Source organism: Colius striatus, chromosome 16 (assembly GCF_028858725.1).
Source record: "Colius striatus isolate bColStr4 chromosome 16, bColStr4.1.hap1, whole genome shotgun sequence".
Lineage (NCBI taxonomy): Eukaryota > Metazoa > Chordata > Aves > Coliiformes > Coliidae > Colius > Colius striatus.
This window is the reverse complement of record NC_084774.1, coordinates 3,843,078-3,912,048: the sequence shown is the minus strand read 5'-3', so window position 1 is coordinate 3,912,048 and position 68,971 is coordinate 3,843,078. Positions and strand designations below refer to the sequence as shown.

At 56.7% G+C, this 68,971-nt stretch overlaps 2 protein-coding genes across 5 annotated transcripts in view; both read right to left on the bottom strand.

Annotated features, from left to right (window-relative positions):
* ACSS2 (acyl-CoA synthetase short chain family member 2) overlaps positions 1-16,056 on the bottom strand; it is a 29,721-nt gene extending 13,665 nt beyond the window's left edge. For both annotated transcript variants that reach the window (XM_062009213.1, XM_062009214.1), the window contains exons 1-2: positions 15,911-16,056; positions 15,521-15,716 (exon numbers count right to left, since the gene is read on the bottom strand). In XM_062009213.1, the coding sequence (XP_061865197.1) occupies positions 15,521-15,716; positions 15,911-16,034 (320 nt within the window). In that variant the 5' untranslated portion in view covers positions 16,035-16,056. The remainder of the gene's footprint in view (positions 1-15,520; positions 15,717-15,910) is intronic.
* Positions 16,057-25,728: 9,672 nt separating this feature from the next.
* MTCL2 (microtubule crosslinking factor 2) lies at positions 25,729-52,754 on the bottom strand. 3 transcript variants are annotated; one of them, XM_062009485.1, is made up of 15 exons: positions 52,328-52,754; positions 42,859-43,083; positions 41,182-41,340; positions 38,359-38,421; positions 34,437-35,666; positions 33,374-33,493; positions 32,415-32,540; positions 31,816-32,067; positions 31,553-31,660; positions 31,168-31,335; positions 29,517-29,768; positions 29,310-29,381; positions 28,890-28,960; positions 26,884-28,333; positions 25,729-26,789 (listed from the first exon to the last, which is right to left on the bottom strand). In XM_062009485.1, exons 2-15 carry the CDS (start codon positions 43,054-43,056, stop codon positions 26,640-26,642), a joined length of 4,419 nt encoding a protein of 1,472 aa, XP_061865469.1. In that variant the 5' UTR covers positions 43,057-43,083; positions 52,328-52,754; the 3' UTR covers positions 25,729-26,639. The 3 variants fall into 3 exon arrangements, with proteins under 3 accessions (XP_061865469.1, XP_061865470.1, XP_061865468.1); XM_062009486.1 differs by having other exon boundaries at positions 31,816-32,046; positions 52,328-52,753; XM_062009484.1 differs by having other exon boundaries at positions 33,374-33,490; positions 52,328-52,412.
* Positions 52,755-68,971: the final 16,217 nt, after the last annotated feature.

Below are 68,971 nucleotides of genomic sequence, written 5' to 3'. Positions count from 1 at the left end.
AACCTCCCAAGAAGGAGCCTCCACACCCTCCCTGGGCAGCCTGGGCCAGGGCTCCCTCACCTCAGCACCAAAGGAGTTTCTCCTCCTGTGCCAGTGAAACCTCCTGTGTCGCAGCTTGTGCCTGTTACACCTTGTCCCATCCCTTGAGACAACAGAACAAAGACTGGCCCCATCCTCTCCAGAGCCACCTTTCAGAGATTTAGAAGTTCTTATGAGGGCCTCTCTCAAGGCTTGAACAGCCCCAGGGCTGCAGCCTTTCCTCCTCACACACATGTTCCATCCCCTCAGCATCTTGGTGTCCCTGCACTGGCCTCTCTCCAGCAGTTCCCTGTCTCTCTGCAGCTGGGGAGCCCAGAACTGGACACAGGACTCCAGATGAGGCCTCAGCAGGGCAGAGTAGAGGGGGAGAACCTCCCTTGACCTGCTGCCCACTCTTCTTGCTGCCCCTCCAGGATGCCATTGGCTTCTTGTCCACGAGGGCACATTGCTGGATCATGGTTAGTTTATTATCAACCAGCACTCCCAGGTCTCTGTCCTGGAGCTGCTCTCCAGCAGGTCACCCCCAGCCTGTCCTGGTGCATGGGATTGTTCCTCCCCAGGTGCAGGACTCTGCCCTTGTCCCTGTTGAACCTCATGTCCTCTGCCCAGCTCTCAGTCTGCCCAGATCTCACTGAACTGCAGCACAGGCTCTGGTGAATCAGCCACTAAATGACTTCTCACTCTCCAGAGCTCCCACACTCAGGAAGCAGGGAGACACTTTCCCAGGTCTCTCCCCAAGGCAGCCACGACAGAAACATCAGTGATCCATGAAAGAACAGGGGTATCACTCTCAGCTGACAGGTCCCCTGGAAAGGTGTCCCCCTGTGTGCAGCCAAATGAAAGCCAAGCTGGGTGCTGGGGAGAAGCCAGGGAGCCCCTCCCCACCGTGCCCTCCCCCAGGACAGCAGCCAGGCTCTAACTCAGGAACACAAACCTCACTGCTTTAACATCTCAAACAGTCCACAGCACGCAAAAAATAAGCACTCAACTCGTGCTAAAACTAACCACTGCTCCTCCTTCCCCCAGCAACACAACCAGAAGAAGGCTCCTGCCATGCAGAAGTGCTTGGAGATAACCCTCATTTCTCCTGTCATCCTGTGTCTGCACAACAGTGACCACGTGCTCCAACAGCAAACGTGGTCCTGGTGGAAAGAGCATTAAGAGCTGGGAGAGCCCCACTGATAGAAGCTCTGCACCTCCTGCCCTGTGTGGGACAGGGGTTTCAGAACCATTCCAAAGCTCCTCACAACCTTGGCTCCTGGATACCCAGTTACACTCCTGCCTTCCAGGCTGCTGGGCAGCAGTGAGGCCCAGCCATACCTGTACTGCACCTTCCCACCACTGCCTCCTGAAAGGGGATTCCCTTGATTGATCCTTTATGCAAGCTTGGCCCCTTTTAAGTGCAAAGAAGAGAGACACAAGAATGCAAAGTAAAAGACAAGCATGGGAAGAAGAACTAGTGGCCAGGGCAGGCAGCTCAGCCCTGGCACCCCAGCCACATCCTCACCTTTCCCCATTGTAACCAAGAGCATCACTCTGAGCCAAATGACACGTGAGACTGCCAGATGAGGTCCCTTCCAGCAGGGCTCTGTGAGTAAAGTGAAACCAGGAAATCAAGAGTTTCCTTTTTGACTTTTAATGGAGGGTCAAAGATCCAAGAGCTGATTTCAGTGCTGGACTGAGCAGCTGTAACTGATCTGGCTCAAAGGAAGAGCATCTGCTTCTGTTGTGTGGCTGCACACCAAGTGTCTTCCCTCACTGTGAGAGGTTTTCCTTGGTGCAGCTCCGGTGCAGGTGCAGTCACATCAAGGCTAACACTGTGCAAACCTGCCTGGCTCCAGGCATGCAGTAAGTCCTGCTATGGAGTATCACTTCAAGACAATTATTATGCTTCCAAATGCAGGCTGGAGCATCCCAACTCCCTCATCCCTTCCCTGGAGATCCCTGCGCTGGGGTCTGCTGGGCGCTGCAGGTAGGCCCTGTGCTACCCAGGGTAAGCCTGCAGAGCTGGGCAGGAGGAAGGGACACCCCTTTGCCCTGCTCTGCTGCAGCACAGGATCTAATTACAACCTTTAAGAGAGAAACAGCTTAGGAGTAGACTAGCACAGGCTGTTCCCTCTGGAAGGCTCCCATGTACGGCAGGTCAGTGGCCCATGGCCCATTGTGCCCCCAAACAGGGGGCTCAGCCAGGCATGATTTTGGCTGGCACAGGCTTATCCAAGGACACAGCAGATAACACACTGGCTCCCCGTGCCAGAGAAGTGGGGCTGGGCCATCAAGTCAGTGGTGCAATACCTGCCTTAAAGGGAGAGGAAAGCTTTGCCTTCCCTGCAAAACTTGGGAGTCCTCCAGCACAAGTGCTGCAGCCTCACACTCCAGGAAGGCCCAGCTCCCTGCCTGGCTGCATTTCCAGGGTGTCTCCTTAACAGATCCCAAGGTGCTGATTTGCTTCAGGCTGGGGTGGTCACTGCTGCCAGGAGATGGGCTGCTTGTGTGCAGGGTGAGCACATCCCAAACACACCAGACCCTCCTCAGTGAGCTTTGGGAGGCAAGTTCAGGCCAGGAAACGCACTTGGGCTTGTCCTCAAAGCACAGAGCACTGCAGGAGCAAGGCAAAGTCAAAGAGAAGTTAAAACTTTTGCAAGGTTTTTCAGAGGGCTTTCAACAGCCTTTCCACTCAAGCATGTGACTACAAGAGAGCTCCACCAGCATCAGGGGGCAAACCTCAGGCTTTGGGTTTGAAGATGACTTTATGCTTAATGGGAAATGAGTCACATCCACATCTCTACAACACAAGATGCCTCCTTTCACCCCATGCCCAGCACAGGCCCCCGAGCGCTCTCTCAAGAGCAGGCAACTGCTTTAAATCTCCCCGTATCTGAAAATAGTTTGGAGTGCCCAGAGCTACACTCAGCAGCATTCTGAGCACTCTGTGCTCTCTGGCAGAAAAGCCCCAAGAGTGATGTCTTTGAGATGGAGCACTGAAAGGAAAGCCCACCCACACACCACTCTGGGTCTCAAATGAGAGCCTGGAGACTCCTGGCAGCAAGAGTCCTGCCAAGCAGCATCTTCCCTTTGGTGCCCATGGGATACAAGCAAGAGCTGCCAGTTCTGAGCCTCTTACAAGGACCTGTTTGTCCACATTAAACTCAACAAGAAACAAAAACAGAAGGAGAAAACCTCCTGCTTCTGCAAACAGGCCCACAGTGCTCACCTGCACTCCTACAGCACGCAGGCCAGGCTCCACAGAGCCTCACATCCCCCCACATGCCCCTTTTCTTAAGAACTGGTGATGGAAAGACTCAGCAGCAGTTCTGCAATTGCCAGCATGCCATCTTTGAACTAACAGCAGGCCTTCTCCTGAAAGGAAAACCCAATTTTCAGCTGCCCAAACTCCAGATACATCACTGGAGGAAATATGTGACGAAACACCCTTTGAGCACGATGTTCTTCTCATTTCCCTCAAACTGAATCCTGCAACTGGTAATCCCCAAATGTTACAGCATCATCTGGGTCACAGCAGGAATGTGTCTGAGGTTTTTCCCACTTGAGAAGCCCATGTTTTACACACTGCATGTTGTGTTCATGCTCAGCTGGAGAAAGGCATTTTTTAGCCAGATGGTCTCTGCTGAATCATCCATCCACTAAGTAAATGTAAGTCCTTTAAACTAAACACACAGATGCATAACTGGGGGCCTTCCAATTCAAGCTTTCTGTGCTTTGTTGAAAAAGTCAGGTTTCATGCAGAGGCAACAGCTTTCTAGCTGCCTGTGGCCATTCATTGCCAGGACCAGCCAGCCCAAGGGCATCGTGGACCATCACCACAGTGGTGTGCAGGGCAGTGGTGCTCAGCTCTGCACAAAGCAGATCCCTCACAACTTACTAAAGGAAGTCCAGGCTCTGCAGAGCTGCTGCTCCCTTCTGCCAGCAGTTACATTAACTGGCTTCTGGACAGTTGCCACGACACACACAATCCCAGGGCATGAGCCTTCAGTCACCCTACCAGGGTCTCAGAGAGGAACAACCACATGGAGAAGCCACCCTGGGCAGAGGAGGAACAAAATGTACAGGTGGGTAATCTCAACACTTGTCACCTCAGTGGCACAAGCAGGTGTAGAGGGGGCTCACAGATTGCCTGCCTGCTCAGTTGGGAGTGGGACTTTGGAGATGCAGAGCCACAGACTGATTTCACCTGGTGCCCGTGGAGCTAAATCAAGGTTAAGCTTCCCTGTTAGAGTGGCCAGCAAAAGACTTCATCTTGTACCTACATTGTGTAGCAGGGACAGTGGTTTGGAGGCACAAGCAAGTATTTCTTTAGAGCCTCATTAACTCCAGCATTGACCCTGTGGGTCCCAGTGTGGGAGAGGGGGAGCTGTGGCCAGATGCACCCCTGGGTATTTGCACCAAAGCAGGGTAAGAAGTCCCTGTGCTCTACCAAGCCTCAGGGCTGACTACTGGACTTTTCAAAGCACTGGTCTGCTTCAGCCACTCACCATGTCAGCAAGGGGACCTTACATTGCCCATCCAAGCAAGCTGAGCCCACCTCAGAGGTGGGATAATAAGGAGCAGGGAGGGCAGGAACTCCCCTTGCTCAGTGCCCAAGGGGATGCACACTTCCCAGAGCACCCAAAGGGCCCAAGCAAAGCTGACCCCAAACCAAATCAGCAATGCTAATCAGACTTCCAAGAATAATTATTTGCATGGCCTGGCTGAGTAATGGGTGAATACACTTCCCTGTGCAACACTGCCTCAGCCTTTGCACCCAGCTGCAGGAAGCACAGGCTGCACCAGGGGGAATTGGGGTTTTCAAGGTAACTGCTAATGATAACTGTGGTTTACGAGGGTTGTAACACCACTAAGAGAAGCTGGTGTACAGGAGCAAATGATGAAAGGAAGCCAAGCAAGTGAAGTATTACAAGTTTCAAGACCTGCCAGACCATCTGCAGATGCACAGACAGTCAGAAATGGAAAGGGCAGAGACCAAAACAAGCAAGGGCACAAAGCCAAAGCCCACCTGACCCCTGTAAATGCTCCACTGAGGACCAAAGGGGCTGAAGATCCTCAGTTTATCCTCTAAGCTCCCTGTAACCACATCACCCTCAAACAGAAGCATTCTCCCCAAGCTATTAATCACAGCTGGGGTGTGGGGCAGCTGGAGGGCAAGTTTTCAGAGCAAAGCAAACCACCTGATAGCCCCCAGGTTCCATTCCCCAGCTGGCAGAGGGGCAATGGCAGCCCACAGGGCAGTTGTGCTGAGTAAAGGTTCTACATTTTAGCTACTGGAAAGCACCCTTAAGGAAAGAGGGATTCCCAGTTTGAGAAAGGTGTTGGAAAAGGGAAAGGACCCTTTCACAGATGATGCATTGTCATGGGGAGGGTTTGCACAGGGGGGAACTGCAGGAAGCCTCCCTCAGAGCAGAGATGGGGACTGTGAGAGCATCCTCCCTAAAACACCTCTGGTGCCATCTAAACTAAAACATGCTGAAAGCCCCAAATCCCTCCCAGCCAGTGCATGAGAAGCACAGGATGGAGACAGCAAGTTCTCCAGCTCCTGCTCCACCAGCAACCTGTCCCCAGGGCACAGTGAGGTGAAGGAAGGAGCTTCCCTCTACCGCAGGCTCCTGCACGGTGGCATCTCCTCACGTGCAAGGTCACTGGGGGCAGCCAGACAGGCTCACAGCTTCCAGATCAGCCCCGTGTCCAGAATTAGAGCAGCTGAAATGCCAGGCAGAGCCTGGCTGGGCCAAGCTGCTGCCATGTGGGGAATGGGCTCACGTGAGAGCCGCGTGGGCAGCGACAGCCCCGGGCCCTCCCGCCGCCTGCGCCACACGCACGGGCCGCGTGCTCAGCCCCCGCTGCCGTGTGCCCTCCGCTCTTCTCAGGAGGCCCAGGAAAGCTGCAGCCTGAAGAAGGGTCTGCCCTGGAGACAGCTTAGGTAGTTAGGGAACAACAGCCACCACAACTGAAGAAAACATGGGATTTATTCCTTCACCTTCAGCCTCGCTTATCCCACGGGACACAGGGACAGCACTTGAGACAGTCCCTTAAAATGCGTCCTTGAGCAAACAGGCAAGTTGAAAGGTGAGGTTTGGAGAGAGCAGCTGTGCAGGATCATCAGGAAAAGACACCATTTCATCAGAAAAAAATGCTTGTATTTGCATGGATTGTTCACTATGCAAATGCTCCCAGCCAGGCTGCCCAAAGCTGAGGGTCTCCAGCAGGCTCGGCACTGCTGATGCCAGGAGGGAGCCAGGGGGTTGAAACAGCTTCACAAAACACTCTCCTGAGACATTTCATCAGAACAAGACAGGCTGCACAGCCCTGCCCATGGTTAACATCACCCACATCTCACAGAATCCCAGGATGGGGGAAGGGCCCTGCAGAGCTCACCCAGCCCAACTCCCTGCTAAAGCAGGTTCCCCTTGACCAGGGGGCACAGGAACGTGTCCAAGTGGGTTTGGAAACCTCCTGAGGAGCCTCCACACCCTCCCTGGGCAGCCTGGGCCAGGGCTCTCACCACAGCCACTACCCAGGGCAGTTCTGGGAGAGCCTGAGGGGTTTTGGAGGAAGAGGTTTACCAGGTAGCTCAGCCCATAAGGTCCCAGCAGCCCCAGTCCCACTGTGCCAGCACAAGGATGAGGAGAGCAGCATGATGGAGCATGGCCTGGGAGGAGCTGGTGCAAAGGTTTTCCCAATATGTCCAGAAATATTTGGCAGCACTGAGAGAACACTGTTGAGTAAACCTGGCAACAGAAATCCATTTTACAGAGACCTGCACTACAATCACCCCGTGATGCTCCCCATACACAAAGGTAGGGCCTAACAAAGCTCCAGTGTCAAATCATTCTCTGAGCCATCTCAACTGAAGGTTGATCCTGTGCCTGGGCTGAAGGGGTTCCTATTGCTGTGAAGAACCCTAAGCCAGGCTGGCAAACAGCTCTGTGCCGTGCTAGAGCGGGAGCCCTGTGCTCTGCAGAGCATCACACACCATGTCCAGCCCTCAACATCCATCCTCTCCAGTCCACCTGACTCCATCACAGGCATTCCAGTGCCTGTATTTCACAAAACAGCTAAAATGGAGGGTATTTCTAAAGAGCCTCTGGGCCACCATCTGCTTTATGTCTTCTAATTCACCTTTAAAAATAGCCATATGGAAACAGTCTACAACGAAAACACCCAACACCCTGCATGGTTGCTAGTGTCCCAGGGGAAAAACCACATCAATCTTTCTGTCCTTCCCTCTCATTAAATACACTCTCAGATACTCCTTCTATCTGCACCCTTTCAGAACCTGAACAAGTACCAGAGGCATCAAAAGAAATAACACTTACCTTGTGCAGCCCAACCACTCTTCACTTTGTAGACCCCGAGCGATGGCTACAGGGTAGAGCCCAGTTGGAGGTGGTCACTGCTCCAAAATCACCTCCTTTATTTATTGACCTTTCAAAATTTCCTCCAGTTTTCCCACTCACCTGCCAAGCTACATCCTAAAATCTACTTCAAGCCCCTTCCTCTGGCCTGTGGGATGCTCAGACATCTCTAAAGGAGCTGCCAGCAGGTCCAGAAGCGAGTGCACTCACAGGCAACAGCTTCAGAGAAGACAGGATCAACAGCAGTCAGCAAGTCCCTCTTCAAGGGACATTTAATATCATTTTGCCACATTTTACAACATAAGGCAGCTTGCAAACACACAGGAGAACCCCCCAGTGATGGGACCAGCAGCCACTCTGTGCTGACGGGGGGCTGCTGGTTGCAAGGGGAATTCTGCTCCACTGTGGCTTCCTATTGAGTAACCATCAAGGCAAGAGGATGTGCATCAACTCTAATTATGTTCTTACTTTAAGTATTTTATAACACAGTGGAAAAAAAAAGACCACAGATGACAGTCTGGTTGCTGTTTTGTTTAGAGGAAAGTTTAAGACTTTGAAACCATGCAGAAAGAGCTGAAGTTTTTTCTCTTGAACTCACTGATGACGAAGTGTTGCAGCACGGCTCACAGGCAAGACTTCTGCTGCAGGTCACAGAGTTTGGCTCATGTCAGACAGCACTGTGAATCACACAATCCCAGACTGGTGGGGGTAAGAAGGGCCCTGCAGTGCTCATCCAGCCCAACCCCCTGCTAAAGCAGGTTCCCCTCCATCAGGAGGCACAGGAACGTGTCCAGGTGGGTTTGGAAACCTCCTGAGAAGGAGTCTCCACATCCTCCCTGGGCAGCCTGGGCCAGGGCTCCCTCACCTCAGCACCAAATGACTTTCTCCTTGTGCTCCAGTGGAACTGTTTGTGTTCCAGCTTGTGCCTGTTACCCCTTGTCCTGTCATTTCAGACCACAGGAAAAAGTGCTGCCACATCCTTTTGACAAACACCTTTCAATAGCTGTGTTAATGAGATCCCCCCTCAGCCTTCTCTTCTCCAGACCCAACAGCCCCAGGCCTTTCCTCCTCACAGAGATGTTCCCCATAAGACAGATGAACCCTGAGAGCCAAGGCTGTGGAAGAAAGCCACAGTCTGACACGAGAGGAAATACTCTGGGTGTTTACTGTAAGTAATATCTTCAGAGGAGTGTGGACTATTTTTACAGCCCAACAGGAGAAGAGTTTATGTCCAGCACAACACTGCTGATCTCTTGTTTAAACAATTTGCACTTGGGCCCTGAAACAAGCTCTGGATGAAGCTTTTATAAGTAAAATGGTCAAAAAGCTGTCTGCAGCTGGGAAACACCTCATTTGGAGAAACCCTGGATCTCTGGATGGAGCATACTGCCAGATTTTCCACACCTTTAGCAACAGTGAGACCAACAGAGGCTCAAACAATACCCCTCAGGGCCATGATAGGAAAACAAACTTCTAACCAGATTTTTGGTGGTCATGTCAACCTCATGCCTCAGATACACCTACAGGGAATGGTCAGCTTTCACCTGCTCAACTGTCATCTCATTCTACACAAGGAATATATCTCAGAAGATGGTGAGTGGTAACAGGAATGTAAAATGTGCTTTTCCTCAGAACTCAGGTGTGAAAGGCAACCAGGAAGGCCATGGATTTCCTTGAGGAATTCCCCTAAAGAAGGGAGGTGACATCTGGGAAAATGAGAGGCTTGGAGCTTACAGAGAACTGTCAGGGCTTGTGGTTTTGTATCACACCAGATTTCAACACTGACTGCCAGCAACGTGTAGAAATGCAAACAGAAGTGCAGCCCTGCTCCAGCCCTGCACAGCAGCTCTGACACAGGGCTGGGCACGGGAGGAAAAGGGAAGCTCATCGTGCTGCTGAGAGCCAAGAGCTCTTGTCAAAGGACTGGCAAGCAGTTCTAGAGTTTAACAGCTCTGAACACAGAAAGCCCATCAGGCACAACTAATGCAACTACCCACAGCAAAAATGCCATGCTGGGAACAAGCACCCACTCACACCTCTTCTGGCAAAGCCTCAACACTTTGGCCTCTGTAACTCATAGAATCATTGCAGTTGGGAAAGACCTTTGAGATTATCAAGTCCAAGCCCTCCCCTCACACTTGCCAAGCCTACCACTAACCCATGGCCCTCAGCACCTCAGCTATGTGTCCTTTAAATATCTCCAGGGATGGTAACTCCACCACCTCCCATGGTTAATAACCCTTTCTGTGAAAAGTTCTTCTTAATGTCCAATCTAAACCTCCCCTGGCACAACTTGAGCCCATTTCCCCGTGTCCTATGCCACTACTTGGAGCGAGTCTCATCCACACCAAGCCTGAGTCCTTGTCCACTGCTGCTCCACTCACACCAGGGTGCTGGGGAGAACACACAAGGCATTCACATGATTAAAATCAAAATAAACCAGGTTTTCCAGTCCCATGAGCAAACTGAAGGCTCTGATCTCCCATCCTGAATCCCTACAGGAGTTCACCAGCCCCTCTGACCATGAACTCCATTTATTCACCCCAAGTTTCACCCTCCTGTCAATAGTCACCATATGCCAGCATTGCACAACCACACTGCCACTCCCAACAGTGAGCAACTACTCTTAAAACAAATCCCAGAGCCTGTAATATCTGCCAGAGTAACAAGAGACAAGTTTCATAGATGTGAGAAAATCCAGGAGCTATTGTCTGTGCATGCACACCCCTCACTACTCCCCCAGGTAGCTATTGTGCAACCACACACCCAGAACCACAGAGTAAGGCAGCTTTGGATGGGGTATAGGCCAATATCTTAAGATATACCTTGAGTACTGTGTTCAGTGCTGGGCCCCTCACTCACTGCCACAGGGACACTGAGGGGCTGCAGCGTGGCCAGAGCTGGGCACAGAGCTGGGGAAGGGGCTGGAGCACAAGGGGCTGGGGAGGGGCTGAGGGAATGGGGGTGTTGAGCCTGGAGAAGAGGAGGCTGAGGGCAGACAGGAGCCCTCTGACACTCCCTGACAGGAGGCTGCAGTGAGCTGGGAGTCGGTCTTTTCTCCCAAATAACAAGCGATAGGACAAGAGGAAACAGCCTCAAGTTGCCCCAGGGGAGGTTGAGATTGGAGCTGAGGCAGAACTGTGTCCCTGAGAGGGGTGTCAGCCCCTGTGCCAGGCTGCCCAGGGAGCTGGGGGAGTGCCCAGCCCTGGAGGGATCCCAAAGCCGTGGAGCTGAGGTGCTGAGGGCCAGGGGTTAGTGGTGGGCTGGGCAGGGTGAGGGGAGGGCTGGGACTGCAGCAGCTTCAAAGGCTTTTCTAACCAACACAATTCTATGATAGGTCTGTATGAAGCAACTCAGAAGACAGCTACACTTTCTGTGATGAACTACAACAATCATTGCCCCTTGAAGGAAGGTTCAAGATCTATAGCTTAACAAACCACAAGTACATTCAATGTATTTTATTACCTGCTCTATGTGCACCTTATCTGCCTCATCTCCAGAAGCACAGCATTGTACTATCCAGCCTTGCTTCCAAAACAAGCTTCCCAGATCACCAGTTTATCACTGCACTCTCAGCACATGCAATGGGGACATGACAGGGATTGCTGAGGATGCACCCCAGAAAGCCTGTCTGATTAGCAGGGCTTGGGGGAAGGAGGGGCCAGGGTCATCTCTCTTCCCATGGAGAACCCCATGAGAGGAAGGAGCTGTGCTGAGCCTGTAGGCATAAACCAGAGCTATGGAAACTTTTCTGTAATGCTTCTCCCCGCTGTAGGGTCCACTCAGATTCCCCTGTGGAAGTAACCCCTCCCCAGCAGTCCCAGGGGAAGAGCAGCATTGGGCACATCTCTTTAGCAGGACCTGTAGCAGAGCTCTGCCTGCTCCCAGCAGCCTGCAGGCACACGCCTCTGACAGTTTAATCAGTAAAAGCAGCCTTCCCAGTGGTGCATTTGCCTTCTTTAAACAAACTGGGTGATTTAGGGACGTGCTTTCACTGCCAGAACAGTGCTGAAATGCTTCACTGGAAGCATGATAAGTCATCCAGGAAGTTACAAAAGAAAGGAGGAGTAGGTTTGGCACAGGACCCTGCAGAGTCCTAAGGGCAGTGCGAGTAGCAGAGCTGAGTGCATCCTGCAGAAGCTGGCTACAATTAAGCCCTTCTGAAAGTCTGGATGTTAACAGGCAGCATCCTCAGGCACAGCATCTGACACTAATGGAACACTGATACCTGTGAAGGCATCTAAAAAGAAAACCAAACCCCAGAGCTGATCTGGAGCACAGAGGCCAAGCACTTTGCTCTTGGCACTTGAAGGCAAGGTTTCTTCTTCAAACAGAAGAGGTCCAGACCTCTACAGCAGAAATGTAACCGAAGCATAGCAGCTTCACCTGGCTTCATTCTGGACTCTGGGCCCTCCCAGAATGAAGCCCTTCATGGTGAGGAACAGCCACCAGCTTGGGATGCACCCAGAGGAGCCTCAGGAACCAGCAGCTGGGGACCTGTCCCATTCAGTCCCAGCAGCACATTCAGACCAAACCAATGTTTGAACCTTTTTGTTTTGTTGTTGTTGGGGGGGCTGTTGGTTTTGGTTTGGTTTTTTCTCTTTTTAAGCATGTTGTATAGTTCTTGGGGTTTTTCCTTACAGAAGGGTTTAGTGAAAGAAGCTTCACAGCTACAAGCCCCTAAATCCTTTATTAATGTGTGGAAAAGGACAAAAACACCCCAACCACCACCTTCTCCATTTTATCTTTGCACATCATGTTTGTTCTAGGCCCAGAGTGGGAACCATGGGCAGCTAATCCTTTTGTTTAAACAAAGGCTGCCCTGGCAGCCTTTACCCTCTTTGTTTCTCCTTTCCAGATGTGTTATTTCATGTGCAAGCATAAGAAAGCAGAGAACTGATGCACTCTCCCAAACATGGCAGAACCAGCAGCACCCTGCCAAACCCCAACACCTGGGTTACAGGGAGTATGCAAAGCTCTGCCTCTGCCCCCTGGTCCCATCAATACCACCAGTACTGCAGCTGGGGTGACTGGTTTGAGAAGTGAAGGCAAGAACTTCATGCTTCAGCTATGCACAGGTCACACAGAGCACAGGCTTCACCTAGGTCCCTTCACAGTCTGGATCTAATGAGACAGTTCTGTAACAGGTGAGGTTCTTTTTGAATTCCCACCTGGTTATATTTTTACCTTCACAAGCTGATTGTTATATGAGATTATGAACAGGCACTTGACCACAGAAGTAAGGGTTCATGCAGCACAGGTATGCCTACAGCAGGGTAAAGGCATGCTGTGCTCCTGCTCTAATTAGCAACCCACCACAGATGAAGTCCTCAGCACTCATTCAAGTCCTCTGCAAGTGCCCTCAGTGTCCCAGCTACTTTGTCCAGTGCATTTTGCCTGCAAGCCATCATCAGTATCTACCTGCACAGTAAGCACTGTTACTGACTTCAGCATTTCCACACAGTTACAAAAGAGATGTCACTTCAGAGAGTGAGGCTTTATCAGAAACGTTTCCTGGAGCTTCTGTTCCTTTTTAGGCCACAGCAGCAATACCAGAGAAAGAGGAATCAAAAGCAGCAGAAGCAGAAATAGTTGTAACGTTCAAGAGCAGCAGGAGATGGCCCAGTGAAAGGGGCAACAGGGCAAATGCAAGTGTTTCCTACAGACTCAGGGTGATTGGTTTTGATCTCAAGAGTCCAAACAGCAGCAAGAGGACAATACCACGACAGCAAACATCACCTATGCACGAGTTCTGCAGTGTGCAGCAATCTCATGTACTGCCCTTTGTGCTGAAAGAGCAATTCCATGTGGCTTGGGATTAGACCCTCTGAGTGGAGCCAATTTGGGCAGCCCTAGATTGCTGGTAGTGCTGTTCATCCTATCCACACACAACTCGACAGAGCCAGTCGGCAGTGTACAGCAGCTCTGAGTTTTGGCAGGACACATCTCCTCCTGGGCACACTCAGCAGTGCCTCAAAACATTATTCACCTTTTCCCCTCACTTCTCCTCTCTGAAAGCAAAGACCAGAGTCTTGTATCTTTTCAAAGCTCTCACAGAGCTGGGCAGCCACCGATACCTCAGTATAAGCTCAGCTTTCCTTCCCATCTAGCAGGCCAGAGACTTTTTGGAAGCAGGTGGCCAAATTACTCTTAAAAAAAGAATAATCCAAGTGGGTTTTTTTTCCCCAGGAAACCTCTTTGCCTTTTAGAGGCTCTCATTTCTATTCTGACCTTTCATCCAAAACTGAAATAGCGTATCAGGAAAGTGGGCTCATCAAGTAGTGTCAAACACAAATGGGAATGGACAAGACAACAGCAATTACACTTTGCCACTGAGGAAGAGCATGTCCAGAGGCACGTGCACACTCCCAGAAGAGTAAATTTACAAGCCATAACCCTTAGCCCTGTTTCCTCAGGAGCTCTGTGTCCCAGGCTTGCAGGTCAGCACCGCACACCCCACACCCAGGGTGCATCTTCCATCCCTCCCACAGCTCCAGGGCTGGGTCACTTGTGGCAAACCAGGTTAGGAGAATTTATCCCAAAGTAGTCAGGGAAAACTGCCTGTTAAGGAGGAAGGGAGATCTTATTCTTCATCACTTCTAACACAACTCCTCAGGCTCTCACTGCTTTAATATCCACACCAAGCCTTGGTCAGCATCACAAATAGCCCCACAAAGGCTACTCAGAATAACTTGCAAGAAGAATCTTCATCAAGACCAAATGAAGGCTGTAGGCCACTCCCTAGCTGTCACCCAAAGATTCATGGGCAAGAAAAACACTGCACCCACTCCCTGAGCAAACCCCAGGGCAGCTGCCAGCGCTGGCCTGCCAAATGGCTTTGTTTGCTGGCACACTGTTACCTGGGTGAGCTTACAAAGGAGTTTTCATGCAGAAGATGCAGAAGTCACTTTACACCCAAGCGACTCAGAGGATGTATTTAACTATCAGGGAAGTAAACATTTCACCCATGGCTTATCAATACGATTATTTGCTAGGCAGCATGTGTAATTCTTTCACTAAAGCTGCAGAAACCCCGCCATGAACCTCATCTTACAGTTGCAGCCAGAACCCCCCTGGTATAAACATGCTCCTTCCTCATCACTTTTACTCTGGGTGACTGGGGTTCAGCTGCACAAACCCACTTAAGAGCAGCACAGTTGCTCATCATTAGAGCATCTGGCATTTTTATTGCCACGACAGTAAGACTCCAGCTGCTCTGCTGAGGGGATTCACCATAACCCACACAGTTATTGCATCCCTAACAAGTGGTACATTTACTTGTGCTTCTGTGCTGCCTCACACAGTCACACCAATGCCATGGAAATGCATGACAGGTCAAGGGCAACAGCAAAATGCATGGCTGGGAAGACACTCTTCTCAGTTTGGGGGCACAGCTGTGGTGCCAACCGAGCCAGTTCAGCAGGGGAGTATTAGTTCTGGATCTCAGACATCAACAGGGAAACCTATTTTGTACCAATATGAAAATCTCAAGTTTCACGTGGCTATTGAAACTAGGAACTCCCCTGCTAAAAATAAACCACAAATATACTTCAGACAGGGCTGTAAGGTAACTTTTCCTCCCAAGAGTAAAAGGCAGAAAGGCAGAAAGTCAGCCTTTCTGAAAGCAACAGGCAGTGCTACATGTTCAAGTGCACAGATAAGCTCAGGTTTCAGGAAAACTTTTCTGACACAGGAGTGGAAACTTGCCAGACCCACCAAGCATGAAGGTGGGAGATGTGGTGTTTCCTATCTTTTGGCTGTTGGATGATAGCTGTTCCTCAGCCCACGCCTCTGCCTGCTCCACTGGGGAATTGTGGCATCTGCCACAGTGCTGTCTGACTGCTCGGAGCCTTTAGTGGGTACCGCTGCAAAGGCAGAGCTGCAAGTCAGGAGCTCCCCAGGGCTCTGCTGGGCTGCTTCAGTGCATCCAGGATGGGCAGAAAAGCACAGCTCTCCTCATACACACACACACAGAGCAAGCACCTGCTCTACCGAGGGAAGGGTTAAAGCCTCCCAGGTTTTAATTCACCTCAGCAGAAACCAGGGCTGCATGGACACTTCAGCCATGACATTTACACACCTTCCACACCACCGTAACACCAGAAATTTACCAGTAAAAAGCGATTTTGTCCCCGAGTTTCTTCTCGTTGACATTTCTGTCCAGGAGGTTGTAGCAGATGTTGGTGGTCGCCCCTTTCATCCACTCAATGAAGATCTTCCCTTTCGTCACATCGAAGTTGTACTTCAGGAAGGGCCCCGTGTGCTGGCTCTTCCAGTAAAACTCTTTAGCGATGTCACCCCAAAACTCTGCGGAGGCAACGGCCGGAGCTCGTGACCCGGGCACGGGGAGACAACACGAGGGGCAGCCCCCCGGCTCCCGCAACCCACCGTGGGCTCCCGCGGCCCCGCCGCCTCGCCCTCGCCCCCGCCCCGCCGCCGGGCCCCGGCCGCCCCCGCCCCGCCGCGGGCCTCGGGCCGGAGCGGGCCCCGCCGGCGCTCACCGTGCGGCTCCTCCACGGAGCGCTGGTAGAGCCGCTGGTAGTGGGCCAGCGAGGGGACGTGTGCCGCCGGCAGCAGCTCGGGCCGCGGCCGGAACAGCCGGGCCTGCTCCTCCGGCAGCACCATGGCGCGGCGCCGGCGGCTCTGGGCGGGCGGGCGGCCGCCGAGCCCGCTTCAAAGCGGCGCGGAGCCGGGGGCGGGGACGGCGGGGACGGCGGGGACGGCGGCCCGCCCTCACGGCGGGGAGGGCAGCGGGCACGGCCGCCCCGCGGCACGGCAGGACGGGCTGCGCTGGGCGCGCTGCGGCGCACGGGCACGGCCTCGGCGGCTCCCGCAGCGGGCGGCCTGTCCCTGTCAGCGCAGTGTCCCTGTCAGCGCCTTTGCCCTGTCAGTCCCGGCTCCCTGTCAGCCCTGTGTCCCTGTCACAGCATCACAGGATCTCACGGGCTGGGAGGGACCTGCAAAGCTCATCCAGTGCAATCCCCTGCCAGAGCAGCACCGCCTAAAGCAGGGCACACAGGAACCCATCCAGCTGGGTTGGAATGGCTGCAGAGAAGGAGCCTCCACACCCATCTGGGCAGCCCCTGCCAGGGCTCCCTCACCTCAACAGGGAACAAATCCTTCCCTGTGCTTCTTTGGAACCTCTTTTGTTCCAGCTCATTGTCCCTTCACTGCCCATCCCTGAGCACAGCCTGGCTCCAGCCTTCTCACACCCACCCTGTATGTGTCTGTAACCATGAATAAGGTCACCCCTCAGGCTCCTCCAAGCTCCAGAGCCCCAGCTCCCTCAGCCTTTCATCAGAAGGGAGATGCTCCACTCCAACATCTCTGTGGTCCTGCACTGAACTCTCCAGCAGCTCCCTGTCCTTCTGGAACTGAGGGACCCAGAACTGGACACAACATTCCAGATGTGGTCTCACCAGGGCACACCAAACTCCACCTGACCTGCTCACTGCTCCTTGGAGTAGGTTTGGGGCAGCTGAGTGGACAACACAGACCTCAACACAGGGTGCACTGACCCAGCGCCCTGCAGCTCCTACCTGGGGCACATCTTGCAGAGCCAGAGCCCAGAGCACAGGCACAGCCCATGCAGAGTCCCCACAGCTCCTGCTGCTGGGGTGCATGGGGAGCACAGAGCAGCCTCAGGGTCACACAGGGACTTTCTGCAGCCCTAAAGATGTTCCTGTGGCACTGAGACATGAACGAGGTCACCTCTCAGTCTCCTCTTCTCCAAGCTACAGATCCCCAGCTCCCTCAGCCTTTCATCACAAGGGAGATGCCCACTCCATCATCTCTGTGGCACTGTGCTGAAGTCTCTCCAGCAGCTCCCTGTCCTTCTGGAACTGAGGGGCCCAGAACTGGACACAACATTCCAGATGTGGTCTCACAAGGGCAGAGTGGAGGGGGAGCAGAACCTCTCTCCACCTACTGCCCACAGACCTTCTGTGATGACCCCCACATCAGCCATGTTTCCCCCCATTCACCATGTCTTCCCTCTCAGCTTGTGCTGCTCACCAGTGGTGTCCCTCCTGTCAGCTGTATCCCTTCTGCCAGTGCTGTCCACACGTCACATTGTCACTGGTGTCTCCTCCTGTCAGCCATGTCCCGTCCATCACTAGTGTCCTCCACTTGCCCATGTCTCCCCATCATCAGCCATGTTCCTCCATCAACACTGCTGCCCATCAGCACTTGTCAGTGATTCCCCCCATGAGGCATGTCCCCTCAGGCCCTTCACTGGAAGGAATCCCAAGTGTCACCAGGAGAGGCCCCTGGAGCCTGCAGGGCAAGCTTGAGAGAGGCAGCAGGGTGGATGTCTGACACCAAGGGTCAGCTTATGGCCTGACCAGTGCTGGCAAGGGGATGTGCTCAAGGCTGGCTTCATCAAGATAGGCCTGTGGTGCCCATGCCCATGGCAGGTACCTCCTGTGCTGACACCACGAGCAAGCAGCAGGACTGCCAGCAGAGAGCTCAAGGTGGGTGCTGCAGGCTCAGAGGTGCCCTGCAGGGACAGAGGGGAAGGCACCATGCAGCACCAGGACCATGCACAGGCTGTGCCATGGCATCTCCCTTCTCCCACACGTGATGGTACTGCATGGGCTCTGCCAGCATGGATCCCCAGAGCAGCATCCTGGGAACACCCAGAGAGCCAGAGACAGGGTAGGAGGATGTGACCAGTCTGCACATCTTCCTGCTGAGGTTTTCTGTGCTGATTTTCAGCACATGGCCAGGCTGGGCAGCCCTTCACTTGTGCTGAATGAACCAGCAGACAGCAGCGCTGGGGTTAAGCACTGGATCACACACATCTCCCCACCGATGACACTCCTCCTCTGCATTGGCTGCAGAGGAGAATTTAATCAGCACTGTGATAACAGCCCACCAGTCCTGCTGGGAGCTAGCAGCTCCTTTGTTTGTAAATGTAGCTGCTCAATAGCAATAGTCTGGGTTCAGGCACATGCCATGGCCCTTTGGCTCAGGCAGCCTCGCTCCCCTCCTGCCTCCTGCTCCCAGCTATAGGGGTATTGACAGGCCAGGTTGTGCTGAGCACAACGATCAAGCCCAGGCTGTTTCCCTCCTGCCTCCATCAGTCACTGGGAAAGAAACCTGTGAATTTCAAGCTGGTTTAAAGCTCCAAAGAATAGCTGATGAATATCAGCGCCTTGTAATTTGGCCTTCTGCTGAGTACAGTTAATATATTCATAATCATTGTACATGTAAATGAGCTGGTAACACAATCAGCGTTATAAACCAAACCCAGGAGACATGTTAATGCTGTTTGCCTGAGCTTTTTGAGCAATTTAGCAACAAGAAAATGTCTGTCTGTCTCCTAAATGGGCCTAATTAACCTTATAAAGATGCATTTTCCTCTCACAGCAGCACATCTGTTTACTTGGGCTCTGCGGGCTGCTGCTATTTTCATTCTGGAACAGGGGCCCAGGTCAGTGAGAGGTTTGGTGGAGGCCCAGGCTGCAGAGGAGGGGAAACCAGGCTCAGGAGAGGTACTACCTTCATCAGTGGCCCATTAGAGGAGGTTGGGGTTGAATAACTGCCTTCCCCATATGGCTTCACAGCTGTCCCCAGGCTCGCTGACACCTTTTGTCTCTCTTTCATTGAGCAGAGAACCCTGGAGCTCTGGTGCACCCAGTGATGGTGGCTGTGGGGCAGACTGACCCCCAGCTCCCTGCAGCCTCCTGCCAGGGAGTGTCAGAGAGGGCTCCTGTCTGCCCTCAGCCTCCTCTTCTCCAGGCTCAGCACCCCCATTCCCTCAGCCCCTCCCCAGCACCCTTGTGCTCCAGCCCCTTCCCCAGCTCTGTGCCCGGCTCTGGCCACGCTGCAGCCCCTCAGTGTCCCTGTGGCAGTGAGTGAGGAGCCCAGCACTGAGCACAGCCCTGGAGCTGCAGCCTCCCCAGGGCCCAGCACAGGGGACAATCCCTGCCCTGCTGCTGCTGCCACAGGAGCATATCCCACACTCAGGCAGTATGGGGAGGAGCAGGACTTCACCAGGGCTTGATGGGACTGTGAGGGCTGCAGACAGCACCCAACAAAGCAGATCTGATCTTGCTTTTCTTCCTTCTGGCTTGTCATGTCCTGCCCCACACCATGTGGGGATGGAGGGGGCAGGATGGGGTGTGCTGTGAGCAGGCAGGGTTGGGGGTGGTGTGAGGATCGCTGGCTGCCAGGCAGGCGTGGGAGCAAAGGGATAGAGCAGGAGCTCAGCAGATGCTGACACCAGAGGGTGGTGTGGTCTCATGGATCCCCAGCACCAAACCCTCTGTGCTGCTCAGGCCTTGGGGCTGGACAAGGGGTAACAGGCACAAGCTGGAACACAGCAAGTTCCTCTGGAACAGGAGGAGAAACTTCTTTACTGTAAGAATGAGGGAGCCCAGGCTGCCCAGGGAGGGTGTGGAGGCTCCTTCTCAGGAGGTTTCCAAACCCACCTGGACACGTTCCTGTGCCCCCTGATGGAGGAGAACCTGCTTTAGCAGGGGGTTGGGCTGGATGATCCCTTCCAACCAAGGGGCTGGGTTAGTCCCTTCAACTCCCACCATTCTGGGATTCTGTGCAGCTTCACCGTATGTGATGTCCTCAGGAGCCATGGCAGGGACTGATAGGGCTGGGAACAGGAAAGCCATCGCTGGAGACACCCCACTGCTCTGACACACGTGTAAGAAGAGGCCTTGGAGACAGCTTTTATCCAGGGTTTTTTTTTCATAGAGATTTCTAATGTTTATTTTTTAACAGACTTGGTTTAAATTTTTGTTTTCTACAATAATTCAATGTAAAAATCCCAGCACAATATACAACAGTTTGAACATTTGGAGTAAGAAATCCAGCTCGGGGAGACATGTAAGTTCAGCTAGTTTCTAATACAGGTAGCAAATCCCCTCCACCCTCCCCCCAGATTTACCAGCCAGGAAGGCATGTGGACAGGAATGTTTGACAAATGTCTCCCCCCACCCCCCCAGCAAGACAGTGGCTGCCTTGTCCCTGCCCTGCCCTGGGAAGCATCACCTTGGAAGGGGCAGGATCCCCTCTGGGGGATGCCTGGGAGCCTCTGACATTGCAAGGTAAAGTCTGCAGTCAGAGGCTGGCTGGCCCTTGTGCTGAGCCAAGAGGGATGCTCTGAGTGGGCCCTGCAGGAAGGACTCTGAAGGTATGGGGCTCTCTTGGGATGGAGAGGAGAGCTGTGCTCCCCTTGGCAGCAGTGCCAGCAGCCTTGTGCACTCGTGCAGCCATCAGGTTGTTGGTGCAGCCCATGGGAAGGAAAACAAAGATGATGCAAATGTCCCTGGCTCTGGGATCTGAGAGGTCATCTCAGCAATAGCTCACTGGCCTGGGATCTGGCAGTCTTTCAGGAAGCCACTTTGGCCTGGTCCATGGTACCCAAGCAACCTGGGATGGTCCTGCTTGAACAGCCTGGAGTGATCCTGCTCAAGCTACATGGGATGGTCCTGCTGGAGCAATGTGGGAAGGTTCAGCTCAAACTGCAAAAGATAATGCTGCTCAAGCAGCCTGGAGAGGTACTGCTTGGGCAGGGTGGGCTGGTACTGCTTGGGCAGGGTGGGCTGGTGCTGCTTGGCAGGGTGGGATGGTCCTGCTCAAGCAGCACAGGATGATTCTGCTGGAGCAGCATTAGAGTGGTCCTGCTTAAGCAACATGAAGTGGTTCTCCTTGATCAGTATGGAATGGTCCTACTGGAGTAGCATGGGATGGTCCTGCTAGAACAGGGTGGGATGGTCCTGATGGAGAGGCATGGGATGGTCCTGCTAGAGCAGGGTGGGATGGTCCTGATGGAGAGGCATGGGATGGTCCTGCTAGAGCAGGGTGGGGTGGTCCTGCTCAGGTAGCATGGGGTGGTCTTGCTTGAGCACCATGGAGTAGCTGCAAGTGGCAGGGATAGGACAGTTCCTCATGCCCCACAGCACCCCAAGCACATCATCCCAAATCATCTCTGGCCTTTCTTGCCCCTCTTGGGAAGTCTCCCGAAGATGTGCCTGAAGGGATCTCAGGGGGCTCTGGTAGAGCTCTGTGTTCTGAAGGAGTTATTGCTAATGCTAAATCAGGACACTGGTGACTTCATCTAGCTGAGTTGTGAAACCTTCCAAGGGCAAAGACCCTCCCACTTCCCCAGTGACCAGTTCCAGCTGCAGCAGCCCTAGGGAAAAGCATTTCCTGAAGAAACCTCCCTGCCTGCAAGCTGTGGTCATTGCCTCTACTGTGACAGTGCCTGGAGCAGCGGGGATGGGAGTGGGATGGGAGCCAGTTCTCCGTCTGACTGAGCCCCACACTCCATCCCCAACAGTAAGAGCCCTTCATCAGGGATGGCTGTGCTGGTGGTGGCTTTCCTGGGCTGGTGAGAGATGGGATACAGGGCAGGGGAAGGGGGAAGAAACAGAGAAAATGACAGCAGGAGTCAGGTATGTTGGAAGTAAAAAGGTGCAGGGAGGATGGAGAATGAATGGGAAAGGTCAGGCTGGGAGAAGATGGGAAGATAGGATGGAGTTGGGAGGTCAAGGACAGTGAAAGAGGGAGCTGTGAGGTAAGAGAAGATGGTCAGAGGTCAGGAAGGGGTGGAGGGGAAATCAGTGAGGTAGATGGGACACTTGGAGGAGAAGGAGGGATGGAGAGAAGTGGAAGAATACAAGGACAAACAGGGAGACTGAGAGACAAATGACAGGGGATGGTTGAGTATGAGGAGAGACTGGGCAAGAGGTGAAAGAGCATGAAAAATAATGGGGAACAATGGAAGGTGCAGGTTCCCTGGAAGAGGCATTAGATGGAAGATGAGGGAGAAGGTGCAGGAGAAGCTGAAAGTGAAGGACAATGAGGAATGGGCAATGGTGGAAAGAGAATGACAATGAAGAGGACAAGAGAGGCTGAAGGAAGATGAGAACTGGGCAGATGGTAGGAAGCAGATGATGAGGAAGAACACTGTGGTGTTGGAGCACGGGGAAGGATGGGGGACGATGGGAGGTGGAGGAGGGCAAAGAAACTGGGTAAAATGGAAGAGGAAAACCAGGAGAGATGAGATGGCAGGTAGTGGAGGACAAGGAGGGAGGCAGAGATGGAGATGAAGAAAGGAGGGATGAGGAGACTGGGAGATTGAAAAGGATGATAGGAAGGATGGAGAAACATTGAGGGGATAAAGGAAGACAGGGACTAGAGGGCAGTGGAGGAGGATGGATGAGGAGGTGGTGGGAAATGGAGAGGTACAAGGGGAGGAGCAGAAATACAGGGGTGGAGGAGGTGGTGGGATTGGGTGATGTGGGCAGCTGGAGGGATGGTGCAATGGCAGGAGGGTGGATTTTGGGATGGGGAAAGTGGAGGAGGATGAGGGGAATGAGGAGACAGGAGAGGCAGAAGCAGATAGAGAAAGATGGGGAGAAGACAGAGTGGAGGAGACTGAAAGGCTTAGGGTGATGGTGGGAGCTGCTGGAGGATGAGAAGGGATGGTGAGGTGTTGACATAAAGAGGAATATGAAAGGAAAAGAGAAACTGGAGGCAAAGCAAGATGAGGATAGATAGGACAGGGTAGAGGTGGAGAAGGAAGAGAAGACATGAGGAGATGGTGGAAGATTCATGAGGGTGGCAAGAAATGGACTGTAGTTGGTGAATGAGCAGGTGAGAGGTGGAATGCAAGTGTGATAAGAAGGTGGGATAGGACAGGCAATGGAGGAGCACAGGAAGGAGGGATGGAAAGTGTTGGGTGATGGAAGAAAACAATGAGAAGCTGTAATGAAGGAGCACATGAGGGTGGGAGAGGAGATGGTCAGGGAGGAGCAGGGCATGGCAGGGAGGGATGGGACACTGAAAGCACGCTGTGAAGGGAGAAATGGGATGTGAAGGGAGCAGAAGAGGACAGGGAGGGATGGGGAGTGGCAGGTGACAGTGAGGTACAAGAAGGGAGAAGGCACAATGGAGGATGCAGGAGCACAGGAAGGAGGGACGGGACATGGTGGCTGATGGAGGAGCCCGCAAAGGAAGGGTGCAACCTGGAGGGTGGTGGAGGAGGATGGGGCACAGGGGGTGACAGAAGCAGAGGAAGGAGGGATGGGTGGACAATGGAGAAGCAGCAGGAGGGTGGGATAAAAAAGATGGAGGCATAGAGGAAAAGAGATGGGATATGGTGGGTGATGGAACGCAGGGGAGAGGAATGTGAAGGATGGGTGAGGGAGGAGCAGAATAAAGAGGGATGGGACGTGGTGGGGAATGGAAGAGCAGTGAAGGAAGGAAGGAATGTGACTGAGGAAGGAGGTTTGCAAGAAGGATGGGACATAGAGGATCAAAATGCAGGGATGGAACATGGAGAAGGCTGGAGGAGCAAAGGAAAGAGGGTGAGTCATGGTGAGCAATGGAAGACTTTAGGGAGGGACAGTTTATAGAGTTTAAGTGAGCCTGGAAAAGGCTGAGAGCAGCAGGTGATGGGGGCACAAGGGCAAGAGGCTGTGAGCAGCAATGGGAAGGGGCACGTGGGGTCTGTGTGCAGGAGCTGCTGGGCAGGCTGGGACGGGGCACGGGAGGCACAAGACACACCAGCAGCACAAGGACCATGCCAAGTGAGGGGTGGCAGCCCTGGCAGTGAGGCTGTGGAGGAGCTGTGGGTGATGATGAGGAGTGCTGGTGGTGTGGCACAGCCAGGGCAGGGGCAGGGGCAGCACATGGGGATGGTGTTGGGGAGAGACAGGACAGTGAACAGAGGCTGGCACACTATGCCTGGGCTGGGCAGCTGCTGGGTTGGTGGGGACAAGATCTAAATACATCTCCCCGCCATGGGTGCCCCATCCAGCCCACAGCTCCCTGCTGCAGCAGCACCCATTCTCCAGACAGGACAGGCAGCACGGCCCCCCCAGCACGGGAAGGCAGCACCAGTGGGGTGGGTGAGGGGTTGCAGGGTCTTTATTCATCACACAACAAGCAGGCACGGTACAGGGGAGCAGGGTAGGCTGGGCAGGGGCCCGTCATCGGGGCAGAAGGTGCCCTTCATGCGACCTTGGCATGGGCAGGCGCGGGGAAGCAGGAGCAGAGGGCAGGGACAAGAGTGGCTTTGCCAAAAAGCACCTTGGGCTTCGCCCTGGGCTGGGCACTGGCAGGTGGGGAGGGCAGGGGCTGAGGCAGGCTCCTCCATGCCTCGAGCAGGTTCTGCCTGGTGCCTTTGCAGCCCCCGGCTCAGCCCCCAGCCCCGCGGCAAAGGCCCAGCACCGCTATTTACAGAGTAAGACACAAGCGACCGATATTACAAAGGATGACAAGGCAGTTGTAAAAATGAGAAACCACATTCCAAAAGTAGAGTCTTTAAAAAGAAACCAACCAAAAAACCAACCAACCAAAACCCCCCAAACCCCCTGTTACCAATGAAAATGCTTAACCCCCCCTCCCCAAGAAGGGATCTATGTACAGCGAGAGGTTGCCCGCGGCAGGGGCCGGAGCTGGCCGGGACAGGCAGGGCTGCAGCCCAGCCCTGCTGCTGGTGAGCCTGGGCAGTGCCTGCCCCACGGAGCAAAAGGCCATCGGTGCTGGGCCCACGGGGCCCTGGCTGATGCTGGTGTGTCCGGAGACACGGGCAGTGAGTGGCCTGGCGGAGACGCTGGCGGGAGCAGCGACGTGGCAGTGATGCTGCAGCGGGCAGCGGGAGCCTGGTCGGGAGAGGGCAGCAGCTTCCACACAGGGAGATGTTTGTTCAGTGAAGCTGCCAGATGCCAGAAGTGCCCAGAGGCCCCAGAGCAAGGTGCAGAGGCCCCGGAGCAGCAGGACAGGGCCGCTGGAGCAGCGTGTGTAGACTTAGAGCAACACACAGAAGCCCTGGAGCAAAGTACACAGCCCCTGCAGCAATTATTTATAGAGCCCTCTGAACGAGATACACGGTCCCAGAGCGACGCCCAGAGCCCCAGGAGGTGTGGGCACCTGCAGGCAGCTCCAGCTGGGTGAATCCCTACCCGGCCCCTGGCAGATGGCGTGAAAATAGGTCAGGTATCTGCCTCTGAAATTGCTGTTCTCTTGGGGGCTGCAGGGAGGCGCCAAGGCTGCTGTTTGTGGGGCTGAGAGGCAGCCCCCTAACCCCAGGAGCTCTGTGCTGCTGTGGGGGCTGTGCCTGCTGCCCCCTCCCTCCTCAGATAAGGCTTTTTGTGGTGGTGACTGAGGGGTGTGTGACGCAGCCCACGCTGCAGCCTCCCGACCCACAATCTCTTAATCCAATTGGTGCATCACCTCCCATGGAGCTCGTTTCGGTCTGTTTAAGAATGCACTTGGTTTTACATTGCAGGCTGTCTGGAGTGGGGCAGAGCCAAAAGAGGAGGGGAAAAAAAACTCAAACCAAAGGCAAAAGGAAAAAAGAAAAGAGAAATGTCTATATTCAGCGCTTGGAGGAGCAAAAAACTACGAGTGGCCCCAGGCAGGGAGGTGGGTGCAGTGTGGGAGGAGACGCTGCAGCCGCAGCCACTTGCCGCGGCGGCAGCAGATGTGCGTGCACACACACACACACACACACACACACACACACACGACTCACACACAGGCACTGTGCATCCTGCAGCCCCCTCTCTGGAGGAGATGGGGCGACCACCCAGACCTTTCCCAGCAGCCAAGGAGCTCTGCTTCTCCTCTGGAGCAGAACAGTGGCCAGGATGGGCTCCCAGAGCCAACCCAGCCTGGGTGACCGCAGGGACCCTTCCCCGCCTCCTTCCTGCCTGGGGAAGCGGCGGCAGCCCCGTGGCTGATGCAACCGTCCGCAATGGGAGCTGGCAGGGATGTGCTGGGGCTCGGGCAGGGCCGGCAGTGGCCACAGGGGCCAGGGCCAGCACCCTCCATCCACAGGCGCCATCCGTCCATCCATCCATCCATCCATCCATCCATCCATCCATCCATCCATCCACCTCCCCGCCGCGCTTCGCCCTGGCCCTGCCCTCCCTACACCAGCAGCCTCAGCCGGCTGCTGTCCCCTCCTCGCTGAGCCCTGGGCACGGCAGGGGCTCAGCTGACGTTCCCAGGGTGGTGGGCACGGGCAAGGACCTCCCCCAGTGCCGGCAGCGGCTCGGAACAAGCGGGTCTCTGCCACCCCGGGGCCTCCACCAGCGGCTCCACATCTGCTTCGTAAGCGTCCCCGGGGCCCAGGGGCGATTAGGAGACAGATGCGCCCAGCTGTGCCGGTGCCGCCTCCGAGGGGCCCCGCGGGGCACCGGCGCTTTCCGGGCAGGAGAGTGGCCAGCGGGCACGCTGCGTCCCCGGCCCCCCGCGGCCTCACTCACTCGAGGGCCCCGGCTTCTCCTCGGGCCTGGGGGGGTCCGCGGGGTGCAGTTTGCACTTGGAGGGGGAGTGGCGGACGGCGGAGCGGGACGGCCGGGCGAAGCAGGAGGTGAGGGACTGGGAGCTGCAGTCACACGCCATGTCCTGCAAAGACAGACGGGGCACAGGGGGGTTAGAGGGGTCGGGCGCTGCGTCCCCCAGCAGGGCGGGACACCCGGGGAGCAGCCGGCCTCCTTACCTCGCTGGCCATGGCTGACATGAGGTCTGGGTCCCGCAGGGCCGCGTCCTTGCTCCCCTGGCTGGGGGATGAGGGTTTGGGGTCCTCGCAGCTGCTCTGCTTGAGGACTTTCTTGTTCAAGACACGGGCGACGTTTTCAGCCGGGTGGTAGGTGACAGGGCCGGGGTGCTCCGCTCTCTTGCTGCCTTCCTCCCCGCTGGCCTCCTTCTTCTCCGAGGGGGCGGTGGGGCTCTGCGCCCGCCCGCAGACGTTCCTGAAGAACTCCTGCACCAGGCCGTACTTGGGCACTTCGGGCTTGGCCCGGCCGCTCTCGGGGCAACCCGGCTTCCAGATGGACTCGGTGCTGCCCGCGTGCTCCACCACGCTGAACAAGCTGGACAAGCCGTCGTTGATGTTGCTGAGGACGGGGCTGTCGCGGGTGGTGGTGGAGCGGGCCCAGGCGGAGCCGTTCTGCTTGCTCTGGTGCAGGTTCCAGAGGCTCCTGTCCTTGGAGGCATCCAGCTTGGAGGAAGACCTCCTCTGGAGCTTCGGAGAGCCGTATTTTGGGGAGCAGCACGGCCGCTCGATCCTGGAGTGGACCTTATCCAGGGAGGAGGTGATCTGCTTGCTGCGCACGGACACGAGCGAGGAGCTGCGCGGGGACCAGCTCTTGCCGTGCACGCCGCCGCCGCGCGGCAGGTCGGTCTGCAGCCCCACGCTGACGGTCTGGATGGTCTGCGTGCCCACGTGGGCCAGCCCCACCGTCTGGCTGGAGGTGCTTTTCACCTTCCTCTCGAGCGAGCTGGAGCGGATGGCCTGCCGCACGCAGTTGGTGATCTCCTTCATGTCGTCGCTCATGTTGCCGGAGATCTCCAGGTCGTGCAGCGCCGGGGGGAAGCGAGGCACCGGTGCCACCGCGCTCTCCCCGGCACCGCCGTCCAGCAGCTCCCGCTGCTGCTTGGAGAAGTTGCACAGCCACTGGCTGTAGGTGCTCTCGGCGCTGGCCGACTCCTCGGGCTCCTTGGGCTTGGCCATGGTGAACAAGAAGCCGGGTTCGATCATGATCTTGCCCTCCTTGTTGTGCACCAGCGGCGCCTCCAGCCGCCGCACCACCGGCGGGCTGTAGTAGATGCGGATCCCCGTCTTGTCGGGCGCCGTGTAGCTCCTCTGCATTTGCTTCTGGGCCGGGTCGTGCCCGGAGAGGCTGCTTGCCCGTGAGTAGTCCCAGGAGGAGATGCCCAGCTTCTCCTTGGCCAGGCTGTCGGGGGCAGGTTGCTCGATGTTCACGTAGGTGCATTTGGAGGGAGGGAGGCCGGCGCTGTCCCGGATGCTGCTGGGCAGCAGCTGCGTGCCCGCCGGTGCCTTTTTGCCCCGGGAATGGTCACCCAGCCCCGATGTGGCCTTCCCAGGCAGGTAGGGAGAACAGTCGAGCAAGCTTTCAAACTCTGACATGGAGGAAACAGACTTGGTCCTGTGGGAGGAGAGAGGATGGTGCTTATAAGGGGACAGGCAGAGGGGTGGGCAACCTGTCCCCACACTGGTCTTTCCTCATAAGAAAGATGTTCCAGTCTCCTGATCATCTTGGCAGCCCTTGGGAAGGCACCTGAAGCTGGGATGCTGCCACTGCAGCAGCTCTGCAATCTTTCTAGGGGGGAGAGAGCGGAATTGGGGACCACTGCTGAGCCCTGCTTGGAGAAAGTCTGCCTGGGAGGTGCTGGCAGTGGCTTTTGGGAGTGGAGCTGATGAATAGGCATGTGCTGCTGCCAGCACAGTGTGAGGGAGCCCAAACCCCTCAGCACCATGAGGGCAGGGCTGGGGAACCCACGAGGCTGCTTCTGCAGGCAGGAGCTTCCCCTAGTGCCAGGATTATCCTTGGCACCCAGTCCTGCTCCTCATGGGAGCCCTTGGCCTCCAGGACAATCCTGGACTCTGGACACATGTCCTATGAGCTGCCAGTGCTTCCAAGCCCAGAGACAGCTCCAGGCAGCTTTCTCTGTGCCCCAGGGACCATGCAGGCACCAGCTCACCTTTTGAGGTTGGTTCCCTTGGCTTCTGCTTCAGAGATTGTCTCTTTGTCTGTGATTTTTTCATTGAGAGCCTAGGAGGGCACAAAAGAAAGCTCTGGTGTCAGCAAGCACAGGACCAAAGCACATGGATGGGCTGGAGCAGGGTGCAGTCCCTGCTCCCTTCCAGCACTACCACCCTCCCTCCTGTTCCCAGTCCCGTGGCTACATGGGGATCACTGTGCCCACATCAATTTTACATCAGCTTTTTATAACCCCAGGGAAGTCCTTGGGGTTCAGCCAAGCTCTCCATCATGGTGCTTCCCCTTGCAGCCTCACTTGCTGCCCACGGGGGTGTTACTTGAGGTTCATGTGACCTCCCATCTAACCCTTAGCATAGACCTGAGCCCAATCACCGAGAGCTCTCCACCTCCTCTTGCCCACCTCTTTCCAGTTGCTGCCGTGCTTCTCCATTTCAGAGTGCTTCAGTGCCCAAGGGTTGGTTCCTTTCTGCAACTGGACAACGTGTTGGTCACTCAGCATGTGCCACATCCCCCTCTGGGCCAGCAAAAGCAGCTGCTGCTTGGCCCCGGCGCGTGAGGAGCGAGCGGCAGAGGCTGTGGGACACGTTCCCGGTGGGGGACACCGTACCTGGTTGATTTTGTTCTGCAGGTCCTTCGCTTGCTGCTCTGCCTGCTGCTGCTCCTCCTTGAAGCGGGCCAGCAGCTCCACTTTCTCCTGCTTCCAGTTCTTCTCGCTGATCTGCAGCTGCTTGGTGAGGTCCATGACGGCGCTGTAGGACTCGGCGAGGAGATGCTGGTGCTCCTCACGCTCCCTCTTCAGTGCCACCTTCCAGTCGGGCAGCGCACGCTCTGCCATGCCTTTGCCCGCCTTCGACTCCAGCTGTGGGGACATGGTGGGGGCTGGGGGGGACCCAGGGCTCCAGTGTGGAGCTGGGCATCCCCAGCAAAGGGGCAAGGCCCTGGGCATCCTGGTGCCACGCTGCCTGGTTTGGGCAGTAAGTGTGGCTTGGCTGTGGGCATGGCCAGCCCTGGCTTGTAGCTACACCATGCCAGCTGGCCTGGCAGATGGTCACCCAGTGGGACATGGGCTGAAGGTTCTGCCTGCTCAGCTGGGCTCTGCCTGCACCCTGCCTGTGGGGCCTGGCTCTGCAGAGGGGCCACATCACCTCAGGGATGGCAGAGAGGACCCTGGGAATTGTAGAATCCCAGGATGGTGGGAGCTGGAAGGGACCTGAAGGAGTTCTCACTCAGGGGGCACAGGAATGTGTCCAGGTGGGTTTGGAAACCTCCCAAGAAGGAGCCTCCACACCCTTCCTGGGCAAGCCTGGACCAGGGCTCCCTCACATCAACCCAAACAAGTTTTTCCTTGTGTTTAAGTGAAACTTTTTGTGTTCCAGCCTGTGCCCATCACCCCTTGTCCTGTCACTGGGCACCACAGATAAAGGTGTCACCTCATCCTCCTGACATCCACCCTTTAAGTAGTTGTAAGTGTTAATGAGATCCCCCCTCAGCCTTCTCTTCTCCAGGATGAATAGCCTTTCCTGCAGCCTTTCGTCATAAGAAAGATGTTCCAGTCCCCTGATCACCTTGGTAGCTCTTGGGCAGGCACCTGAAGCTGGGATGCTGCCACTGCAGCAGCTCTGCAATCTTTCTAGGGGGGAGATAGGGGAATTGGGGACCACTGCTGAACTCTGCTTGGAAAAATTCTGCCTGGGAGGTGCTGGCAGTGGCTTTGGGGAGCGGAGCTGACGTACAGCCACAGGCTGCTGCCAGCACAGTGTGAGGGAGTCCAAACCCCCTAGCACTGTGAGGGCAGGGCTGGGGGACCCATGGGGCTGCTTCTGCAGGCAGGAGCTTCCCCCAGTGCTGAGGCTGCCTCCTTCCACCTCCTGCCCTTGCTGCAGCCATATGTCCCTCCTGTAGCACCTGTGGGGTGCAGAGCTCCCACCTACGCCATGACCCGGGGAAGGAGAGGAGGGCTCTGATGCTGCTCCCAGATACCCATCCTAGGGAGGGATGCTGAGCCCTGGTACCATCCCACTCACCCCAGACAAACCCAGCAGAGGAATAAAGAGCATCTTCTGCAGCTCCACAGTCAGGTTTCTGTGCCAGCCCCGTTGCTATAGCAACTCTCCTGCTGAGCGGCTGCTAATTGAGATTCCCCCAGCGTGCTCTGCCTGGAGCCCTGCCCCACAGCCTCTCAGCCCCCAGCTCCCAGCCTCACCAGGCACAGTGGCCCCCAGCCCATGGGCCACCTGTGGGATGCCCTGGGCTCCCACCTGGGCGATGTGGCACTTGAGCTCGGCACGCTCCATCTCCCAGGCGGCCTTGGCCTTGGTGAACTGCTGCTGCAGCTCTCCGGCGCCGCGCCGCTCCTCCCGCAGCTCCCGGCACAGCTCCTGCAGCGTCGCCTTCAGCTCCGACAGCGTCTTGATGCACTCGTTGGGCTGTGGGGGGACTGGGGGTGAGCAGAAGGGGGGACCCAAAATGGGGTGGGAGCCCACGGGAGCCGCACTCTCTGCACCCCAGCTCTGCAGGCTGCTGGGGGGAGGGACAGGGGAGGGGAGCATCCCCCCCTCACCCAGCCCTGCACCCCAACAGGAGCTGCAACTGCATTAGGGGATGATCCTGCCCACCCCCCAGGCTCGTGGGGACCCCTCTCACCGTGTTGGGGGTCCAGGAGTCCCCACTGCACATCTTGTTGTCTGCCTGCTGCTGCGGGGCCAGCTCCTCCTCCTCCAGCAGCAGGTACAGCTCCTTCATGCTGTTCACCTGCGGGACACAGCACGGCTGCGGCGGTGAGGGGACCCACAGCCCACGGCACCAAGCAGCCCTGGGTGGGATGTGTAGGCATGAAGGACAGCCCTGGGGATGCTCAGCAGCGTGGCCCACAGCAGCTGGGGCAGAAGCCCCTCAGCCCAACATACCTCCAAAAAGTCCTCGGCCTCGCTGTGCACCATCTTGCCCTGGCGCCAGCGCTTGAGGAACCACTTGAGCTTCATGAAGAGCAGGAGGAAGCTTTGTCTGAACTGCTGCGACTCCTGCACCAGCAGGTTCTTCTCCTGGCTCCAGAACTTCTGCTCCAGCCTCCTCTGCAGGTTCAGGCTCTGCAGCTCAAACTCCCGCCGCAGCAGTGCTTTCTGGTGGTCCTCCTTCAGCTGTGGAGAGACATATGGGCTCTGAGACACGGGCTGGTGGCAGCCCTGTGTGCCTCTGCCCTGGAGTGTGGGCTGAGCCTGATACCAGCCCCATGCTTCATACCCTTGGAGAGCTGCAACGCCCTGGCTGTGTGCTGGGGACAACGGCCATCGAGGCATTGCCATAGGTGGAAGCCCTGCATGGCTGCACACCCACATGCAAGGAAGAGTGTGCTCAGCCCCTGTGCCTCCTGGAGATGGGATGTGCTGTGTGTGGTCCCGGGTGACACGCAGGTCCCCAAGTGGGTCATCAGCCTGGGGCTGGAAGTGGCACAGCCGTGGGTGTGGGGACACCCATCTCCCAGGGACTGGGGCTGTTGCATACTCACTTGGCAGATCTTCTGTGAGAAGTTGTCCACCTCGTCCTTCCTCAGCTGCCTCTCCTGTGAGAGCTGCTCCTGCAGGCCCCGCAAGCTCTCGTTGGCCTCCGACAGCACCAGCTGCAGCTCCTTCATCTGCAACAGATGGGCAGGGGATGAGCTGGGTTGCACTGAGCTGGGACATCCTCCCAGTGTCTCTCCCTCAGGAGGTTCCCTTGTTCCTGGCTCTCATGAGGGGGAAAGCCCCATCTAGGGTGTTGGTGGACAGCAGCTGAACAAGACCCAGCAGCGTGCCCAGGTGGGCAAGAAGGCCAAGGGCACCCTGGTCTGTATCAGCACTGGGGTGGCAGCAGGAGCAGGGCAGGGATTGTCCCCTGTGGTGGGCCCTGGGCAGGCTGCAGCTCCAGGGCTGTGCTCAGTGCTGGGCCCCTCACTCACTGCCACAGGGACACTGAGGGGCTGCAGCGTGGCCAGAGCCGGGCACAGAGCTGGGGAAGGGGCTGGAGCACAAGGGTACTGGGGGGGGCCTGAGGGATGGGGGTGTTGAGCCTGGAGAAGAGGAGGCTGAGGGCAGACAGGAGCCCTCTCTGACACTCCCTGACAGGGAGTTGTGGTGAGGTGAGAGTCGGTCTGTTCTCTGCAGTAATGAAAGGACAAGAGCAACTGGGCTCAGGTTGCCCCAGGGGAGGTTGAGATTGGAGCTGAGGCAGAACTGTTTCCCTGAGAGGGGTGTCAGCCCCTGTGCCAGGCTGCCCAGGGAGCTGGGGCAGTGCCCAGCCCTGGAGGGATCCCAAAGCCGTGGAGCTGAGGTGCTGAGGGCTGTGGGTCAGTGCTGGGCTGGGCAGGGTGAGGGGAGGGCTGGGACTGCAGCAGCTTCAGGGGCTTTTCTAACCCAAAGGACTGTGTGACTGCCCCACAGCCCTGTCCCAGCCCCGCTGGCTGAGGGCACAGGGCTCCCTGCTCCCTACCTCGCTGGCGTAGGAGTCATTCTCCTCAGGCCGACAGGGTCTGTAGCTCCGGGGCTGTGCAGGGTCCGTGTCCTTGGCGTGGGGGATGCGGAAGGGGTCGGTGTCCCTAAAGTCAGGCTGCTGCATGCGTGGGCAGGTTAATGAGAACGAACCAAAAGAGCGGGAAGGAAAAAAAAAGCCAGAAAACAAAACAATGGGTCTCCGAAACAGTAAAGAACTACAAGACAACAAAAAGGATGAGGAGGAGAAGGAGCTTCATCACCGTGGCGGGAGACAATGCGGAAACCAAAAGGAAACACAAGATGAGGAGACACGTGGCCTGGATTGTTCGGGGGAAGGGGAAAGAAAGAGAGAAAGAGGGAAAAAATGTGCAAACACCGGTTACGGTGCCATGCAGTGACTGAGGGAGACTGGGACCTGGGGCTGTGGGACCACATGCGGAAAAATAGGACTCTGAACAAGTGAGTGTGCTCCAGAGAGGGGCTTGTGCCCGCAGCCCCAACCGCCACTGACAGCCCTGGCCTCCGAGCCCCCAAAGAAGGGGGCAGGAGCCGCTCTCTGCTGCTCCAGAGGTGTTCCCCATCAGATACAGATTTGCCCCGGAGCCTTTGCTCTCCTGATTACCCTGCTTGGGTACCACTGGAGGCTGAGGCTTCTTGTGGCCCCTTATCTTGGGCTGCTTTCAGGAGGATGCTGGCTGCTCTTCCCCAATTAGCAAAGGGCTTCTGAGTCGGGGATGTTGGGCTGAGCCTGGGGACAGCAGCCAAAACAGTGACCCCTGCCAAGGTGGAATTGTACCTGAGAGCCCCTGAGCCGTGGGCAGAGCAGCCTTGGCACAACCAGCTGCACCGGGATGCCCTGCCCTGGGCACACTCTGTTGGAGCAGAGTCCTACCTTGTCCCCGGTGCCCCCGGCATGCAGCGAGGTGTTAGTTGGGGTTTTGCTCTGGAGAGGCAGGAGGGAGGTTACGTTGGGGATGGGGGTTTGCTCTGCTAAAGCGGGAGGAAACAGGGTGGCAAATCAAGCGTTGGCTGCTGCGGGGGATGTGGGGCGAAGGCCGTACCTGGAAGTCAGAGGAGTGCTCCTTCTGCAGCCCCTCTTTGGTGGTGTCGTGGCTGCCGGGGCCGGAGAAGGGGAAAGAGTCCGTGTGCTCCTTGAGGCCGCCGGTGAGGTGATCCACCCTCCTGGCGAGGCAGCCCAGGTCCTGCTGCAGCACTCCCAGGCGCATGAGGAGCACGTTCATCAGCTTGGCATCGCTGGGGCTCTCGCTGCCGCTGCCCCTCGCCTCGCCCAGCAGCCCCCCCACGCACTCGTTGTCCAGGCAAGCCTTCAGCCCCGAGCTGAAGCCGTTGGCGTCCGAAATCAACACACCGATGGCTTTGCTGACCAGCGCCGCCTGGTCCCGGATGCCCAGCAAGGTCTCCAGGTCCTTGGGCTTGAGCAGCTTGGCGGGTGCATCGTGCAGCTTGCCGGGGCCGGGCGGCCTGTCCTGGCCGTCGGGCTCCCCGCTCAGCCCGTCCCTCCAGCCGGCGGTGGGGACGCACTGAGCCGAGTCGCCGGCCTCGGCGTCGGTCTCCAGCATGGGCCGGGTGCTCTGGCAGGAGGCCAGGTCGCAGCGCTGGAGGTTGGAGAGCAGCACCCTGTTCTCGTACTGCAGCTTCTTCACCTTGCCGCTCAGCTCGCTGATCTGCACCTTGGCCGTGGCCAGCTCCTCCTGCGAGGGCTCGCTCACCACCGAGCAGCTGTCCTCCGACAGCGTCACGTCCAGCTCGTGCTCCGACTTGTATTTGGTCAGCTCGTTGAGGAGGAGCTTGTTTTGGTCCTCCAGTTCCAGCAGCGAGCGTCTCAGCAGCTCGGCCTCCTCCTCCACGAACTGCAGGTGCCGGCGCAGCTCTGCCACCGTGTCCCCCGTGTCCCCGCAGCCCGAGACGCTGCCCAGGAACCGCGTGTCCTGCCCCGGCAGCTCTCTGTCCCCCTGACCCTTCATGTCGTCCATCTCCGCCCGCAGCCCGCGGTTTTCCACCTCCAGCTCCACTATCCTCCGGCTCAGGATGTTGGCTTCCTCCTCCACCAGCTTGAGGTGGACCTTCAACTCGGCCTCCCGGGAATGGGGAGAGTCGGCCAGCTCCTCCACGGAGAGGGAGCTGTCGAGGTCCCCGTACAGGGACCTGTACTTCAGCAGCTCCTCCTTCATGCCGTCGTTCTCCTTGGCCAGCTTGGTCAGCTTCTTGCACATCAGGGCCGACTCTTCCTTGGCAAAATGCAGCTGGCACTTCAGGTCTGCGCTGTCCTCCTGGGGACCAGGAGGGTGCGGGTGTTAGAAGAACACTTCCAGGGCCGTGGTGGCTCTGAGCCAGCCCTGGGGACGTGCCACCCTCCCACCTCGGTCATCATGGGGAAGCTGCAGCTCACGGAGTGGGAACAACTTGAGATCCACCCTGGAGGCTTTCAGGGAGAGTCTGGACACGGGGTAGGATGCCTGGGTGAGGAGAGCTGTGGCTCCAGCCCCAGGAAGGACAACAAGCCACTGATGGGTATGCAGGGCCTGAGCTCAGCCCCACCAAAGCCCGATCCACAGGGAGGAGGGGGAGGGAAAGCTGTCAGAACCCACAGGGTAAGGTAAAAGCCACCAACGTTTCCTCCAGAAAGCTGTCAAAGCCTGAAACAATCAGAGCTGGTGCCATTGCAACCTCTTCCTGCTCAGCCTCAGACCTCCAGCACAGGATGGAGAAGCAGCACTTTTGGTAGGAAAGCTCCCCAAGTCCCAGCCCCCACCCAGCACTCTTCCTTGCTGCCACCACCTTGCCAGGGGCCAGAAAACCCAGAGCAACCCCCCCGCATCAGCTCGCTGCTCCCTTCCCAAGCCCTTTTTCACTTCCTGGGACCGTTTCTCCACGTGTTCTTTTTTGAAATGCAGCAGTTAGCCTCTGGGCTGTTTGCCCAGGCAGACTGTTGCTCTGCTTTGGGAAGCTTTTTTGGATGGAAGAGCAGGATTTCCTGACACCCAGCCCGTGGCTTCCCGTGCTGCAGGGTCACTCCAGCGCTTCGAGCTCCAGTGCAGACCCCACCGGGCTGTGACCCCGTGGAGTGGAGCCCTGGGGGTGCTGGAGGTGACTGAGCCCTTTGCCCTGGCTGGCTGCTGGCCCTGGAAGCTTAAACTCATCTCCTTTCCTGACAGAAACAAGCTGTCCCCTAATTCGAGTGCTGCTGACCCCCACACTCCCACCCTCCCAAACCCCGCACAAACTTCCCAGGCTGCTCATATCAAGGACAGGGGCGATGGGGTGAGTGTCTCATGATTTTGGGGTGCCATTTTATCCCTCAAATGCCCTGCTGTGACCTCAGGAGCCACCCTGCTGCTCTGCCTCGCTGGTGCAGGCAGACGTGGCCTGGCTAAGGCGCATTAAGGCCGTGCCCCCAGCTGCGGGATCAGGGGAGGGGGGCCGGACAGCCCTCCAGCCCTCCCTCCCTCCCCCGGGGCAGACATGACCTCAGTTCCTGTTTTTCCATCAAGAAGGAAAAAAATGCAGCAGCCCAGCACGTGCCTCTGTCCTGTGGCAGGGCTGGAGGGACACTCAGGTCCCCATGGCCACCTCGAGTGCTCCCGGGCTCTGCAGCAGCTCGCAGCATTCAGGCTGCTCCCCTCAGCTCCGTTTTTAATGGGTGCTGGTGCTCACCCAGAGTTTTGGGGGAGGGGCAGGAAAGGGGCCCAGGAAGCCATGAATGAGTCACCAGCATCTGTGCTGGAGGGCCACTGGGCCAGGGCTTCCTGGGAGAGGGGGTGTTTGTTCCCAGGAAGCTCGGGGTTTGCTTTCCAGCACCAGTTCCTTCCTGGAGCATCAGTCCCAGCACAGAACTGGGGCTGCGTCCAGCCCCACGTCTCCAGGCTGAGGGGACTCAGCTCTGTGGGTGTGGGAAGCAGAGATGGGTTTTACTGCAGCCCAGGGCTGGGGTTTGCTCCCTGCTCTAGAGGGAGGCAGAGGAGGGGCTGCATTTCAGCCTCAGGAAGGGAAGGGGGGGTGATGGAGGGGCTCCCAGACAGCTCCCAACACAGCTGGGTGTAGGTGCAGAGCTGCTGTCTGGTGATCTCTGGGCAGAACCCTGGGACCATCAGCTGGCCTGAAAACACCCTCAAGGATGGAGTTGAAGGGACATGATAAATAAGACTGAAGTGGAAAGTCTGTGAGGGCCTGGAGACCCACATCCCATGGGTGGGCTGTGCCAGGAATGACACAGGTCACCCAGCAGACCTCTGGGTCCCCCCGTGAGATGCTCTCAGCAGAGCAAGGCAGCAGTTCCATTCCAGGGCCCTGCCTTTGGGGGAGCCAATCTACTCCTCAGATAAACCTTTCAGATCCTTTGCCTTCGAAAGAGGATTTTTTCCAGCATTAAAACACTTGCATTTCTATTCCTGCAGCAGCAGCTCTGCCCCTCGGAGCCCCAGTAACAGCATTAGCACATCACAGCAGCTCAGCCCAACAGCAAGTGACAGCTCCAATCCTGCTGCTGCCACCAAATCCCCCCTCGCCTGGTCTGTGCTGCTGCTGCTCCTGACGTGAGGCAGGGACAGCTCGCCTGGGGGAACCCTCAGCTCCCCCAGACCCCACGGGGGCTCCTGGGCCATCCTCAAGCAGAGCTGCTGCTGCAGGCAGAGGGGACTCAGGCTGCAACTGCCCCTAGCTGAGAGCAGAAGCAGCTTTGTGAGGGAAGAGCCCAAGTCCTTCAGCTCCTTCCTGCAGTGCTGACACGCAGAAAGGGTTAAAGCTGCCAGGCTGCCACTGGTGCTGCACTGATAACTGAGACCAGGGATCGGCTGAGGACAATGAGGGGGGCCCAGCACAGCAACCCCTCCCTAATGCAGCGTGTCTGAGAGGCAGGATAAGCCCTGTGAGGGGCTGGCACTGCCATACCCTGCCCGTGCCACTCGCAGGCTGGGCGCAGCCTCCAGCTGGCCCCATGACCAGTGGCTGGGCCGGCAGCAGTACCTGCACTGACGGCTTCTTCTCGGCCTTCCCGACGGAGCGAGATCCCCTCTTCTTCAGGGAATTCTGCAGAGAGGAGAGAGGGCTGTGACCCACAGCCATGGCCCAGCACCCAGCAACAGGCCTCAGAGAATCAGTTGCAAAAGCCCTTGAAGCTGCTGCAGTCCCAGCCCTCCCCTCACCCTGCCCAGCCCAGCACTGACCCACAGCCCTCAGCACCTCAGCTCCACGGCTTTGGGATCCCTCCAGGGCTGGGCACTGCCCCAGCTCCCTGGGCAGCCTGGCACAGGGGCTGACACCCCTCTCAGGGACACAGTTCTGCCTCAGCTCCAATCTCAACCTCCCCTGGGGCAACTTGAGGCTGTTTCCTCTTGTCCTGTCACTTATTACTTGTGACCCTCACTTCACTGCAGCCTCCTGTCGAACCTGGCGTGGACAGACACCAATGCCAACTTCTCCAGACCAGGAGGAATGCCAGAGCCTCAGTGGGCTGAGGGCCCTTGCTCTGAGGGCCTGGAAAGCATCATTTCATGGGGTTTGGTCAGAAATTTCCCCTGCAGGCAAATGAGCAAGAAATGAGCAGGAAACGAGCCGTGGAGAGGCTGAGTCACGGCCCTGTCAGGGCTGGATGGAGCAGGGAATCCAACCCCCAGGCCAAGGGATGGCTCTGAGGACATGCCAGTGTGGGAGCAGCAGACGCTCCCCAACGCCTCTCCCTCATGGAAGGAGCATGTCCTGCTCACTCAGCTATGGGGAGGGCTCCTCAGCTGACTCTGCCCTTGGGGTCTCTAGTGACACAAGGGATGATCTCCAGGCTGGTGAGGACAGCTGGGAGACGCAGAGGCCAAACAGAGCAATTAGGGAGGTAAAAAATGGGTGTCCAGAGCTGGGCTAGTTATCTGGGGAGGAGAGCTGGGGCAAAACCCAGGAGCATCATCCACCCAGGCCCCTGTGAGCGCTGGCTGACCCATGCAGCAGCCCTGGACCTATTTCCAAGCTGGTGCTGAGGCCCAGCAGCCAAAGAAAGCAGCTGTGAAATGTAAGCTGCTGCCTGTGCCAAGGTGCTGAGCTCCAGGCTTTCCTATTAAGGCCACAACCATCGCTGGAGCTGCTGCTGCTGCTGCAGAGCCTCTCCCAGGGGCTGCCTGTGCCACGTCAGCACCCCTCACCCTGCCATGCTGCGGCCCAGGGCTGCCAAAGGGCACTGCCTGGCTCCAGCAGCGGAGTCAGAGGGCAGCTGTCACGGCTCCTCCTTGGCTGCATCCCTGGGGTGGCCATGCTGAAGGGTCTTGTGGCCAAGCATCCTGTGGTACAGGGCACAGGGTACTCAGACTGGCCTCACTTTTCTCCTGCCCCCCAGGAGAGGTCACAGAGGGGTAAGGCTGGAGGGAAAATGCCTTTGGGGATGATCCACTCATCCTGACAATTATGGGAGAAACCTCTTGGGAGAGAGAAATAATCAGCCCTGAGGGGTGAGCCCAGCCCTCCACCCTGGCTGGGCTGCTAACAAGCTCTGCCACGCTTTGTGGCCTTCAGCAGCAGGGAAGAGAAGGAGGAGGGCTGTTAATTCACTGTAATTAGCACTCTGCAATCAGTGAGTAACCCCAATGCCCTTGCTAGCCCCAGGACAGCCATCCCTGGCCTCAGGGAGCTGTGCCAGGTCTCCCAGCCAGCAGCGTGTCCCTTGAGCTCACGCAGCTGCAGAGGGGCCGCATCCTGTCCCCTGCTCTTTGCCAGGGCAGGGTGGCAGCTGGTGCTCAGCTCTCCCTGTGCTCTGGCCACACACTCATTTTCTCTGCCTGTTTTTAGAGCTCGAGAGCTCAGCTCCCACTACTGCTGTTTGTCATTCAGCCCACGCTTGCAGGGAAGCCCATTTCACACCCTTGTCTGGGGTGACACTGCTCAGTGTCCTGCTGCCAGAGGCTGGCTGCAGAAGGGATGGGTGCTGGTCCTGTGGCCCCAACACCCTCTGCTGGCCCCATGGATGCCAGGCTGTGTGATGGCCACCTGCCCTGCAGCACAGGGGGCAGGGAGAGCCCTCCCTAGCCTCATCCTCCGTGGGGCAGGGGCTGGGATTTGCCATGGCACATCTCCTCCCAGGCTCTGCCCTGATGCCTCCTGAGGCTCCCTGGGGACCAAAGGCATCCAGGGCAGGAGGGAAGTGGGCTACAAGCACTGCCATGGATGACAAGCCCACACTGTCACAGGGATGCCTTTCCTGTCACTGAGGATGATGTCACTCCTGGCCAGGACCAGGTCCCAAACCCTGCATGGCACAGGGTGCCCTGGATCTGGGCATATGGGTACATGAATGGCACATGGCTTCCCAGGACAGTGCTGGGACTGTGCACCCACCCAGCTCTGCAGCATTGCTGGGACATCTCTGGGACACCTCTGGGACACCTCTGCCATGCAGCCCCACAATTCAGCCCCACTTGAACCAGCAGCCTGGCTCAGGATGTGGCCAGCACCAGGCACCGTGCCAGGGACACAGTGGACTCCAGGCATCACACAGAGCTTTGGCTGGTGGAAGCTGTGCATGGTCCAAGTGGCCAGGGCTGGGCAAGTGACTGAGGACACATGCAGTGGGTCTAGTGCAGGGGGGAAGTCCCATTGCCCCCACGTCAGGCCGGGGCAGAGCCAGCCCATGCCCGCAGGGTGGGATGACGTGTGCCTCAGTGAGGACAGCCCCTGCTTGGGTTTCACAGGCATCTGCAGCACAGTTTGGGTTTCAGGGATGTGAGCAGGGATGGGAGATCCCACGGGGCAGGGCTGGGACACCTGCTATGGGCAGAGCCTTGGAGATACCCCCCCGTCCCCCCTCACCTCTCGGAGCTTGTCCATCTCGTTCTGCACCACCTGCTTGGCCAACTCCGTCTCGATGAGCCGCTGCCGCAGGTCCTCGTTCTCCTCCTCCAGCCTGATCCTCTTCTTCTCCACGGCCTCCAGCTCATTGTGGAGCCGCATGGAGACGTCCTTGGCCACCTGGGCACACAACAGGGCTGCCATCAGCCTGGGTGAGGTGTCTGGGCACCTGCAATGCCTGAGCTCATCAGGTTGTTACCAAGAGCCTTTGGAGCAGGCACCGTGTTGGGTGACAGCCCAGCCTCTGTGCACAGCCCCTCCAGCATGGGCTGTCACTGCTGTTCCTCCTCCACCAGCTACAAAGCTGCCTCGTGTCCCCATCCCCTGGCCAAACCCTGCCTTCCCCAGCCCTAACACCGTGGGATGTTCAATGCCTTTTTGTACATTTTTCCCCCCTGTTGTAAGGCTGGAAAAGTGGCCAGAAGGCTGGAGGAGGCGTTGGGCAGCACAGGAGCAGGCAGCATGTCACTGCAGGCAGCAGCTGTGCTGGCCAGAGAAAGGCGAGAGGCTGCATCGTGTTACAGAGGGAACACAGCAGCTGCCCCCAGGGCAAGGGGAGCTTCCATCCATCCAGGCATTAGCCCAGAGCCTCCCTCTCCAGATCACAGTGAGGGAGCAGCCCCAGCATGAAGGGAGCTTAACAGCATGAAGCATTCACTCCTGCATCTACAGGGAAAGGAAAAAATGTCCCCAGTCCCCTCAAACCCCTGCTCAGCCCAGATACCAGTGCAGCAAGCCTCACTGCATGGCTGGCAGAGCTCAGGCTGTGGGGTTGGGCTCCCATTCCACTCAAGGATAGAGTATGCTCCCTTTCCCAGAAAGGGAGAAGCTGGAGGGACCTTTTTGGCAGCAGCACCCTGAGCTGGGGGCTTCTGGATGGTTTCAGTAGGGGGCTGGGCCCTCAACAAGGACAAACAGGGCAAGGTGGGTTCACAGCCCTGCACTTGTGGCATATCTCAGCTCCAGGATCAGCTGCTTCCTGCTCAAAAAGCAAAGTTACTCCTCGAGTTGCTGCCCCTTGCCCTCAGAGCTGTCTCGGGCTGCCACCACACCTCCCTCCTGGCACCAGCCCTGGGGCTGAGAGCCCTGAGCAAACACTCACAGGCACCAGCAGCTCCTCGAGGGGCAGCAGCTGCACAGGCTGAGGCAACGTCACCCTGCAGAAATCTCCTTGTCCCTGCCCCTGCCTGCCTGCCACAATGCCTGGGGCTCTGTAGGGCTAACCCCACAGCCAAGAGGAGCAGCTCCCAGGTTCCCAGGGTGCTGGTCCTCATGCTCCCTCCCTGCACACTCCTGTGGTGATGGGGCTCTCCATCGGTGCAGGATAAGGGAGCTCGACCCCGGGGCACACAGCTGGGCTGGGCTCCAGCCTGCACAGATGGCACATATGGCACTGTGGGAGCCTCATCCTCTGCCAACGCTGCTCCTCTCCATCTGCAGGATCCCCCCAAAAACGCCCATGCCCAGACCACCTGTGAGCTGAGAGCGCTGCTCCCCCTTTCTCACATCACCCCAGAGAACAGCCCCGCAGAGCTCCCGGCACGCCTCCTCGTGCCCAACCAGCCGCCACATCCACCTCTCACCCCTTCGAGTGACCTGGGCACTGCCCAGCTGAGGATGTTGCCGTCCTGGTCTCACCTTGACGTCCTGCTCCAGGCTGTGGATGAGCTCGCCGTCCACCTGGCCGGTCTGTGCCACGCGCAGGCTGCGCCGCTCGGCCTTGCGCAGCCGGTACTGCAGGATGCGGCACGTCTTGCTGGCCTGGTCCAGCTGCTGCCGCAGCTCCTGCAGCTGGTACACGTCCTCCTCCATGTACACGTCCCTCATCTCCAGCATCTCGGCGCGTAGCTCCTCGATCTCATCCTGTAGGGAGATGTATCTCAGAGGGGACACAGCCCACAGCTTGCTCTCCTCTCTTTTTTCACCCTGGGACACCTCCCCACCGTGGCTCCCTTGCCCTCCTCCATCCTACGAGTCTGCAACACCTTGAGTCAAGCTTCATCCTTGCAGGAAAAGGGCTCAGAGCCAGCTGGGCACAATCACCCACCAGCGAGGCAGAGGGGGCCAGCCACCACGGGCGCCTATAAATACTTGTGGTAAAAGAAAGAGGAAGGTGGGGGAGGGAGAAAAGCTGCAGGAGTAGTACAGGCAGCAGCAGCACAGGCAGCAGCAGCACAAGCAGCAGCCACACAGGCAGCAGCCGCACAGGCAGCAGCATCACAGGCAGCAGCCACACAGGCAGCAACAGCACAAGCAGCAACAGCACAGGCTGCAGCAGCAGCCACACAGGCAGGAGCCACACAGCCAGAAGCAGCAGCAGCACAAGCAGCATCAGCACAGGCAGCAGCATCACAAGCAGCAGCCACATAGGCAGTAGCAGCAGCATCCCAAGCAATAGCCACATAGGCAGGATCAGCACAGGCAGCAGCAGCACAAGCAGTAGCCACATAGGCAGGATCAGCACAGGCAGCAGCAGCACAGGCAGCAGCATCACAAGCAGTAGCCACATAGGCAGGATCAGCACAGGCAGCAGCAGCACAGGCAGCAGCAGCACAAGCAGTAGCCACATAGGCAGGATCAGCACAGGCAGCAGCAGCACAGGCAGCAGCAGCACAAGCAGTAGCCACATAGGCAGGATCAGCACAGGCAGCAGCAGCACAGGCAGCAGCATCACAAGCAGTAGCCACATAGGCAGGATCAGCACAGGCAGCAGCAGCACAGGCAGCAGCAGCACAAGCAGTAGCCACATAGGCAGGATCAGCACAGGCAGCAGCAGCACAGGCAGCAGCAGCACAAGCAGTAGCCACATAGGCAGGATCAGCACAGGCAGCAGCAGCACAGGCAGCAGCATCACAAGCAGTAGCCATATTAGGCAGGATCAGCACAAGCAGCAGCTGCAGCACAGGCAGCAGCAGCACAAGCAGCAGCTACACAGGCAGGAGCAGCCCAGACAGCAGCAGCAACAGCATAGGCAGCAGCCACACAGGCAGGAGTAGCACAGGCAGCAGCAGCACAAGCAGCAGCAGCAGTACAAGCAGCAGCTGCTGTGAGGAAAATGTAGGTCATCTTTGGAAAAGATGTGTCAGGAAGGCAGGCGAGGCAAGGAGGAGATGGCAGGCGAGGACAGGGGAGGGAGGCAACCTGGGGACACCAGTAAGATGCCACCAGTGCTGGGGAACAGAGGTTGTCCCTTATTTTGCCACCAAACAGCAATTGCTAGGCTGGGTCCCACTTCCACCCCTTCCTGGTCTCATCAGCCTCTGATGGTGCTGAGCCTCTCCCAGGCCAGCAGAGCCTCTGGCACAGGGTCACAGCAGGGCAGAGGTGCCATCCAGCTGGCATCAACACCAACCAAAAGTCTCCTCTGGGGCTGCAGCACACAACACCCTGCAACAGCCTCAGCCCCAGAGCCACCTCCCCATGCAGCAGGGGGATGCCTGAGGACTGTCCCCTCCAGTCCCTGGGGACACACACAGGCTGTGCTACTGCCCAAAGCTCTTTTCACATCCCCATGAGCACGATCTCAATCCCTATCTCCAGCCACTGCACAGCTCTTCTCCTCCCCAACACAACCCGGAGGGCCTGGCACACTCCTGGGAGGGCATTGAGCATCTGCTTTCCTGCCAACCCCCCTACTAAGCACCTTCCATCACTGCCAAGCCCAATGGCCATGAGAGCCGAGCACAGCCCTGGCAGGGACACGATGAGCTGGCACAGGCAGTGGGGATGCACATCCCTGCTTCACTGCAGGCAGAGGGGGGACAGGACCCTGCTGCTCCCGACACCGCCAGTGCCAGTGGAGCCTGGGACAGCAGCACCGTGCCAGCTCTGCCAGGCGCTGGCACACTCGCCTCCGCACTCACCCAGCCCAGACAAAGCCCCAGCTGCAAGAATTCCCCCAAAAGGCAAAGCTGAGCCTGGGGAGGGGGGGTGGCAGCTGCAGGGACAAGTCACAGTCGCTCACTGTTGGTCTGAAACACTACATAACAAATAAGGAACGGCAATTAGACAATCCTGGATTATATCCCAGCCCAGGCTGCTGCAGCCACCAGTGTCCTGCCACCCTCTGCCACTCTCCTTCTTACTGGGGGGTCCTGAACACAAGAGCAGGGCAGAAACAGCCCTGAGGCACCCAGATGGGCAGTGGAGTGTCCTGGGGCCGCCCTGCCACGCTGCTCCAGGGAGAGCCAGAGATCCCCCATGAAGGGGCATCACTGCAGGCAGGGTTCAGAAACACCCCCCCAGACAGCTCAAGCGTGAAGCCCCCCAGGGATGAACCCCAGGTGCCAGCAGACAGCCCTGTAATGCACCCCATGGAAACCCAGCACCAGCACTGCCCATCCCCCATGGCAGTGCCACAGCCCCAGGGACACCAGGGAAACCCAAAGCGGCCCAGGGAGCTGCTTTATGGGATCTATTGTGCCTTGGGAGCTTCCATGGGGAAAAAAATGCCTTGTGCATTGCAGGTGAGCAGGAGTGATGGAAAACAACCTTTCACCACCAAAACCACACAAATTGTGGCTGGAACATGACTGCAGAGCAGCCTGTGTCCTGCTCCAGCATCAACCACACCGGCTCTGGTTTGCCATGCGGCTTCCCCAGGCAGCAGCTGGGCAGGGCAGGGAGCAGAGGCCTTGGAATAAACCCAAGCAAACCCTCCCTTTGCTGGAAGAGAGCCTGGGCTCGCCGTGCAAGAGCTCCTGCTTGTTTATACCTCGGGTTGTAGCAACCGTTATTTTAGAGGGAGTCTGTGAGCTGCCACGAGCTGCTGCCTGGGCAAAGCCTGGTGGCACAGCCCTGGGCTGCTCCTGCACTGCAGAGCTGGCTCTTAGAGGATGACAGGAAAGCAATGTCTCCCTTTGCTCCAGCTGCAGGAATTCACCCTTCTATAAGGCCAATAAATCTGAGCAGCTTGCCCTGAGCTCGGCCCTTGGAGGCAAGACCACAGCAAGCTGCTAAACCAGAGTAGCTACATTAGGATCAAGGCAGAAGAATGCCAGCACACTGGAAAAGAGCACAGAAAGGCAGAGCTGACCCCATTCAAGGCTGGGCTGTGGCTGCTGAGCAGCCTGCGTGCCTGCTGGTTTTGCACAGAGCCCACTGAGCCTCACCCTTTGCATCTGCTCCTTTTCTGGAGTGGATGGCCAACTTAGCAAAATCAAAGCAAAACCCCCATTTGTTAGAGGGTGAGAACAGAGCTGGGAGCAGGGAGGAACCCCACAGAAACATCCCAAACCCAAGGGTGGCTTTGTGAGGACAAAGCACCATAAGGGATGCTCAATAGTGTGAAATGGAGGTAGGTGACACAGAGGATGAGCTAAATGACTTCCTTCCACCCCAAATGCCCCTGGGGGCTGCCAGGCTTGGCCAAAGGCACCCACTCCTACAGGGAGTCTCAGCCTCCAGCCCCCATGGGCTGCTCACTCCCTCCAAGGCTCCCCACCACTGCATCTGTGCTCACCTCATCTCTGCCCCACCAGAGATTTCCTGCTGGTTTTACACTGGATATCTCCCGTTTTGGAAAAGCCACCGGGGATCTGCAGCCTGGGCAGGCTGGTTTCAGTGCCCAGGGGATGGTGGTGTGCAGAAAGAAGCAAACATCCTGCTTGCATTTGCAGGAGCCAGGTTACACTCCACAGAGGAACTCAAAAGGCAAAACACCCTCAACCTTCTCTGCACAAACCTGGGAGGCACTGTGGCTCCCTGGGGAGATTATTAAGGAAACTAAGAAGTGTGAGGCTGGGAAGCAAACTGCCTGGTGCCAGCTCAGGGGGAAATAAAACGTGTGTTTTCAGAGCAGGAGAAGGTAACAGCTAAGGCTGTGTCCACGTGCCTGTTTGCAGGACACTGGCTCCTCCAAGAAGGGCAAGACCTGGAAGAGGCTGAGCTTTAGGGTGATGGCCCTGAGGGGGGAATGGCAGGAGGGGGAACTGTGGAGATGGCAGAACACACCTCAAAATGCAGATCAAACCCAGCATGGGTCGTGGCAGAAGAGTTAAACCCTCAGATCTCCTGTGGTGGGGGAGTGCCCAGCCCTGGAGGGATCCCAAAGCTGTGGAGCTGAGGTGCTGAGGGCCAGGGGTTAGTGGTGGGCTGGGCAGAGTGAGGGGAGGGCTGGGACTGCAGCAGCTTCAAGGGCTTTTCCAACCCAAATGATTCAATGCCTTGGGCACCTGCAGGAATGCAGCAAGCTCAGAGCAGAGCAGGCTCTCACACTGTGCAATGCTCACAGCTCCTCTGCAGGATCCACTATCTTTTAGAAGCAGAAAGCAGCAAGGGATTGAAGCCAAGATGATGCAAACACCACCATGGCTGCCTGTGCTGCCGACAGCACACACCCCCTCGGCTCTGGCAGCCCCGCGCTCTGGGGCGCAGCCAAGCACGTGGGGCACGGGCAGCCCTTTGGGGAGCACAGCCCTGCCTCTGCATTCACACCCTCCAGACCTCAGCACAAGATGCCAAGGGGAGGAAAGAGGGTGGAAGCTGCCTGCCTGTTTTGTGTGGATGCCTTTGTGCAGAGCTCGGGGCCGCGCTGGCAGCGGCTGCGCCCACGGCAGAACCTGCCATCCCCCACGCAGAGATGGGGATTACCATCCAGGAGCAACCACCACTGCTCCCTCTGAGATTACAGGACAAAAGCAGCAGCTTTCAATTAACTCTGAGCCTCCAACAGACAGAGGAGGGAATTTGTTCAGGAAAAAAATAAGAGCAGAAGGGATTCCTAAAGGAAATTGTCTGTGGTGCCCGGGCATGTCCCCTGCCAGCAAGGGCATCCCAGCAAGGGCAGCTCACCCTGAGCCTGTGCTGGGGTGCAGCAGGTTGGAGGATGGGTAAGGAACACACATGTGTCACACAGGGGTTTCTCGAGGTGCATCAGAGCAGCTCCAGCCCAGCTCTGGCAGTAAACATCAGCTTTCCTTCCCTCCATGTCAGGCTGAGAGCCCGGTCCCTGGCCAGCTCCCGCCTGGCAGCCAGCACAGCACAGCAGCCAGGGAAAAACAGCGTTTCTCAGCTTTACACCTGCCCCCATAAATTAACAGGCAAACAGCTGGGATCTCTGCAGCCCAGTATATGAAAAGGCAGGGGGCTGCAAAGCCCCTTCCAGGGTGGCTGCTGGTGGGGTGACATGTGGCAGAGCCCTGCACCCCAGCTCTGCCGAGGACACCAGGATCCCCCAGCACAGTCAATGCTGGGGCTGGGCAGGATGTGAGCAGCAGAAGAGCTGGGACCCAGTGCAAACCAGACTGCCCAGATGCAGCCCCCAGTGCCCCTGTGGGATGCTCTCAGCGAGCCCTCGCTGGTCCCTGGCTGTTCTGGGGGCAATGAGGCACCCATCCACCCATCACCATGGGAAACTCAAACCCCGAGGGCAGGGAGCAGGAGGGGGGCAGGCAGAGCTGCTCTCTCCGCTTTGTGTGGCTCTTGCCTAAGCCCCTTCTCAGGGAGAGGAGAGGAAAGGGTTTGCAGCCATCCCCTCCCTTCTCTCCAAACCCTCTCCCGTGCCCACTCTTTGTCTGCCCGTCCCTCTGCAGCTGCTGCCGTATCGCATCGCACATTTTCCAGCCCGCTGAGCAGGGCTGGGAGCTGCTCTCTCCATCACACGGCTCAGCAACAGCGAGTCGGGGCAAGGACACCCGAGATGCCTCCTCCCTGGGCTGGGCTGCCAACCTGCCAAGCAAGAAACTGCCCTTTTTGGGGCAATGCTTGAAATAACCCATTCATGGGTGGTCACAGCAAGCCCCTGCACCCTGGGGCAGGGGTGAAGAGGAGACACCAGCCCAGCTGCTCCCCCCAGAGCAGCAGGAGGAGGGCAGAGCTTTGCAGAAATCTAGGTTGCAAATAGAAATGGGTGAAGTGTGCTTAAACATGTATGGGTTATGATGGCAGCTGAGGAAAGATGCAACGTGAGCTGGCACCGCTTCAGAGGGCCCTGCTGGGAAGCTCCCGAGCCCCGCGTGCATCACAGCCGTAGTAGCACCACGCACGCCTGGCCCGTGCCAAAACATCCCCCACACCCTCCCTCCCTTCCAAATCCTCCTCTGTCCTTTAAAAACACACCAGGTTTTAGCTGGTTCCAACGAATAAATACAAAAACACATTAATTTGCAGCGATTCTGGGTGAGTCCTAGGAAATAAGTCACCTCTGCTAAGTCTGATGCAGCTGTAGTGGAGGGGAGCTGCCCAGGACGGCTCTGCAGGGCCCCACATGCTGCTCTCCCCCCTGGGCTGCATGGCACGGTGGGTATCACTGACTGATTGGCTTAGGGCTTCATTCCTGCCAAATGTCCCAACATCCCTCAGGTTTAAGCAGGGATGGCACAAGCCAGCACCCTGCTGCAGCCCAGCATGATGTTGTGCTCCTTGCTGGAGAAACCAGGCAAATCTTCCCATTGTGTTTTCGAGCACGAGGGTTGTGTGCACGTATCATAGAATCACAGAGTCATTTGGGTTGGAAAAGTCTTTGAAGGTGCTGCAGTCCCAGCCCTCCCCTCACCCTGCCCAGCCCAGCACTGACCCACAGCCTCAGCACCTCAGCTCCACGGCTTTGGGATCCCTCCAGGGCTGGGCACTGCCCCAGCTCCCTGGGCAGCCTGGCACAGGGGCTGACACCCCTCTCAGGGAAACAGTTTTGCCTCAGCTCCAACCTCAACCTCCCCTGGGGCAACCTGAGCCCAGTTCCTCTTGTCCTGTCACTTGCTCCTTGGGAGAAAAGACCGACCCCCAGCTCACTGCAGCCTCCTGTCAGGGAGTGTCAGAGAGGGCTCCTGTCTGCCCTCAGCCTCCTCTTCTCCAGGCTCAACACCCCCATCCCTCAGCCCCTCCCCAGCCCCTTGTGCTCCAGCCCCTTCCCCAGCTCTGGCCACGCTGCAGCCCCTCAGTGTCCCTGTGGCAGTGAGTGAGGGGCCCAGCACTGACACAGCCCTGGAGCTGCAGCCTCCCCAGGCCCCAGCACAGGGGACAATCCCTGCCCTGCTGCTGCTGCCACCCCAGTGCTGATCCCAGCCACGATGCCCTTGGCCTTCTTGCCCACCTGGGCACGCTGCTGGCTCATGTTCAGCTGCTGTGAATCACCAACCCCAGGTCTTTTTCTGCCAGACACCTTTCCAGCCCCTCTGCCCCAAGCCTGTAGCATCGTGGGGTACCACCCCAGCCGGTCTCCCTCTCAGGTGTCAGCAGAAGCAAGCTGCAAGACCCAAACACAGTTAGCACCCTGCTTAGCAGGATGCAGGTGCCAGGGAGGAGCCCTGCACGCTGGTGTGAGCACACACAAACGTCACAGCGAAGGTGACAAGATGCCACCAGCACACCCACGGTGCTCAGCTCTGGCAGCCCTCTGCTGTCCCCACAGCTCCTGCCCTGGGGATTCCAGCTGCCACCACTCACGGCAGGTCAAAGCCTCGCACCCCGTGTGCCTGCAGCTCGCTGTGCAGAAGCCCCTGCTGAGGTGGGGGAAGCGACCGCTCGTGCCTGCTTGGGAACTGCAGGGGCCTCATCTGTATTTTTCCAGCTCTCAGTAAATCAAAGCCCTTAAGCTCTTGCTGCTAATTCTGGCAGGAGTTGGGACACCAGCTGTGAACTGGGGCTTTGCTAATGGACAAAGGGCCTGATTGAGCATCTTCAAGCACATCACCCAACTCCCAGCTCTCACCTTGTGGCTGTCATCCTGATGCCTTTACAAACTTTGGCAGCAGTGGCTCAGAGCTCACCTGGTTTCCACCCTGTGCCAACCCCAGAGCAGCAGCGGGATGCAGTAGCTGCCCTGAGCCCCTCAGCTGGTCATTGCACCCACAGCTCCACCCTGAAGATGTGCTGAGGCCGGAAAATGCCTCACTGGGACACGGCACCCAGCGGGTGTTTGTGTGTGCCAGGGCATGTTGAGTCAGTGTGGAAGGGCTCTGTGCCCTGTCCCCATGCAGCATGGCTGTCCTGGCCCCACCACACACCCGAGCGCCGGGCGGCCGGGATGGAAAAAGGCCCCAGGGAGCGCGAGAAGCGGCGGAGAGAAGCCAGCTGGAAAATCTCCACAGGGCCTGGCAGCAGCAGCGGGCAGGGAGGGCAGCAGGGAGCATCCCACCCTGTGCCTGGCCAAGCTGTGCCAGGCCAGGCAGGGTCAGGCTGCGCCATGCTGAGTCCCAGGATGCCAAACCAGGGACAGACTGTGCCATGCCAAGCTGGAGTGCACACAGCCATGCTGTGCTGAGCTGTGCCTTGCTGTGTCAGTCCAAGCTGTGCTGAGTCTAGCCATGCCAAGCTGGCCCACACCATGCTGAGCCAAGCTGTGCCCATCTATGCCGTGCCAGGGCAGGCCATGCCCAGCTGGGCCATGCCAGGGTAAGCTGGCCCACGTTGTGCCAATGCCAAAGCATGCCACGTTATGCTGAGCCAATGGTGCCCAGCCATGCCACACCATGCTGGGACATACCCAGCTGCGCCGTGCTGTGCTGAGCTGAGCTTTGCCCTGAGCCCAGTTGGGCCATGCCAGGCTCAGGCAAGCTAAGCCCTGCATCCAGCCATGTCACACTATGTTGAGCTGAGCCAAGCCCAGCTGTGCTTGCATGCCAGGCAATCCCCAGTTTTATTATACCAGGCCAGGTTCAGTGATGCCAAGCTGGGTTGAGCCATACCAAGCCTTGCACTCGGCCATGTCACGCCGTGCTGCCCAGCTGAGCCAGACCAGGCTATGCTGCTCAGTAAAGTCACACCAGGCAGTGCTGGGCCATGTGGGGCTGAGTTGAGCTGTGCCCAGCCATGCAGTTTGGTGCTTTGGTCTTGGAGAGCTGTGCCATGCTGAGCCATGCCCTGGGATAACCCCCTGTGCCTGGGATGCTCAGCCATGCTATACCTTGGGGTGCTGTGGTGTCCATGCCCTGGGATGCTGAGCCATGGTGTCCCATGGCCCTGTGTCTTGTTATTGCCCAGGGATGTCACGCCATGAAGACGTTGCCCTGCTGTGCCAAGGGATTCTAAGCCACGCTGATCCCTGCCCAGGGACGCCACGCCACGCCACGCTGCCGTCGGGGATGCTGTGCCACGCTGAGCCATGCCCGGAGCTGCTGACCCACGCTCCCCTGGCGCCGACCCTGCCCCGCCACGCCGCCGTGCCCACCTTGAGATAGTCGTTCTCGGAGCGCAGGTCCTCCAGCTCCCGGAGCAGCCCGTCGGTGCCGGCGTCCAGCAGCTCCTCGGTGAGGTCGGAGAAGGCGAGCGAGGTGCTGAGCTGCAGGCGGCTGCTCGCCACGGAGGCGGCCGACGGCTCCTCGGGCAGCGGCGAGGCCTCGCCGGCCGAGGGCGGCGGCGGCGGGGCGCTGCCCGGGGACTCGCCATCGCTGCCGCTGAGCCCCAGCTCCAGCGACAGCAGCTTCGCCTCCTCCGAGGCGCTGCAGTCCGACACCTCCGAGCTGCTGTCGGTCAGGCTGGCCGCCGCCGCCGCCGCCCCGGCCGCCGACCCCGGCCCGGGCCGCCGCGCCCCGGAGGTCGCCGTCTCCGCCCCGCGGCACCGCCCCTTCGCCCGGGCCGCTCCGCGCCCCGCCGGCCCCTTGCCCCCGGCCCGGGCCGCCGCCGCCGCCGCCGCCGCCCGCTTCTCGGGCCGCCCGTCCTTCGCGCCGCCCGCCCGCCGCGGGTGCGCGCCGCCGGCCGCCAGCCGCGGGGCCGCGCCCGGGTGCCCCCCGCCGCCGCCGCGCCGGCTCTTGGCCAGCGACCAGCCGGGCACGTCCTTGGGGCGGGCGGGCGACGGCGCCCGCTGCGGCTTCTTCTTCTTCTCCGGCGGCAGCGGCGGCGGCGGCGCGGGGGGGCCCTGCTCCGCCGGCGCGGCCTCCATGTCCCGCTGCGCTGCGCTGGGCTCGGCCCCGGCTGCGGCTGCGGCTGCGGCCCCGGCTCCGGCTCCGCCCGCCCCGCTGCCGGGCGGGGACGCGCGCGGGCGGCGAACAAAAGGCGGCGGGAGGGGGGGCGGTGCTGGGCGATGCTGGGCGAGACGAGGACTCGCTGTCGCCGCCAGCCTGGCCGCCCCGCCACAGACCCCGCTGGGCGCTGCGGGACCCCGGCGCGGCCCTGAGCCGTGAGGGGCGGCGCGGGGGGCACCCCGTGGGTAAAGAGTTTCCCCCCTCCCCCGGGGAAGGGGTGCCCCGGGCATCTTCAGCAGCGCAGGTCCTTGGGGAGGGTCTTTGTGATTGCGGGCCTCTTCCAGCGCACCCCTATGGGTGAGGGTCCCTGGGGATGTCACCCTGCAGAGCGGGTCGCTGCGGCAGCCCCTGAGCCGGGAGGGTCATGCCGGGGCATCGCGGTGGGCAACGAGTCCCTGGGCAGGTTCAGGAAGGAGTCCCCGGGGCATCCTCAGCAGTGCAGGTCCCCCGGGAGTCGCGATGAGCACGGGTCCCCCGGGGCAGTCTTGGAGGTGAATGTCCCCAGGGCGCCCTGTGGGTGAGGGTCCCTGGGGGCCTCCTTCAAGCCCACCCTTTGGGGTGGAAGGGTGTCCCCCGGGGCTCCACTGTAAGTTCAGGACACTCTCCCCCATGTACCCCAGAGGTGGACGATCCCCGGAGCATCTCCTGGTGAGGATGCCGTGAGTAGCCCCATGCGCGGGGGTCTCATAGCCCCCCGCCACGCTGCCCAGCGCCCTGCCGAGCTGCCGGGGCGCACACGGCCCCGCACGGTGCCTCTCGGGGCGGGGGAAGCCGTCAGCAGCCAGTGCCTGTGCGAGTCTGCTCCCACCCACCAGCCCGCGTCTCTCATACGCTGACAGCCCGGCCCCAAACCCGCTGCGAGCATCCGAGGGCCGGGTTTGAAAAATGCTCGTCGGTCGCAGCCCCTGCGGCAGCGCGGCCCCGCAGCGGGAGGCGATGCTCCCCCCTCACCCTCCCCGCTGCTCGCATTCGGGTTTTATTGCCAGGCAGCGCAACCCCACGGCAACAGCTTCTTTTCTTTGGGAGCAAACCCGAGGTGCAGAGCCCATGGCAAGGCTCGGCCAGCTTCTGCCTGAGATAAACACACGTGGGGTTTGGTTTATTAGGGACACGCAGCCCCCTGCCCTCCCTGCCCCAGGGAGCCTCTGGGACACAGGGTGGGATTGCACCCACTGCTCTGCCCCAAACCAGCCACTCATTTGGCATAGGAAAAGCAGGATTGGACCATAAACGTGGGCTTTTGTTGCAGAAATGGCTCCCCACGCTGCTCCCAGCCCAAGGAAGGGCTGTAAACTGGGTTGGTGTCCCAAGGCACAGCCACTTCAGCCTCTCTGGTGGCTCCCAGGTGAGGGTCCAGCTGGCCAGTAGCTGGTGGCAGTGACAAGGGGGGTGTGGGTAGAGCAGACCCCAGAAAGATGATGGGGGTTTAGTGTCCTGCCCCCACATTGCTACCCAGCTGGTCCCTGGGCATTCCTGCCCCTTCTAAGCTGACTCACAGCCAGACGCTGTTTCCTAGGCTGTGCTGCATCACCTGATCCCAGTCCTTACTGGAAAGCAGGTTGAGCTGCCACAAGGCCCACCCTGCAGCTCGGGACAGAAGGGATGAATGCAGGGAGGGCAACGTGGAGCTATGTCTGTATGAACTGCAGAGCAACATGTGCCCAGAGCTAACGGGCACACAGGGCTAACGGAGCTGTGATTCAGCTCTGCTGCGTGACTGCACATGCCCCTGCACGTCAGGCCCGGCCAGCCAACGGGTGCTGCGCTCATTAAGGAAGATCATTATGTTTCCTCCCAGCAGTGGTTAATTGCGTAACACCAGGCAGGTCGTGTGCTGCCCTCAGGGGAGCCACAGAGCAGCAGGGGACTGAGGGATGGAGGCAGCCTGTGCCCAGCCTCCTCCATGGGGACAGCCCTCAGGATGATATAGAATCCCAGCATGGTGGGGGTTGGCAGGGCCCTGCAGAGATCATCCAGCCCAACCCCCTGCTAAAGCAGGTTCCCCTCGCTCAGGGGGCACAGGAACGTGTCCAGGTGGGTTTGGAAACCTCCCGAGGAGGAGCCTCCACACCCTCCCTGGGCAGCCTGGGCCAGGGCTCCCTCACCTCAGCACCAAAGAAGTTTTTCCTTTTAAGTGGAACTTTTTGTGTTCCAGCTTTTGTCCATTACCCCTTGTCCTTGCACTGAAGACAACAGAAAATATGTTGCCCCATCCTCCTGACACCCACCCTTTAAGTATTTGTATTAGTGAGATTTCCCCTTAGTCTTTTCTCCAGGCTGAACAGCCCCAGGTCCCACAGCCTTTCCTCCTCACAGAGATGTTCCAGTCCTCTCAGCATCTTGGTAGCCCTTGGACAGGATAGACATGAGGATGGGGCACATGATGTGCCCCCAAACGTGCTCAGGGCTGAGCACAGAGTAAATCAGCTTTCCTGGAGAGCAGCCTCCTTCAGGGAAGCCCTTCTCACAGAATCTGGCTGGTCTCATGACCCCACCGCCCACTCACTACAGCTAGGGACACATCCCTGCACTCCCAGCCTGGCTTTGGCTTGTCTCCACTGCTGTCCAGGTGCCCTCAGGTTGTTCACCCAATGATGGATGCGAATCTCCTCACAGCAGCGTGTGCATCCTGTGACAGGCACATCACATCTCCCCACACTGGCAGCCCAGAGAGCTGGCAACAAGCTTTGGAGGCAGCTGAGGGCTGAGCCAGCCCTGTTCTGGGACCACTGCCTGGGAGACAACTGCTCAAAGGCAGAAACAGGTTTGGGATGGAAGTAGGAGGGATATTAGCAGACCTCAAACTATCCCCTGGGGCTGGAGGCAATGCAGGCAGCCAGAACTATCCCCTGGGACTAGAGGCAATGCAGGCAGCCAGAGCTGAGCCAGCGTTGCCTTGGGCCAGGTGCCTGGTCCTATGCTCACCATCCCCTTGGCACGGCCATAGAGCTGCACAGGACAGCACAGAGCCCTCCCTGGCTGGGGGCCTTGCCAACTGATCTCATTGATGGGCTGGTGTAGTGGCTGGGCTTGAACTCGCTGCTCCCAGGAGAATTATTCAATAAATGTGAATTAAATGCGGGCGGGCGGTTTCCTGAAGCCTCAGAAAGCAAAGCGGTGAGCTTAAGCAGCCCCCTGGGCCCTCGGGGGGTCTGGCTGGCAGCCAGGGCCCAGCACAGCCCTGAGCACTGCAGAGAGAAGGCTTGGCTCATCTCTCTGCAGAGATGGACCTGGGAGTGCTGGCTGATAACACACTAACCATGCGCCAGCAACGTGCCCTCGTGGGCAAGAGGCCAATGGCATCCTGGGGGCATCAAGAAGAGTGTGGGCAGCAGGTCAAGGGAGGTTCTGCTCCTCCTTTGCTCTGCCCTGCTGAGGCCTCATCTGCAGTCCTGTGTCCAGTTCTGGGCTCCCCAGCTCAAGAGGGGCAGGGAACTGCTGGAGAGAGGCAGTGCAGGGTCACCAAGATGCTGAGGGGATGGAACATGTGTGTGAGGAGGAAAGGCTGCGGGACCTGGGGCTACTCAGCCTGGGGAAGAGAAGGCTGAGGGGGGATCTCATCAACACAAGTATTTAAAAGGTGTTTGTCAAGAGGATGGGGCAGCACTTTTATCTGTTGTCTCCACTGACAGGACAAGGGGTGATGGGCACAGGCTGGGACACAGGCAGTTCCCCTGGCACAGGAGGAGAAAGTCCTTTGGTGCTGAGGTGAGGGAGCCCTGGCCCAGGCTGCCCAGGGAGGGTGTGGAGGCTCCTTCTCAGGAGGTTTCCAACCCCACCTGGACACGTTCCTGTGCCCCCTGAGCCAGGGGAACCTGCTTTAGCAGGGAGTTTGGACTAGATCATCTATAGAGGTCCCTTCCAATTCCCCCCATTCTGTGATTGTGTGGTGTCTGCACTGCTTGAGATGGAGCTTGGGCAAGGAAAGTGCCCTCCAGGCCTTCTCAAGGGCCCCTGGGGCCTGGGAGAGGGGATAGAGAGATGGCAGAGGGAGCATTGCCCTGCTGTGCCACACAGGCTCCCTGGTGAGTGCTGACTCCTGGCACAGGAACACGAACCCTGCACACCCCAACCACCACCTCCTGAGCCACCACCTCACAGAGGTTGCACTGCAATCGATTCCATCGTGTTTGGTGCAGACAAGGGCATAAGCAGCCCAGGGGGTCAGGGAGACATATCCAAAAACCTGCTCTGAGTGGGAAAGGCAGGGCCCAGGTGGGCACCAGGATGCAGCAGCAGGTCTTCACCCCAAACACCTTTCTGCATCTGGGCTCTGCACAGCGTCTCCTCCTCTGGCTCTTGGTGGCAGCTCTGGCTTCACTCCAGGCCTCTGATGAGGTGTATTTTTGGTTAAGGTGCTAAAAAACTTGTAGCAAAGAAGCACAAAGCAAAGAGCACCGAGCCCTGGTGAATGGCAGGAGGCAGAGCCTGAGCCCTCAGCACCAAGGGTACAGCAGGACCTGTGGAATCTGTCTGCTGGCACAAACCATATTGACCAAAGCTGAGAAAACCCCATTAACTGATGATTCTGTAATTTCCTGGGGAGAAAAAAATGATTTAGAAATGGTTGTAATGTTTAGCCAGTATCTAACACCCTCCTTGTTCAAACATTTGACTCTGATATTAAGTACTGTGTATATTTACACTATTTGAATGACAAATACCTCTGATTGTGTTATTTTTAGGCACCTACATGCGTTGCTTAGTGTCAGTGCCAAGCTTCCCCCTCCCCACTGATGGGGTCTTTGTTGCCCAGGTGGGTCCTGTGTAGGGGACAAGGATGGGGACACACAGCCAAGGGCACAGCCAGCATCCCAGGGGTGGCAATGGGAGCAGAGGGGACAATGTGTGGCCTGCTGTGCCATGCTCACACCTAGGGGAAGGGCTTTGCTTTCCAGCTGCAGCACATCTGCTTGCAGAGCTGCTCTACATGGTGTTGCTCTGCAGCAACCATAGCAACGGGGCTGCTGTGGTTTGCCACCTTCCTCAGCACAATCAATACTGATTTCTCCTAAACTTGCTGCTGCCTGAGAGATGCCAGGAAAAGCCTCTGGCCAGGTATGAGAGAGGGGCTGATCTGCCCCAGGAGTAGGTACCCAGCTTAGGGCTCTGCTATCCCATACCAAATGAGGACTCTGTTGTTGGGCCCAAAGAGCAGTTCCCCAGACTCCAGGGACTCCTACTTTCACAGAGCCCTGAGCCACATCCCAAACCCCATCCAGCATCAGCAGGGTGGGGAGCACTGCTTACCTGCACCAACAGCTTGGATCCCATCAGAGGAAGGACAAAGAACAAGAGCCAAGCATTGAAAGGTGTCAGCAGCGACCTGAAAGCAGACAGCAGTGCCAGCACGGCGTTCTATGTCAGACTATGATGGTGTTGCCCACTGAAATGGCTATTAAGGTTTGGAGATGGGGGCTCTGGGCTCAGGAATGGTCCCTAAATGGGAGTATCAGGTGTCAGAGCAATCTTCCCAGATGCTGAGGGCAGCCTGGGTTCAGAGCAGCAGCCAGGTCCATGGCACACCATGAGCATCTCACCAACCTGCAGTGAGGTACTGAAAAGTGCAAAGATGAACAAACCATAAGAGTCACCCTGAACTCCCCATTTGCAGTCCCATGCTGCTCCCACTCCCACACCAGCTGTGTTGGGGTTGCTGCAGCTGTGGCACAGGTTGGTCCCTGTGCTGGCTGAGCCTGGCCACAAGCCCCACAGCCTCTCCCTGAGCCAACCCCACCTTCCAGCATAGAAGCATAAAGTCATTTTGGTTGGAGAAGCCCTTGAAGCTGCTGCAGTCCCAGCCCTGTCCTCACCCTGCCCAGCCCACCACTAACCCCTGGCCCTCAGCACCTCAGCTCCACGGCTTTGGGATCCCTCCAGGGCTGGGCACTCCCCCAGCTCCCTGGGCAGCCTGGCACAGGGGCTGACACCCCTCTCAGGGAAACAGTTCTGCCTCAGCTCCAACCTCAACCTCCCCTGGGGCAACTTGAGCCTGGTTCCTCTTGTCCTTTCACTTACTACTTGGGAGCAGAGACCAAACCCCAGCTCCCTGCAGCCTCCTGTCAGGGAGTTGTAGAGAATGCTCCTGTCTCCTCTCAGTCTTCAACTGCTCCCCATCATACTTGTGCTCCAGACCCTTTCCCAGCTTCACTGCCCATCTCTGAACATGCTCCAGCCCCAGAGATGGATGAATCTTAAAGCTCATGCTCTCCTATCATAGAAACATCCCTGATGATGCCCATGGTGCCTTACCCTGTCCCTGATGCAGGTCCCAGAGCAGCTCCCCAGCCTGCTGAGCCCTTAAAGCATGGTTCAGTGGGACTCTGGGCTGGTTTGCTGCTCTTAGTGCTCCTCTTCTCTCTGCAGCAGTGCTCCTGGGAGCTGTTTTTGTGGAGATACTCTTACTTTTGTGGTACCAAGCCAGCACACTCAGGTCCAGGCTGCACTCTGCTTGCACAGCTCTCCTTTCACATGCTGAGCAATCTGACTCTGCAAGAGCAGCAGAGCATGAGTTCAGGTCCTGGGTCAGATACAGGCAGCACCTTAATCCCTCCAGCCTGGTAGTCCCTAACGCTGGTGACACTGCAGGGTGGCAGCATCGAGGTCTTTATGAGGAGCTACAGGGAGAAAATTGCTCCAGAAAGATCTCTCCTCCATGTTTATCCCTTGGGAAGCTACCCAGGACCCCGACTGGCAGCCTGGCTGTCCCAGGCTGGAGATGGGCACCTTGGTCTGGGAAAGGTCAGAGGGATTTAGTGGCTCTCCAAGATGCTGAGGGCATCTCCCAGGCTGCCTGCTCCTTTAGTTCATCTTCACAGGAGCTGCTTTGCTCGGACAGGGGCAAACACATCGTTATAAGAGAAATGGGTGTTCTCCTGGCCCCGCACCTCGCTAGCCCGAAGCAAGGCGAGGTCCGTGGCGAGCGGCGGGTTGCGGCGCTGCTCCGCGGGCTGCGCAGCGGCGGGGCTGCGCTGCCACCTGGCGAGCCCGGCCAGCAGCGCGGCCAGCAGCCTTCCAGCCGCTGCGCAGCCCGCGGAGGACGCGGGTCAGGGGCAGGAGCACCCCTGCAGCCTTAGACATACCCGTGCTACGTTCGTATTTACACGCCAGTGTGATGCAAAGTCGCTTCAAGGGGATCTCGTTGATATTTACACGTATGTGAATGGGGGGTGTCAGGAGGCTGGGACATCCCTTTTTCCTACTGTATGTAGCAACAGGACAAGGGGTGATGGGAACACAAAAAGTTCCAATTACACATAAGAAGAAACCGTTTCAGTGTTGGAGTGAGGGAGCCCTGGCACAGGCTGCCCAGGGAGGGTGTGGAGGCTCCTTCCTTGGAGGGTTTCAAGACCAACCTGGACACGTTCCTGTGTGACCTGATCTAGGTGACCCTGCTTCTGCAGGGGGTTGGACTAGATGATCTCTAGAGGTCTCTTCCAACCCCCACCATTCTGTGATTTAGGCTTCACTCACCCTTTCTTTGCCTTTTACACCTCCATGCCTGGTGCTTGGGGTGCTTTTGTGCCCTTCCCCCTGGAGCAGTGAGGGGCAGAGCTCACAGCTCTCCTGCATCACTGCTCAGAGTTCCAGCATCCCATTCAGGGCACTACAGGCAAACATGTTAGCAAGACAAAGCCTTCCTTTTGCTCCCATGTCCCTGATGGGGATGTGGCAGGGAAACTGTGACCCTGCAAAGATGAGGCTGCTGTTTAAAGGGTGCTAATTAGTCATCTATTATCTTTCTTCTGCCTACCCAGCAAAATATTTTACCAATGTTATGAGTATAAAACCCAGTCAGGGCAGGTCTCAGTGCTCCCCCCTCCCTTTCTCTGCAGCAGTGCACCTGGGAGCTGCTTTTTAGGGGGAGACTCATGCTTTTGGGGTACCAAGCCACCTGAGAGCAGTTATGGGCATTGATCCACCCTCCCTACAGTCACCAAGGACAACTGAGAAGATTCAGCCATGGGTCCAAGCTGGGGAGGGAGGAAGGACAGCAACTCCATGGTTCAACCAAAGACTCAAGAATACATAAAGAAAAGCCTAAACAAATTGTTCTCTTTACTTAACTTGGCCACTGAGGAACTATCACCTCCTGCTGTCTGAAAGTCTTTAAGGATGGGCAGCTACACAGATGTGCTGAGCTCAAATTAGCTGGTAAGAAGTCTCCAGCACACATATGTAGCTTCTGAAAAACTGTACATAGTAGAAAGAGAAAGAAGAAAACCAGTAAAGCTGAAACCATAGCAGTGCTCAGAGACTGGAGCTTTGACCCCAGTGCAAGCCCAGCTGTATTTACACCCAGCTTTTAGAGAAGGCTTTGTAGCCAAAAGTCCAAGGCAGTCCTTGAACAGTCAGAAGAAGAGAACTGGGGCTGTTTAGTCTGGAGAAGAGGAGACTGAGGGGGGATCTTATTAACATTTATAAGTATCTAAAGGGTGGGTATCAGGAGGTTGGGACAGCACTTTTTTTCTGTAGTAGCCAGCAACAGGACAAGGGGTGATGGGATGAAGCTGGAACACAAAATGCTCCACTTAAACATAAGAAAAAACTCTTTCCCTGTTTCAGTGAGGGAGCCCTGGCCCAGGCTGCCCAGGGAAGGTGTGGAGGCTCCTTCCTTGGAGGGCTTCAAGACCCACCTGGACACGTTCCTGTGTGACCTGATCTAGGTGAACCTGCTTCTGCAGGGGATTGGACTGGATGATCTCTAGAGGTCCCTTCCAACCCCCACCATTCTGTGATTCTAAGAGTTGAAACTGCACTTTGTAGCTTTAAAAAACAGGTAACATGAGGCCAATACTTAGTAGCAGGATAGGTACAGAAACTAAACACAAAGTAACAAAACTATCCACATCCAACCTTTTCTTTTGGACCTGCCATTATACCTCAGTCAATATTCTCCATCAGCTGAGCTAGGAGTTCATCATGGAGGCTCAACTCCCCTCACCCAAGCAGCATTTCTACTTACCCAACAACTACCAGCATGCCTGAGTGCCCTAATAAGCCTGAATCCCTGCTGAGCCTCACCTGGGACCTCACTCACCCCTCCATGGCTGGTCCTGGAGCCCCATTTAAGCCCAGACTCAGGCTGCTGAGCTCTTGGCTGGGGCACTTCCTGGGATAGTTTCTCAAAGATGAGAACTCTTGCTGCAGTCCTAATCTGCTTCTGCTGTCTTCCCAGAAGGCAGTAAGCATGAGGTCAGGTGCAATGGCTCTGCAATCTGGTAGCTGATTTGTGAACAGGCTCCCTTGTGTACAGAGGATGTGTTTGTGGCTGCCAGCCCTAAGGAGCTGCATGCCTGGAGTATTTCTGTGAGGGTGGAAAGCTCCAGAGAGAGCTGTATTGCAAAGAGCATTTGTCCTAGTGAGGGGTATAGCCCTTGATGGGGGAGTTTCAGTGGTTGCTGTGCTGCTGCTCCCCTGTCAGTGAGCTCTATGCCATGCTGGGTTCTGTGGCTACAGACCATGGCTGTGATGCATATTCTTGGGCACCTCATCCTGGTTGCTTTAGCTTGGGTGACCAGAGATCTTTCTCAGCATGATCTTCTAGGAGAAATCTGGATACAAATTCTCAGGGTTTGGAAGAAGCAGCAAATGGCTCTGTGTAGCTTTTTAGGGCTTGTAGTGTTCATGCTGGTTGCTCAAGGCTCTCTCTGTGAAGCTGTTTGCTCAGGCAGCAGTTGCTGATCAGGCTCAATGATGAAACTTTCTGTCCTCTTGTAGGAAGGAAGAAGGGCTGTGAGTGAAGACTGAGGCAGCAGGTTCCTGCAAGGAAGAGGACTGGGGGTGTCCACAGGTGTGGAGCAAGGCTGGATGTAGGTGAAAAGCAAGCCAACAGCTTTGAATGGATTTAAGATATGGTAAGAAGGCATCTTTGATGATGTGAGGGAGCCCTTCACCACTGCATCCCTCATGCCTTAGATTTACCATTTCCTCCTCATCTTTCAAATCTGTTTCATGTGCTGTTTAAAGACTAATTTTAATTAACAGAGTGAAGCTCAGGCTGCAAAATGGAGAGAAGAGCCAGTGCAGAGACCAAGCCCTCAAAGTCCAAGGGGATTTAGTTCAGCTAAAAGAGGATGGCCCACTTACAAAATCCCCCTGAATTCAAGTTTTGAACAACCTCAGTGTCCAAAAGGGTTTGCATCAAAAGCTCTGTCAAAAGCAGTGGGAGCTGTGGCTCTTCCTCTGCTCCATAGAAGGTGGGTACTGCAGCCCTGTAGCAGCAGTGCTGGGGATGCTGCTGCCCTGCAGCTGCACCTCTTTGGCCCATGCCCTCAGCTTCTCTTCTGAAGCTCAGCAGGATTGTGTCAGGTCAGTATGAAGCAGGGGAATTTGGCTTTAACAGTGTGCCTTTTCAGGAGGAAAGCAGACACAGGCACTGCTCTCACCTCAGAGCTTGAATAAAATGGGATTCCTTTGTGAGATTTAAGCCCTGTAAAGTCTTCAGAGCATACAATACCAGTAAATCAAAACAACTTCTAAATACTGAATGCTGTGAAAAAGAATCCTACTGAATAAGAAGCAAGCACTTAATATAAGGTAGATGCCCAGTTCACTTAGAAACTGAAACTTAGATGGCTTGTCTCAGCCCTGTTCCTCTATCCTGCCCACTTGCACCCTTGCTGTGCAGTGCAGGAGAAGTTCTGGAGATGTTGGTGAGGGATGAGGGAAGGTTGCCAGGACCCTGATCCAAAACTGAAAATGTCTTGTGACTGCTCCTACAAGAGAGATGCCAGAAAGGAAAGGAATGCCCACCCTTAACCTTCCCTGAGGGGCACATCAGTCTCCACCAAAGCTGGAGCTTTTGTGCTTACTTCATTGCACAAACATGCTTTCATCTCAAAACTCTGGGGCTGGTCTCTAAAATGGGAAGTGTCTTGTGACTGTTCCCACATGAGAAGTTCCAGGAAGGGAAGAAGTGCTCAGCCTTAATCTTCCCTCAGTGACACATCAGAATCTCCACCAAAGCTGGGCCTCAGGGCTTTCTTCTCTCTCACTGTCCAGACACACTCACATCTCCCCACTCAGGGTCCTGCCATTGCCTGGATCCAGAACTGAAAACATCTTGTGACTGCTCCCACACAAGAGGTGCCAGGTAGGAAACAAGTGCTTAGTCTAAATCTTACCTTAGGTTGCATCTCCCTTAAAGCTGGGGCTCAGGGCTTTTCTCCTTTCCTAACTGCCCTGACACACTTGAAACTCTCCCAGACAGCACAGAGCTGAATGAAATGAATTAATATTGACAGTGAACTGGAGAAGAGCAGATATAGAAACAAACCCCAAAGAAAGCTGGCAGGATAGTCAGGAAACAAGACAAAATGGGACAGAAAGATCCCATTCTGCACTGAAGATGGCAAGTAAAGCCTCTGCAAGGAGTTGGTCAGGGCATAGGAGCAGAGCTACCACCTTTGGATGGAATCAGAGCTGCTTGGCTGTGAGCAGCAGCCCTAATTACTGCTCATTAATGGAAAACCTCTTTCAGTTTAGTTACTGAGAGTTTGTGGTTCTGAAATAGAGGGTCTGATCTCTAACCTTGCCTCTGATGTCTAGCTATAAGAAGGTCCTAGTGTGTAGGCAGAAATGTTAGTCTCCCACTTGATCACAGCAGACTTTGAAATATGACTGAAGCTTTTCCATGTTGGGTTTGAATTCCCAAAGGTCTGGATGCTGATAGCAAATCTTTCCTGTCTTTGCCTCTTAGCCACTTTTCTCCTAAAAAGAAAGCATGAGCCAGGTTTGATTACCCTGTGAGTCTGGTGTGGAAGCACTGGGGAGCTGATGGGCTGGTAGTATGATAAATGGTTAACAAATGGAGAGGAGACTCTTGGGATGTTTTGGGAGCTTAAGTTTAAGCTTACAGCTGGCTCCTGCATGGGAGAGAGAACAAAATGCTGATGGTATCTGTGCAAAATCTGTGCAAAACAGGCTCCAGGACATGAAATAATGGAACATTATAGCAAGGGTTGGTTCATTCAGACGATGCTCAAAGCAGTAGGGTGCACCTTGTTTTCTGCCCTGCTGAGCTCCACAGGGCTGGACGTGTCGTGGTCATAAGTCACTGCAATGCAAAGACCATCTGTGGATGGATAAAACAACTGCAAGTGCCTCTGTCTGCTGTCTCCTTCCTCAGGGAGGTCTAAATGGGCAGAGGTGTTTGCTCTGCTACCTGTCTGATCCTGACTGTGGGACCAGCAGGCACAGTGTTTGCCTCATCACCAAGATCTCACTCGCTCTGGTTGGGAAAATAAATCAGCCTGGATGTTAGCTCAGCAGGATACCTGAGAGCTTAATGGATGCCTGCCATGCCACATTTCCAGTGTGCTGCTAGAAACTGTGCACATTAATAACCCTTTGGGGCTGGTATCTGAAGGAATGGGAAGCACTGAGCTCCTACAGTTGCAAGCCTGGAGGCTAAATCTTAGTTTTGGGTACGTGTGTGGGAGCTGTGGCCAAACATCTGGGGCTTCTGCCTCTGTGTGCAGACTGATGCTTACCAAATGGGATTCCCAGCATGTGGCCAAGGGTGATGTGCTGCTGAGATCTGTAGGTATGAGGCATTAGCTGCTGAGTTGGAGAGCTAATTTGATATGCTTTGTGTCAAATGCTTGTAGCAGACAGCAGCTGTTTGCTGCTCCTGTTTTCTCGTTGCAGCGCTGGCTCAGAAGGGTGATATTTTTGATAAGGAGGCAGCAGAAGTTGTTTCTGTGGGGAGAGAAATTGGTGGGGATGCACATCAGCGTGAGCAGTGCCATTGAAATGGCCTTAGGTGATGCTTTTGGAATCATTTTGGTTGGAAAACACCTCTAAGCTCATTGAATCCAACCACTGGCCTCTTACTGGCAAACCCACCACATGTCCCCCCATCTATACCCACCTATGTGTCTTTTAAATATCTCCAGGCTTGGTGACCCCACCACTTTTCTGGAGGGTGGCAAGCATTGTGGCCATGCCCCATGGTGGGACCCTGCACCACCCAGCCTTGGGAGCACAGTTTCTTCTGGTTCTCCCTGTGTCCCAGCAAATCATCTGCAGCTGCAGACAGGCTCCAGAGACAGCTGAAATCAAGCCTTTTCCATCAACTTAGGCAGAAAAATCAGTAAAATGTAATCAACTCCTCCTGATTTTAACATTTGTGTTTGTTTCACCAATGGGAAGCCTCAGGAGGAATGATGGACTGAGCCTGGCACAGCCTCTGGCCAGGAGCCTTGCCTGCCATGGAGGCTGCTTCCCCCCTTCCTTCCCATACAGCAGTCCTGGGGTGGGAAATCTTATGGGCAAAATCACTCAAGCAACAGCTGATTCACTTGAATCATGACCTCCAAGCAGTGAAACACAAATACAAACGTTCCTTTGGCCTTTCTCTCATGTAAGCCTCTCTCATACATCCTTGGGACATGGGCTTTTGGGTCCTTGGGCTGCCCAAAGAGAGGTTTTATGACACCTCCTTATGGCTTTGTCTGGGAAGACTTTTCAGGGCTATTTGATTGGAGCTGGAGGAAGGTTGTTACAGCTGAGGAGCTGGAGGCTTTGCCAGCTGTTGGACATGGCCACACGACATGGGGACTTGCACAGGCTCTTGCTCACACAGGTTATGTCCTGAGAGCTGAGCAGGCGGCACTCAAAGGTCTTCTGTGAAGGAAAGAACCACAACAGGGCACTTTCTCAATGGGCTAGATGGTTGCTGCACTTCTGCTCTGAGCCTTGACCTTTCCCATCGTGCTGATGAGGGTGGCTTTTGCAATGTGATGGTGTCTTGCTTCCTCCTGGAAGCAGCGTGGCTGTGCCATGGTGGAGGGCTCTCTGGTTTAGTTGCACTCAGGAGGCAGTGCAAGCCCTGCAGAGCTGCAGCACTGGTCCTGCTGCACCAAGGCAGCTTCTTGAAGAGATTTGAAGCTGTGGGAAGAGTGGGGAGGCTCTTGGAAGTGGTTTTAAACCAAGTTGGTGATTTTGCTGGTGGCTGTTTCAAACAGCAGCCTCCCACGAGATGGTGCTGTGAGATAAGGGACGATGCACTGAGCCCTGACTCCGGGGCTCTCGCTGCAGCTTTAAGGCACTGAGTGGAACAGAATATTAACTTGTGGCTTCAGCAGAGGAACTGAGGATTCCTCACGGTGTCTTTGCAAAGGTTTCTTCAGGGAGAACAGATGGGGAGTGAGCAACACTGGCTGCAGCTGGGAGAGTTCCCTCTGCAGGAAAACCCAATCAGAAGGAAAGTAGTTACCAAATCCTATTAAAGAACAGAGAAATGACAACTGGTGCTGAGACTCTCTTCACTCAGAAACTGATGCTGCTAATGTTATGCACAAAATCTTTATGGGCAATAAGGAAGCACCTCTTATATGTAGGTAGAGCCAAGCACATATTGCTGATATACAGAGTATCTTAGCAGTTCAATCATGGTCAGATAATATTTTGTTACAGGAAAAGAACATGATGAAAGTGTTGTTCTGCTCCTTTTTGAGGGGTTATGCTCATCCCTTGATCCCCTGGTGCTTGAGGTTGGTGCTTTTGTTGTGGTAGCAAGGAGGGATGTCACAGCAAGTTGTCAGCACCTGTGTACTTTGGTGAGGAAATAATGTTCCTGGTGGTGAATTTGGTTTGCTTGCTCTTGGGGTCATTTCTTTAGATTTGCTAATGTCCCTTTACACCTTTGCTCTTTCTCCATTGAGCAAAGAAGCCTTTACTCTACTATTTCTTCCCTCATGGTCTGCAGCTGTGTTATGTCTACATTTATCATGTGCAGTGGCCTTTTCAGCTATTTGATTCTGCTCCTGTGTGCCCTGTCACACCTAAACCCAGCTTTGCCTGGCTGCTGGTCAGCATTTCTTTAACAGATCACTAGTAAGTTGTTTACAGCTGTGAGGTTCTCAATGCCAGCCCGTGCCCCAGCTCCTACCACCCCACACCTGTGTTCCTCTTATTGCATCCCACATCTCTCAGTCCTGAGGTTTTGCAAGCTTGGTGTGAGGCTTATGGCCTGCTACTGGTGATAATCATACTGCATTACAGGGTATGTGGTTGCCTTGGCCAAACAGGCATCTGATTTCCATCCCACGGCCCTTTTTGGTGCCTTTCCCCTCCAGTCATGATGCTTCATGCATGGGAGGAATCTTTGAGGTGTTTTTGACACTGAGTTCCTGCTCTCTGAGAGTCTTCTGAAGGGAAAAATGGTTTTTCTGAACAAGTTCTGTCAAATTATGTTCATTAATGACACCTTTGATGAGTGCCATGGAAAACGAGTCCAGCTCTTAGAAGATTTGGTATTTTACAAAGAAACTGAAAGAAAGTGAATGAATGAGCCTGTATTTGCCACAGGGAGCCTTCTTTGTTTTCAAGCAAACTTCTGGGTCATTCCAATTGAAAAAAGGATATTACAGAAACCAAAAAATGATCCAGGAGCTGCCTGGCAACCTGTGGGGTTTGTTTTCAGTTTCAGAGCCTCTTCTTCCAGAAGTAAAAGCATTACTGGGGTTTGAGATGGAGTCCTTTGAAATCAACAGACATCTTTTATCCTCCAAGTGATTTAGTTAATACTGGATTGAGAGTGGCTAAATAATTTGCTGTTTGCTATCCAAACATGCTGTGAGCCAAAGAGTACACTGAAATGTCCACAAAGCCAGAGCTCCCCTCAACTGCCCATGCACAGGCTGGCAGCAGCAACAGCAGCTGAGCCACTAACAGTTTGCCCTAAGTCCTTAATAACCTTCATTTGTGGCATCTGCTGAGTTTTGTCCCTGTCCCCACCGTGGGGGTGGTGTGGGATTTGTCCCACCTGGGTAGCAGGTGGGTGAGGAACTGAGGTGTGTGCTCTCACCCAGCGATGCTCTTGTCTCTGTGCTCCAGGAGGGCTT

Coding starts and splice junctions, on each gene's coding strand:
- MTCL2 (XM_062009485.1), bottom strand. CDS start 43,056: ATGCTGGAGATGAGGGACGTGTACATGGAGGAGGACGTGTACCAGCTG. Junction 41,341..42,858: donor GCCTGGAGCAGGACGTCAAG/GTGAGACCAGGA, acceptor TTGTGTGCCCAG/GTGGCCAAGGACGTCTCCAT. Junction 29,769..31,167: donor TCAAGTGCCACATCGCCCAG/GTGGGAGCCCAG, acceptor ATGTCCCCACAG/CTGGAGTCGAAGGCGGGCAA.